This window comes from Capra hircus, chromosome 3, assembly GCF_001704415.2.
Source record: "Capra hircus breed San Clemente chromosome 3, ASM170441v1, whole genome shotgun sequence".
Taxonomy (NCBI): domain Eukaryota; kingdom Metazoa; phylum Chordata; class Mammalia; order Artiodactyla; family Bovidae; genus Capra; species Capra hircus.
In genome coordinates, this window is record NC_030810.1 from 90,183,242 (window position 1) to 90,255,330 (window position 72,089).

At 40.6% G+C, this 72,089-nt stretch overlaps 1 protein-coding gene across 3 annotated transcripts; it reads right to left on the bottom strand.

Annotated features, from left to right (window-relative positions):
• On the bottom strand, positions 10,618-43,991 carry SLC16A1 (solute carrier family 16 member 1). Of its 3 annotated transcripts, XM_018045928.1 has the most exons (6): positions 42,371-42,541; positions 34,332-34,511; positions 25,324-25,584; positions 19,920-20,063; positions 18,025-18,891; positions 10,618-14,939 (listed from the first exon to the last, which is right to left on the bottom strand). In XM_018045928.1, exons 3-6 carry the CDS (start codon positions 25,538-25,540, stop codon positions 14,662-14,664), a joined length of 1,506 nt encoding a protein of 501 aa, XP_017901417.1. In that variant the 5' UTR covers positions 25,541-25,584; positions 34,332-34,511; positions 42,371-42,541; the 3' UTR covers positions 10,618-14,661. The 3 variants fall into 3 exon arrangements, with proteins under 3 accessions (XP_017901417.1, XP_013817979.1, XP_017901416.1); XM_013962525.2 differs by lacking the exons at positions 34,332-34,511; positions 42,371-42,541 and adding an exon at positions 43,891-43,991; XM_018045927.1 differs by lacking the exon at positions 34,332-34,511 and having other exon boundaries at positions 42,371-42,532.

The following is a 72,089-nucleotide window of genomic DNA, read 5'->3' on the forward strand; positions in this document are numbered from 1 at the left end:
CTCAGGTGGACACCAATTTCTTAGCAATGACTCCAAGCGTGCTAGTTGCCTGTGAGACGTGGGGAGTGCTGCTGGATCACCTATGCCTGCAATGAGGACTTATTCCTAGAGATCTGAGATAACTCGGATGTTGATTCTCCACAGCCACAGGTCTGCCAGCAGAAGTTCAGCCAAAAGGTAGGAAGGGAGGGGAGGGAGCCTAACAATGGGTGTAGAACACAGATGGTTTTTCATTCACTTCTCTGAGGCTGTGAATAGGCTTCACAGGATCTCCTGTGTTTGTCCCTTTATCAGACCTGGGCTTGGAAAATGTTGCTGGTAATTCACTTGAGCTCCTGAAGGCCACCTTCTGGGTTTTTAGGGTCCTCATCACACTGTATTGTAAGCACTGGTTTTCTGTGGTTGCCCTCATCAGACAGAGACTGTGTTCCTAGTCTAACCCAGGGCCTTGTGCATGGTCTGTGTCTCACACTTGCTTGCCAGTCGTTTCTACCTTGGTGCCAACACAGGTCTCTCTGGATGCTTTCCTCCAGGAGAAATGTTGCTTTCTCTTTCTCTACCCAGCTCAAATCAAAAGGGCTCAACAACTTTGCATGTTATCCCCTCTATCTCAAGGAGCTCACAGTCTGGTTCAGGTTTAGAAAAGCAAACTGACGTGTGCCATGCAGTGCAGTGCCAGGAAAAACTATGACAGACTTTGAAATGGGCACAGGTTCACTGGATGTTCTTTCAGTGGAACGCTCTGAGTTGTCTAGGATTCCAGGCTGTCTGATCCTCTAGGGGACTAACTGCACATTTGATTGTCTTTTTGCTGGGCCAGTTTATAACTCTGCAGTGATGGAAATTAACTTGTAGAGGGCTGATGATGGTGCACACGCTTCCTGTCTGATGTGCGATACAAACTGTTTCTGTTCAAGGCAATGCAAATGAGTTTTGTCCAGTAGAGAGTTTGTTGTTGTTCAGTCAGAGTCATGTCTGTATCTTTGCGACCCCATGGACTGTAGCATGCCTCTTCCCTCCACTGTCTCCAAGAGTTTGCTCAAATTCCTGTCCATTGAGTCAGTGATGCTATCCAACCACCTCATCCTCAGTCGCCCTCCCCTCCTTTTGCCTTCAGTCTTTCCCAACATCAGGGAGTTGGCTCTTTGCATCAGGTGGCCAAAGTATTGGAGTTTCAGCATCAGACCTTCTAGTGAATATTCAGGGTTGATCTCCTTGCAGTCCAAGGGACCCTCAGGAGAGATAAGTCTCTGTGAGTCCAGTTCTCATTTAAAAGTTGTAAGATCTTACTGATTCTTTCCTTAATTAATGAGTTATATAAACATGTTAATTTTATTATTTCTCTATGAGAGGCTTGATTTTACCACTTTGAAAATTATGCTTCAGTGGTCACTGTTTGTGACAGAGGCAGTGAAAATAGGTACTGAGTATTTATTCTGTGTCAGGTTTTATAGTTATTGTATTTAATTCTCATAGCAGCCCTATCAGGTAAGTTCTATTTATTAGCCCCATTTTATAGATATAGAAACTGAAGCCTAGAGGTTAAGTAACTTGCTTAAAGACCAAGAGATAATCAGTGGTCTGTCTGTACTTTGAACCCAGAGACCTGGGATTTGACACTAAGATTCATGTTCTAACTGCCCTGTAGACAGAAAGACACTCAAAAACAAATTGGGGCAGCCACTGTGGAAAGCAATATGGAGGTTTCTCAGAAAAACAAAAATAGAGCTACCATATGACCCAGCAATTCCACTCCTGGCTATATGTCTGAAAAAAAAAGTACTAATTTGAAAAGATACATGCATCCCAGTGTATATAATAATAGCATTATTTGCAACTGTTAAGATATGGTAACTTCCCAGGCAGTCTAGTGGCTGAGACTTTGAGTTCCCACTGCAGGGGGTGAGATTTCGATCCCTAATCAGGGAACTAAGATCCTACATGCCATATGCAGTGGCCAAAAAACTAAAAAAAGAAAGGATACGGAAGCAACCTAAGTGTCTATCAACAGATGAACGGATAAAGAAGTGGGTATACATACGTATACATACACACACACACACACACACACACACACACACAGTAGAATACTCATGGGTGGTCCTGCTGTCAGTCACTAAGTCCTGTCTGGCTCTTTGCAACCCCACAGTCTATAGCCTGACAGGCTCCTCTGTCCATGGGATTATCCAAGCAAGAATACTAGAGTGGGTTGCCATTTCTTCCTCCAGGGGATCTTCTGGACCCAGGGATTGAACCTGCATGTCTGGCACTGGCAGGTGGATTCTATACCACTGAGCCACCTGGGAAGCCCACAGTGGAATACTATTCAGTCATAAAAAAGGATGAAAACTTCCCATCTGCAGCAACATGGACAGACTTGGAGGGTGTTACACTAAGTGAATTAAGTCAAAGACATACTATATGTTATCATTTGTATGTGGAATCTTAAAATTACAGTAAACCTGTGAATAAAACAAAGAAGCAGACTCACAGACATAGAGAACAATCTAGTCCCGCTACCAGTGGGGACGGAAGGGCAATATAGGGGCAGGAGGAAAAAATGTGTTATCAAGAAGGGATTCTATGAAATCACATGTGTGAAACTTTTGAAGATTGTAATGCGCTCATCTCCTCCTGAGAGAGCACCGAAATCGCAACTAGCTGTTAAAGAACCATCAAAAGGAGGATGGCTGGAACCCACTCCCAAAGACAATGAAGAGACAGTAGGAGGGGTGCAGGCATGATAAAATCCAATCCTAGACCTGTCAGACGGGCAACCCACAAACTGGAGAACAGTAATACCGAAGGAAGTCTCCCACTGTTGTGACAGTTCCTAGCCTCATATCAGGCTTCCCAGCTTGGGGATCCAGCAAAGGGACTGGGAATCCCCCGGGAATCTGACTTTGAAGGCCAGTAAGATATGATTACAGAACTTCCACAGGACTGGGGGAAACAGAAGACTCTTGGGGGACACAGACACAGCCTTGTGGACACTGGGACCCAGGGGACTAAGCCAGACCTGCCTGTGAATGTCTGAGGGTCTTCTGCAGAGGTGTGGGTCAAAGTGGCCTGCCGCAGGGGCAGGGGTCCTAGCGGCATCTGTCCTGGGAGACACCTGTTGGCTTAAGTCCCCTTGGAGGTCGCCAGCAGCCCTACAACAGAGCCTGCGGACTCCAGGACTGGGTTGCCTCAGGACAAGCAACCGGGAGGGAGCTCAGCCCCACTCTTCAGCAGACAATTGGATTAAAGACTTACTGAGCATGGCTCTGCCGACCCAGATTTCCCCATAGCAAGTCCCTCCCATCAGACACCTTGCACAAGCCTCTTATCCTCATCCATCAGAGGGCAGACAGAAGCAAGAACTACAATGCCACAGCCTCCAGAACAAAAACCACAATCACACAAGGCTAACCAAAATGATCACATGGATGACTTGTCGTGGCAAAGGGGCCTGTGTAACTCAATGAAGCTATGACAAAACGTGGCCCACTGGAAAAGGGAATGACAAATCACTCTAGTATTCTTGCCTCAAGAATGCCATGAACAGTATGAAAAGGCAAAAAGATATGCCACTGGAAGTTGAGCCCCTTGCCCCCAGGTCAGTAGGCATCCAGTATGCTACTGGGCAAGAGCAGAGAAACAGCTCCAGAAATAGAGCTGTGCCAAAGTAGAGACAAGGCTCAGCTGTGGATGTGTCTGACAGTAAAGTCAAGTCTGATGTTATAAAGAACAATATTGCATAGAAACCTGAAATGTTAGGTCCATGAGTCACGGTAAATTGGAGGTGGTCAAGCAGAAGATGGCAAGAGTGAACATCAACATTTTAGGAATCAGTGAACTAACATGGATGGGAATGGGCAAATTTAATTCAGGTGAGCATTATATCTACTACTGTGGGCAAGGATCCCTTAGAAGAAATGGAGTAACCCAAATAGTCAACAAAAGAGTCCAAAATGCAGTACTTGGGTGCAGCCACAAAAACAACAGAATGATCTGTTCATTTCCAAGGCAAACCATTCAAAGTCACACTAATCCAAGTCTGTGCCCCAACCACTAATGCCAAAGAGTATGAAGACAAACTTCTAGACCGTCTAGAACTAACACTTAAAAGAGATGTCCTTTTTAAAATAGGGAACTGGAATGTAAAAGTAGAAACACAGGAGACACCTGGAGTAACAGGCAAGTTTTGCCTTGGAGTACAAAATGAAGCAGGGCAAAGGCTAACAGAGCTTTGTCAAGAGAACATGCTGGTCATAGCAAACACCCTCTTCCAGTAACACAAGAAACAACTCTGCACATGGACATCACCAGACGGTCAATAATGAAATCAGATTGTACAGAGTTTCTCCATCTTTTATATTCTTTGCAGCCAAAGATGGAGAAGCTCTATACAGTCAGGAAAAATAAGACCTGGTGCTGACTGTGGCTCAGATTGTGAGCTTCCTTTGCAAAATTCAGGCTTAAATTGAAGAAAGTAGGGAAAACCAGTAGGCCATTCAGGTTTGGCCTAAATCAAATCCCTTATGATTATACACTGGAGGAGGTGAATAAATTCGAGGGGCTAGATCTGGTAGACAGAGTGCCTGAAGAACTATGGATGAAGGTTCATAGCATTGTAGAGGAGGCAGTGACCAAAACTATCCCAAAGAAAAAGAAATGCAAGAAGGCAAAGTGGTTGTCTGAGGAGGCCTTAAGGATAGTTAAGAAGACACGTGAAAGGCAAAGGAGAAAGGGGGAAATATACCCAAATGAATGCAGAGTTCCAGAGAATAGCAATGAGAGATAAGAAAGCATTCTTGTGTGAACAATGCAAAAAAAGAGAGGAAAACAATTGAATGGGAAAGACTAGAGATCTCTTCAAGAAAATTGGGGACATCAAGGGAATATTTCATACAAGGATGGGCACAATAAAGGAGAGAGACAGCAAGGACCTAACAGAAGTAGAAGAGATTAAGAAAAGGTGGCAAGAATACACAGAAGAACTATACATAAAAGGTCATAATGACTTGGATAACCATGATGGTGAGGTCACACACCTAGAGCCAGACATCCTGGAGTGTGAAGTCAAGTGGGCCTTAGGAAGCATTACTACAAACAAAGCTAATGGAGGTGATGGAATTCCTGCTCAGCTATTTCAAATCCTAAACGATGATGCTATTAAAATGCTGCACTGAATACTTCAGCAAATTTGGAAAACTCAGCAGTGGCCACAGGACTGGAAAAGGTCAGTTTTCATTCCAGACCCAAAAAGGGGCAATGCCAAAGAATGTTCTAACTACTGTAAATTGTGTTCATTTCACATGCTCACAAGGTAATAGTCAAAATCCTTCAAGCTAGGCTTCAACAGTATGTGAACTGAGAACTTACAGATGTACCAGTTGGATGTAGAAAAGGCAGAGGAACCAGAGATCAAACTGCCAACATCCACTGGATCATAGAGAAAGCAAGGAATTCCAGAAAAATGTCTACTTCTGCTTCATTGACTATGCTAAGGCCTTTGACTGTGTGGATCACAACAAACTGTGGAAAATTCTTAAAGGGATGGAAATACCAGACCACCTTACCTGCCTCCTGAGAAACCCCTATGCAGGTCAAGAAGCAACAGTCAGAACCAGACATGGAACAACAGAATGGTTCAAAATTGAGACAGGAGTTTGCCAAGTTTGTCACCCTCCTTATTTAACTTCTATGCAAAGTGTGTCATGCAAAATGCTGGGCTGGATGAATCACAAGCTGAAATCAAGACTGCCGGGAAAAATGGCAACAACCTCAGATATACAGATGACATACCACTATAATGACAGAAAGCAAAGAGGAACTGAAGAGCCTCTTGATGAGGGTGAAAGAGGAGAGTGAAAAAGCTGACTTAAAACTCAACATTCAAAAAACTCCAGTCCCATTACTTCATGGCGAATAGATGGGGAAAAAGTGGAAACAGTGACAAATTTTATTTTCCTGGGCTCCAGAATCACTGTGAATGCTGACTGTAGCCATGAAATTAAGACACTTGCTTCTTTGAAGGAAAGCTGTGACAAACCTAGACAACATATTAAAAATCAGAGACATTACTTTGCCAACAAAGGTCCGTCTAGTCAAAGCTATGGTTTTTCCAGTGTCATGTATGGATGTGAAAGTTGGACACATCTGAGCACTGAAGGAAGTTAAGCACTGAAGAACTGATGCTTTTTAATTGTGGCGCTGAAGACTCTTTAGAGTCCCTTGGACTGCAAGGAGATCAAATCAGTCCATCCTAAAGGAAATCAACCCTGAATATTCATTGAAAGGACTGATGCTGAAGCTTCAGCTTTGGCCACCTGATGCAAAGAGCTGACTCACTGGAAAAGACCCTGATGCTGGGGAAGACTGAAGACAGGAGAAGCGGTTGACAGGAGGATGAGACTGTTGGATGGCATTATTGACACAATGAATTTGAGCAAACTCTAGGAGGTAGTGAAGGACAGGGAAGCCTGGCATGCAGCAGTCTGTGGGGTTGCTAGTAGATATATGCCTTTGCGACTGAACAACAACACACTACAGAATTTAAAGAATCCTTCATTCAGTTAAAAAAAACCAACAGATCAGCAGGACAACAAAAACGATCTGGGGACTCAGATAAGGCCCCCTGTAAAAGCAGGGATCAACCAAGTTTCAAAAGCCAGATAGGAGTCGGTGCTGAGGAGAAAGGAGGGAGGGGCTTCTGCTGTTGCTGCTAAGTCGCTTCAGTCGTGTCCGACTCTGTGTGACCCCGTAGACGGCAGCCCACCAGGCTCCCCCATCCCTGGGATTCTCCAGGCAAGAACACCGGAGTGGGTTGCCATTTCCCTCTCCAATGCATGAAAGTGAAAAGTGAAAGTGAAGTCGCTCAGTCGTGCCTGACTCTTAGCGACCCCATGGACTGCAGCCCACCAGGCTCCTCCATCCACGGGATTTTCCAGGCAAGAGTACTGAACTGGGGTGCCATTGCCTTCTCCGGAGGGGCTTCTAGGCATTAGCATTTAGGAAGGCAGGGGTCTGAAACAAGGTCTTAGTTAAAGAACTAAGTAATTCAGTTGGGCTGGGGAGCAGGGTGTGGGCTGAGGACTGACCTAATGCAGAAGCTAATTAAGAAGGGCCCTATGGGTCCTGCTAAGGACTTTGGACTTTATTCTCAAATTACAGGATTTAAAGCAGAGTGAGTGATCAATGAGTTTTATCTTTATTGCTTTGAGGTTATAAAGGCAGCTGAAAATCTGGCCTTTTTAGAAAAGTCTTTTAGCAGCAGTGTTGAGACTGGATTGAAGGTGGAGAGAACTGATAGGGAGGCTGTTAAAAATGAAGCCTATGGCAGGGAAGAGGGCACTGTAAGGAGAAACAGTAAGTAAAGTATAAATATTTGGGCAACCATAGAGGAATGTGGGGGTGGGAATGGGGAGAGGTGTGGAAGGGGCTGGGGCACAGGTAGTTTAAGCTCACAGCTCTGTCTGCTGCAGGCCTGTTTATGCTCATTTTTTAAAGTTAACTGATTTATTTGGCTGTATCAGGTCTTAATTGTGGCACACGAGATGTTCATTGCATCATGGGGGATCTTTCCTTGTGGGGCAAGACTCCCAAGGGTTGTTTTTTTCTTTTGGTTTAGTTGCTCCATGCATGTGGCATGTTAGTTCCCCAGCCAGGGATCAAACCTATCCCTGCATCCCCTGCATTGCAAGGTGGTCCTTGTTTATGCTCATTCTTAGCATCTGAGAAACAAGATAGCACTGGGAACTTACAAGGTTGTTACCAAAAAGTCTCTAAAGTTCCCATGCTGAAAAGTATATATAAATAAGGCCTAACACAAAAGAGACCCCGGTTTCATTCCTGGGTCAGGAAGATGCCCTGGAGGAGGCTCAGGATGCCCACTCCAGCATTCCTGGGCTTCCCTGGTGGCTCTGACGGTAAAGAATCTGCCTGCAATGGAGGAGACCGGGTTCGATCCATGGGTTGAGAAGATCCCTGGAAGAGGGCACGGCAACCCACTCCAGTATTCTTGCCTGGAGAATCCGATGGACAAAGGAGCCTGGTGGACTACAGTCCATGGGGTCACAAAGAGTCAGACACGACTGAACGAGTAAGCATAGCATAACACGAAAGCACCCAGGTGGCACTAGTGATAAAGAACCCACTTGCCAATGCAAGAGATCCAAGAGACATGGGTTCGATCTCTGGTGGGAAAGATCTCCTGGAGAAGGAAATGGCAACCCACTCCAGTCAGTGTTCTTGCCCGAAGAACCCCAGGGACAGATGAGCCTGGGGAGATCATGAGTTGCAAAGAGTCAGACACGACTGCAGTGACTTAGCAGGCACACATTTTTGTTTTGGTTTCAAAGGAAAAAAAAATAAGATAGGGAAAGATAGACCACAATGACAAGAACTATTACAAACCTTCTCTTGATAACTATGGATGTACAGATTGTCAGCATACCAGGTGATTTTTAATCACCTCCTGGCTACTTAATGGCTGCTAGCCACTTCCTCTTGGGACCTGGCCAGAGTAAGCTCCGGAAATGCAAACTTTTAATTCTGGAATCAGTAAAGCACATTAGGAAAGGAAATCTCACAAGTAAAGAAATCACATTATGAATTCCGAGGCCAAGGAAAATGACTGTAAGTCAGATTGTGAACTCACTGGGGTCAGGACCATTGGTGCAGAGTCCAAGTGATTGGTCTCTATTCATCCTTCAAGATTACCCAGGATACAACCTTTCTCATTCTTGTGTTTCCAAACTTCCATGCAGTACAACCTTCAGCTCCAGCAGCTGAGCTGTACGCAGGGGCTGGGGAGAGTGGTAAAACCCAGTTAAAGGGTATTTTTCACTTATACCCACTGGTGATACAGTGGTAAAGAATCTACCACCTGCCAATGCAGGAGATGCAAGAGACAGTGGTTCAATCCCTGGGTCGGGAAGATCCCCTGGAGTAGGAAATGGCAACCCACTCCTGCATTCTTGCCTGGGAAATCCTATGGACAGAGGAGCTTGGCAAGCTACAGTTAATGGGGTCACAAAGAATGGGACATGACTCAGTGACTGAGCACACACACAACACACACCCTAGGATATTGCATGAATCAGATGATATACTGGAAAGGCCTTTGTGTTCTCCAGTGACTGTTCTGGTTGATGACAACTGACACTGTTTAATTTTTAAAACTACTATGAGCTCAACTAATACTACTGTTCATTCAACTGTATGCAGTGTACATTCACAATCCTCACAATAATTATGTTTAATTTACCAAAGAGGCTTAGACAGATTAACTTGCTCAAGGGTATATACTTTTTTGTCCTCTTAGGCCCTCCTGAGATTGGGTTAGAGGCTTCTCCATGTGATGTCCTGTCACAGCACTTACTATGCAGTCTTCCCTCCGGAACAGAAGCTGTGGGTGCCAGGAACCCTGGTCATTATTATCCCTTCTATCTAGAAACCAGACAGGCACATAGATAGCACTCCAAAAATACTATTTAGGTGAATGAATTAATGAAGTTTTTATCTCATATCCATATTCCTGCTTTCAACTTGCTCTTCACTGTCTGTTTTCCCTTACTACAAAGTAGCATGTAAAGACATTATTACGTTCATGGCTGGATTCTCAAAACTTTGAACAATGCTTGGGAACTAGTAGTTCAGTTAAGTCGCTCAGTCGTGTCTGACTCTGCGACCCCATGGACCGCAGCACACCAGGCCTCCCTGTCCATCACCAACTCCTGGAGTTTGCTCAAACTCATGTCCATTGAGTCGGTGACGCCATCCAACCATCTCATCCTCTGTCATCCCCTTCTCCTCCCACCTTCAATCTTTCCCAGCATCAGGGTCTTTTCCAACGAGTCAGTTCTTCACATCAGGTGGCCAAAGTATTGGAATTTTAGCTTCAGCATCAGTCCTTCCAGTGAATATTCAGGACTGATTTCCTTTAGGATGGACTGGTTTGGTCTTGCAGTCCGGGTCTTCTCCCACACCACAGTTCAAAAGCATCATTTCTTCAGCGCTCGGCTTTCTGTCTAGGTTTGTCATAGTTTTCCTTCCAAAGAGCAATCGTCTTTTAATTTCATGGCTGCAGTCACTACCTGCAGTGATTTCAGGGCCCAAGGAAATAAAGTCTGTCACTGTTTCCATTGTTTCCCCATCTATTTGCCATGAAGTGATGGGACCAGATGCCATGATCTTAGTTTTCTGAATCTTGAATTTTAAGCCAGCTTTTTCACTCTCCTCTTTCACTTTTATCAAGAGGCTCTTTAGTTCTTCTTTGCTTTCTGCCATAAGGGTGGTGTCATGTGCATATCTGAGGTTATTGATATTTCTTCCGGCAATCTTGGTTTCAGCTTGTGCTTCATCCAGCCCGGCATTTCACATGACATACGCTGCATATAAGTTAAATAAGCAGGGTAACAATATACAGCCTTCATGTACTCATTTCTCAATTTGGAACCAGTCAATTTTCCCATGTCCTGTTCTAACTGTTGCTTCTTGACCTGCATATAGATTTCTCAGGAGGCAGGTCAGGTGATCTGGTATTCTCATCTCTTTAAGAATTTTCCAGTTTGTTGTGATCCACACAGTTAAAGGCTTTTGTGTAGTCAATAAAAGCAGCAAAACTTTGCGATATGTTGTACCAATTTATTCAGCCACCAACTGATGACAATTTATTATTTAAATCATGTTATCAATGTAGTAGGGAAAAATTCAAAGCTCATCAATCTTTCAGTTTACATTAAGAACATTTACATTTAAGAACTAGGTAGAGAGGACTTCAATCATGACTGGCTTCTCATTATATTTCTGCTGTTTTTTATTAATCAGGTGCCTCTTCCTTGTAGGGGCAGTGAACAAAGACCAAGGGCTTTGGGATTCAAATCTGCCTACTTAAAGAGCACCACTCTCATGCGGTGTTAGTTTCCACTTATTACCAAACAGGGACCATTACATTTTTAAGAGTAAAAGGAGGATAGGTCTAAAAGGAGTTTGATCATTTAGCTAATAGTCTTACCTTTAAGAGTCACTCCCAAACTATCCTCTGTGAGGCTCCACCCACCTTGGGAATTAGAACAGCTCAATTTTTCCCCAAGTACTACGTATCTTTGATATATATATATTTTAAATAGGTGCTTACATTTATTAAGCCCTTGCCTAATACAAGCTGTCACATATCAACTAAACTTCATTACAGCCATGGGGCAACAAATGGCATTAATTATTAACACCTTTACAGAAGAAAACACCTGATGCTTAGGTTTGAGGTCACATAGCCTTTGTTTGAACCCTGGCAGTCTATACTGCTAAACATACCAGTAGGCTGTGATTTCTTTGCTAGCTATTCCAGTGTCTTCTAGCAAATCACAGTAAAAAGCCAGCAGAAAGTAAATCAGTGCTGTATAGCCAAGAAGAGATATTCTACTGAATGACTGTCACAACGGCCCAGACTAAGTGGGGAAAGGATGACTGAAATCTGAAATCCTAAAGCTAAAACACATTTCAGGAATGATGTATTCGAAACCGCCTTAGTTGCTTCTAATCTGAAGCAACTTGGCTTAATTGCTCACATTTGGGTAAATGGCAAGCTTGGGCCATCACTTCCTCACAAGTTTTCATAGTAGCCGAAGTCTGTCATTAACGTCTTTCTTCAAGTACCTGATCTGATTATTAAAATAAGCCATGTTGCAAAGGTAGACATACACTGTTCACCTTTTCTCATCTTTCCAATGACAAGGGGGCGGGGGGTGGGGTGGGGTGGGACGAGTGACGCACACCTGATAATTAAATATATATACTATGAACCATCTCCTAGGGAAGATGTAAAACCTGGACATTGAGGTTTTTCCATATAAACCAATTCTGAATTTATCAATCTGAAATTCAATACAATAAAACAAGAATAAGATTATTCAGTAGTGTGATTAAACCAGGGATAAAAATACCTCCCTGAATTTTCTATAGTTTGTTTTAGCATCATCCTTTTCTGAATACTTTCTGTAGAAATTATTTTGAATAGGTCAAGATGATTTCAGTTCTCAAAAATGACTATAATGTGACAATATGGTCTTGCTGCCATGACCATCTGCAACTGTCCAGTCTACCAGTTTCTTAAACCAATTTTTCAGCTTTGAATTGAGACTATTTCAGAGCATACTCTTGACCAGTCCCCAGCCTCTTTGGGCACAACAATCTAGAGAGCTATATGTTTCGTGACTTAGCAGAGTGTGGGACAGAGGGAAGCAAGGATAGGCAGGTACTCTATTTTCCCAAAGCAGCCACTGAAACTCTGTCAACTGAAATAAAACTTAAGAGGTCTAGTCAGGCCTCACATGGAGCAAGGGACAACAGACTGCCCAGTCAGAAAGCTCAGCTGCATCCAGTGTTGAAAACAGCACTGCAACACGAGAGGATTAGCTGATTGTTAGCAAGGACTAGATGGCAGAGTAGGCCTATATTGGGCTTTAGTGTTGGCTCTGTTACCAAAACTGATCCTGAATAAATCCCTTAAGCCTGTGTCTTCAGTGGGAAAAAGTCAGAGTTGGATTGGGTGGTAAAAGGTTTTGTTTAGTCCAGCTTTGAGCCAGTTTTTAACCTTTTGCTTCTGAATACAGCAACTTGAGAACCCTTCCTCCTAATAAATGGTGATCATTCTGCACCAAAATTTCATCACTTCACTAACAAGTTTCAGTTAGTGGAAAAAAACTAGGCAGCGTCTTATGTATGGATGTCACTTACAAACTGGGATGGGGGAAAATAATCTTATATTCCTGGTTTACTCCCCCACCCCACATTTTTTACTTACTCAGGATGATCCTCACTTTTATAGAAAGGGAAAGAGGCATACAGAGGTTAGGTCTGTGGAAAATGGCCGAGCCCAAACTGGAGCCAAGCCTGTCAACAATCACAGCAGGCTTCTCCCCTAAAATTCCTCCTCCATCTGCCATGATACCTGAGCACAGAAAGGGAGTTTTCATTGTATCCTTAAGATTAACTGCTCTGCTTTCAAAATGCTTTCAGAGAAGTAGTTTTAAAAAATTTCTCTCCTGTTTGCCTGGAAGAAGACGTTAAGGAGAAAAATCAAAATAAGCCATATACACAAATTCCAATGCACATGTGCTGAATTATTTAACATTAGCAAGGGCCAGATTGAATCTTGATAATGAAAATGAAGACACACAATATTTTCCTCAAGAAAATAAACATTTGGAAGAAGAAACATTTCTTAAAAAAAAAAAAAGAAAAAATTTTTATTTTAAAAAGCCAGCCTGTTAAATAAGGTTTTATGTCTATACTTTCACACTGTCAACCGCAATATTTTTAAATGCATTGAATATAATTCATTGAATGTCTAACATTATCTTCCTGCTGCAATTTAAAAGATACTAGGTTAAAAAAAAATTTACAGTTTTCATTCTGGTTTGTCCCCCTCCCTATCTATATACTAAACCCATTTCTTTACATTTCAGATAAAGTGAAAAAGGGTCACAAAATCTTTAGGGTTGTGTGAGGAATAAGAATATGTCCAATAATTCTAAGCAAAACCTAATTTCCTTTAAGGCCTTATCAGAAAAAGAAAAGGAGTTATGTGTTGATAAGCCAAAATAGCAACTTCTCTCCCTATCGTATCCCTATTGGTTTCTGTGGGCCACATTTCTATGGTTCTCTTTAATTAGCAAACACTACACAGACTGAGTGTCTCACACTCAGTGCTAAGCTAGATATGGATATAAATGAAACCACTAGGAATCAAAGGGGTAAAATTCCAGGAAAACAGCAACCAAAAAGGATTCCAACTCTCACAGTTTAACTGATGTTTTGGAAAAGTTTAAGCTGAATTCAGCTGCTGTATGAAATAGCTTTCTACATTTAATTTAGTGAGGAGGCACTAATACACAGTTGTGTATTTTAATACTAATTTTTACATTGAAAAAAATAGTATGTAATCTCAAAAAGGGCAATTATCTATGACTACACAAAATGTATCTTTGGAAAGGGGAACAAAAATAGTAATTTAATGAAATCAACTCTCAAGTACTTGACTTCTAATAAGCAACCCAAGAAAAGATACTGGAGGGTTGATGATGAGTAAGTACAATGCATCCTGAAAAGCCAAGATGTTTTCAAAGCTTCATGCCTTAAATTTCCTAAATACATATCTAGCAGGCACATATGCCAAGCAACTACTGATGCTAGGAAAATATTTTAGTCAGGGTTTTATAAAACCACCAACTTCCAAATCTTCTAGTGACAATATGAAACAAAATTTATTTAAAATTTCAGATTTGCCTCAAAGCAGTTATTTTTATTTGTAACGGAACACTGAAAATGGATGAGTTAAGCAGAACAGTTTTAATAGTTAAGGCTCCCTAAAGACTAAAACTTAAGGCACGTATTATAATCTTCATGACACTGTTAAATGCAAAGATTTAAACAAAGAAACAAACACAGAAACTGACTTCCTTTTCTCATTCTTTTTCAACCACTCCCTTCCCAAGGCTAGGCATTTTTAATCCAGGCTACTGGTAAGGAGTGAAACAAAAATTCCATCAATAAACCCCTGGTATGATTCCCACAGAAATGTCCAGTATTTGCATTGAGCACCACTGGTAGATCACAGGCCAATAGAATATTTTGGGTCATGAGCTGCACCATTTACCCTTCAGTCCCACAGGTTCAAACTGGACTCTCCGCCTCTCTGAGGTCTCCTTCTGTGGCTTTTTGTTCTGGAGATTCTGCTGCATCGGTGACTTCTTTTGGCTTCTCAGGAACATCTACATTGGTCTCCTCATCTTTACTTTCCTTTTTCTGCTGCTTCTCAGCTTTCTGTTCTTTTTCAAGAAGTCGGTAATTGATGCCCATGCCAATGAAGAGATAGATGCCTGCGACAATAAGGATTATGCCACATGCCCAGTATGTGTATTTATAGTCTCCATATATGTCATTGAGACGACCTGAGGAATGTAAAAAAAAAGTTATGAGGGCAAACAATTATGCCTTTTCCCAAATAAAGTTTAAGGATCCATTCAAAGAGCTCATAAATGCCAAATTAGTGTAAAAAGAAACTGCTCAAAATTATTTGATCTTTTGTCTATGATGTCACACTGATTTGGGGTGTCCCCACACATTGTTATCTTTAGCAACTTGAAAATTATTAATTCGTGGTAATTTTGAATTGCAAAGTCCTTGAGGTCACCTGGGGCTCTCTAGTGGATCAGACAGTAAAGAATCTGCGTGCAATGCAGGAAACCTGTATTTGATCCCTGGGTCAAGAAGATCCCCTGGAGAAGGGAATAGCAACCCACCCTAGTATTCTTGCCTGGAGAATCCCATGAACAGAGAAGCTTAGCAGGTTACAGTCCAAAGAGTTGGATATGGCTGAGTGACTAACACTTGAGATCACGTAAAATCAGTTTTCTCAATATACAATGGAAAAATTTGCTCAAAAGAGGTTTAAGAGTCTTGCCCAAGGCCACAGGCCAATGCACTTTTTCTGACATCAGCATTTACCAAAGAGCATTCCTGGGGACACTCATCCTCTGCTAAAACATTAACTAACAGCAATACTTTCCACCATTCTTCCTCACACCAGGAAGATTCTATCATCATTTCCACTGTATACCCATAACCTCTGTGCTTCAGGCTACCTCCCTCATGTTTCCATAGTCAAGTAAATTTGGAAATGACACACCATAGTCTTTTCTATTCATATTTTTATGAGGTCTGATATTAAAGAAACTTATTTAAAGAAACTTTGGAAAACTCTACACATTTAAAGGATATAATAACCAATTCAAATATGATTCCATATGGTTTTCCAATGGAGGGCATCACTCACTCAGCAATACTTAGTTTCTGTATATCAATACAGCCCTGGGTCTGCTAAGCTCTGAGTTAAGAGTAAGTAAAGGAGATAACATCCATAGTTCAGCAGAGAAGAGAAATGTTAATCCAGTAACCACACAGACTGTGACAAGTGCTACAGAAATGTTTGAAGGCAGAAAATAGGAGGTTTGGGCCAGTAAGAAGGGTCAGGAAGGCTTTTCTTTTCCTGGTAAATATTTATTAAATGGGAAAAAAAAGTTTATTAAAAAAAATGCTGGGGGTTGGTTAAAACTCTATTAAGGAGAGGGCTTCCCTGGTGGCTTTTGCTGGTGAAAAATCCACCTTCCAATGCAGGAGACATGGGTTTGATCCCTGCATCGGGAACATCCCCTGGAGGAGAAAATGGCAACCCATCCCAGTATTCTTGCCTGGGAAATCCCATGGATAGAGGAGCCTCGCAGGGTACAGTTCTATAATAAGCAGGCATTAAAAATATTTTTTTTCTTTAAGGAAACTGATTGAAATATAATCAGTGCAAAGAGGTTCCAAAAGGTCATTTATGGCACTGCACACATTTTCTTTGAAAGAATATGTGCTTTTATCTGTTCCCCCAAATAGCAAATTAGCTACCAGCAATGGTTTCTGTGTGGTAGGATAACAGGTTATTATTTTATTGCTTGCCGTTTTCTGTTAAAGCCTTAAAACATGCTAACAAAAGTTTACCCCAGTGTGAAACTCAGTACCAGGAAGGTTTTTATCTTAAAAAAAAAAAAATTTATTTGACTGCACCAGGTCTTAGTTGTGGCACACAGGATCTTTAGTTGCGGCATGCAAACTCTTAGTTGTAGCATGTGGGATCTAGTTCCCCAACCAGGGATTAAACCCAGGACCCCTGCACTGGGAGCAAAGAGACTTAGTCACCGGACCACCAGGAAGTCCCAGGAAGGCTTTTCTTAAAGTGTAAACTTAACCAAGACTTACAGGATAAGAGTTAATCTAGGAGAAAGGGGATGGGAAAAGGATCTGGGCAGAGAACAGCTGGTGCAAAGGCAGGTGGTAGGAGGAAGCACACCACGTGAGAGGGGAAGCCCAGAGAGCAAACTGGGTGGTAGGAAATGAAGCTGGAGAAGGTGGGCCAGGCCATGCAGGAACCAGGAGCCACAGAAGGGAATTTGATCTTCACCCTAAGAACGCAGGAAGCAACTGGAGTGTCCTAAGAGACTGGAGAACAGCTAGAGCAAATATGGGTAAAGTTAGAAGACTACAAGACAATATGGATAAGAGCAGTAGTTCTGATGGAGGAAAAATGGGCAGATCAGATAGATTTAGGAAGCAAAAATGGACAGGATTTAGAGTCTCCTTAGGTATAGGGAGGGCTTCCCTAGTGGCTCAGACGGTAAAGTGTCTGCCTACAATGTGGGAGACCTGGGTTCGATCCCTGGGTTGGGAAGATCCTCTGGAGAAGGAAATGGCAACCCACTCCAGTACTCTTGCCTGGAAAATCCCATGGACGGAGAAGCCTGGTGGGCTACAGTCCATGGGGTCGCCAAGAGTCAGACACTCACTGAGCGACTTCACTTAGGAATAGGGAGGAGAGAGAGTAGTAAAGTTTTGATGTGTCAGTAATGGGTCTTCTATTATGTATCCTTCCTGACTTTATACTGTACAATCTGAAAAGCATGAGTTACATCCAGAAGTCAAAATTATTGTTGTTTTGTATTAATGACAATTTTTAAATGTAAACTGGTTAGCATTCTTGAGAGAATAATACATCAGGTTTTATAGTCACTCACGAGCTGTGTGATCCTGGGCAAGCAAGTAATTTCACTTTCAGAAGCCTCTATTTCTTGGTTTATAAAATGAGGACAGTAATAGTCTGACATCATAGACTTGTAATATATGACAGAATATAGAAAATGATTAGTAGCAGAGTTCCTGGTATACTGTGAGCCCTCACCTACTGTACCTATGGCACCGTTATTATTATTTTAATAAATGTGTTTGAAGTCATTTTTATTCTTCTTTCAACTTGATGATTCACCTTAATTCAAGTAGTTGAGCCATTATGATATGATAAACACCGTTTGTCAGCCCTGAGGATACAGAAATGAGGACTATCAAGCAGCCCACTGACTTCTGCTTTCCATCACCTTCCCAATCTTCTCTGCCTGTTTTATGTTAATAGAACCATAGAAATTGGGAGACATACTGTACCTAAAACTGGTGGCCCCAGGAGTACAGGACAGCACTCCACAATGGTCACCAATCCCACAGCACTGGAGAATCTCTGGGGTCCAACAAGGTCCATCAGTGTTTCAAACAATACTGAGCTGAGCCACCCAAAAGCAAATCCAAAGAATCCTGCATAGATACAGAGCTCTATATAGGTAGAGGATAAAGGTGCTGCCAGATGACACAGGCCATTTGCAATAATAGATGCAGCAAAAAAATACTGAACTCGAGGTCTTATCCACTTTGTGTTGGCTACAAGTCCCATAGAAGGTCTGGCTACCATGTCAACAAAAGCCAGAATGGAAAGGAGGAAGGCAGCCTTCTCACTAGAGTAATGCTTACTCTTGCCATAATTGCTAAGAAAGACCAGTGGTGTAAATAGTCCAAAAAACATGAGCACATTTCCAGACAGATATAACAAAAAGCCTCTGTGCTTGAATAGACTTAAGTCCAGGAATGTATTAAGTGTTTGGAAGGTTGATTTTTTCTCTTCTTTGGGGTTTCCTCCAATGAGATCTGTATTTGCATCACTTGCCCCCTTTTTTATCTCATATTTTCCAGCTTCCTGAAGGGATCCTTTAGACTTCCCTTTCTCTACAGTGGTTGGCTTTGGCCCTATTGGTCTCATCAGAGCTCCAGCCACACAGCAGTTTAATAGTAAGCCCCCGAGAATTAGGAAGCTTCCTCTCCAGCCGTAGATCATAAAGAAAGCCTGGTTGAGGGGGGCCAGGGTAGAGAGGAACACAGGACTGCCTGCCATGGCTAGTCCATTTGCCAGCGGTCGTCTCTTATAGAAATATTTGCCAATCATGGTCAAAGCCGGATTTAAGTTGAAGGCAAGCCCAAGACCTGGGGAGAAGAGAAAAAAGAATCATATATTACAATAAATGTCGGAGACATATTTTGCATTACTTAACCAGACAAAGAAATTACAATAAGAGGTATATAATTCAAAAAGATACAAATAAAATGGAAAGATATTCTGTGCTCATGGACTGGAAGAATCAACACTGTCAAAATCTCCTTATTACCTAAAGCAACCTACATGTTCAGTGCAATCCCTATCAAAATCCCAAGGACATTTTCCATAGAAATAGAACAAAAACATTCTAAAATATATATGAAACCTCAAGAGACCCACTGTTCATCACAGCATTATTCTTCGTCTGGGGATCTTCCCCACCCAGGGATCAAACATGCATCTCCTTTATCTCCTGCACTGCAAGCAGATTCTTGACAGCTGAACCACTGGGGGAGCCCAATTGATAAATATATGCAACTGAATACTACTCAGCCATAAAAAAGAACACAAAAAATTTGCTATTTTCAACAACATGGGTGGACTTGGAGGGCATTATGCTGTGAAATAAGTCAGACAGAATAAGGCAAATACTGCATGTTACCAGTTATACATGGAATCTAAACAATACAAACTAGCAAATATAACAAGAAAAAAACAGACTCATAGAGAGCAACCTGGATGTTGTACCAGATAATTCCTGCTTTATGTTTGATACTCTCCGGTGCTCCAATAGATGTCTATTGCCTGGTAAGAGGACTAGGTAATACAATAGTAACCAGTGACCACTCTTGCAACAGACTGCGGAACACATTTTATCTACAACCATTGACTATTCTTAGGACAAGAGATACAATGATTTCTTTCAATTCATTCATTTATTCAACAATGTATACCTACTGTATAACAGTAATTTCTTTAAAAATTAGACTTTCTATTGCTCTTAAATTTACAGCTTGTCAAAATGATAATCAGCTAATTTCTATGAGGGACTTTCATTCAAAAGATCTGAAAGACCAATGTAGGTGAATACCAAATAACCAGCAATATATCAATACTTGAAAATGAATCAACTCACCTCCAATGACTCCAACAGAAAAGTAAAGTTCCTGCACAGTGTTACAGAAGGAAGCAGCAATCAAGCCACTGCCTGATAAGATGCCACCAACAATCATGACTGGACGACTGCCATATTTATTCACTAGGACACTGCTGATAGGACCTAAAAGATAACCAAACGTTCAGTAGCACACAGGCACTGATCATTGCATTAAATGACAAGTCCTCCAAAATTAGCAGATACACAAAGGCAATGATAAGAATATTGCTACCTATAATTATTTCATAGCCTTATAGGTATGTGTGCTGGAAAATAAAGATGGTAAAAGAATCATTAACTCTGTACCTTCTCTGACTTGAAACACTGGATGGAATTTTACTAAAATTTAAGACTCTAGTCTATCCTTAATCTTTCTCTTATTAAGGCAGAATAGGCCGAAAACACTTTGATAACATGTTCATAGGCTTCTTGATATATCAAGGATATGATCAACACATATTAGGTAAGTTTGGTCTATATTTTTGGACAGGCAGTCTGATGAGATAATGTGGTTTGTGTCATATTTTTAAAAAACAAGAAAAAGCAAAGGCAAAACTAATTATTTTTTCCAAGTTCAGTAGTTTTGTGATTAGGACATCTAAATTTAAAACAAAATTGTTCCTAATTACACCTATATATCTCAGGTACTGAATTGAATGGAATGCCTGTCAACCTGGTTCTGTGCTTATATTTTGTGGTATCAAAACTATGAAAAAATGTTTGTACAAGATTTAGTCAGATAATGGTCAAAACATCATCAGGTCTAACAATGCAAACAAGATTAAATTTTCTCAGCTAAAGATGAACATGAACGTGAAGTTGCTCAGTTGTGTCCGACTCTTTGCGACGCCATGGACTGTAGCCTACCAGGCTCCTCTGTCCATGGGATTTTCCAGGCAATAGTATTGGAGTGGATTGCCATTTCCTTCTCCAAGGGATCTTCCCAACCCAGGGATCGAACCTGGGTCTCCTGCATTGTAGACAGACACTTTATGCATACCAAAAAATCAGTTTTTCTTTAACATGAGAGAAGAAACCAAATAAATGTGTAGTGTTCCAAGGATCACAAAAAGATTTTGTGCATTTCACGTGTTTTTCAAATACAAAAAAATCAAATGGCCTCTCTCTACTTGAGACTGTAATTCCCTCTTTTAAGTCTTAATTATGTCTTATCCAAAGCAAACAATGTTTCAAAAGCTGTTACACAACTTTTAAGTAGACTAACAATATTTGTTGATTACAAACTTGAATGACATTTCACATTCACTGTTTCATTTATTTACAAGAATACTTACATCCCTACTTCGTGGCTCTGGACATGACAACTTTGTTTACATGACACCTGGTTAAGGCAGATGACTGCAAAAAGAAAGGGTCACTGCAAGGGTCATCAGGGAAGGGGACACAAGGAAAACTGATATTTGAACTTGCAACATCACAAAGCTAGCAAGAACCAAGTTTCAAAACTATCCCGTTTTTTCTCCATTACATAGTGTTTCTGGAACTATGGTTTCAGAGTTACAAAGCAGAAGACATACAAATTCAAATTTTTCTTCCATTAGCACAGTAAATTCTTACATTATTCTGTTTATTCTATCTTAGCTCCCTAGAAGATAGTAAGTCTATTTTTAAAAACAGAATACACATATTCTGAATATCGTATGTATATACCATATGTATGGGGCTTCCTTGGTGGCTCAGACAGTAAAGCGTCTGCCTGCAATGCGGGAGACCCGAGTTCGATCCCTGGGTCGGGAAGACCCCTTGGAGAAGGAAATGGCAACCCACTCCAGTATTCTTGCCTGGAGAATCCCATGGATGGAGGAGCCTGGTGGGCTACAGTCCACGGAGTTGCAAAGAGTCGGACACGACTGAGTGACTTCACTTTCTTTTCCCTATACCATATGTATATGTGTGTACGTTCAGTCGTGTTTGACTCTGTGGGACCCCATGGACTGTAGCCTGCCAGACTCCTCTGTGGGATTTCCCAGGCAAGAATACTGGAGTGGGTTGTCATTTCCTTCTCCAGGGGATCTTCCCAACCCAGGGATCAAACCCAGTCTCTTGCATTTCATGTACTGGCAGGCGGATTCTTTACCACTGTGCCACCTAGGAAGCCCTATATATGTATACATACATACAATAAACACACAAGAAGTAATTAAAGCTTTTGATATCCTAGTATTTCAGAGGACCAATTCTCTTTAAAAGGCTGGGTCAAGAGATGGCTGCAAGAGAGACTTCAGCCTCAACCAGGGATGTGTCTAAAGATGTTTTCATCAAACTTCTAAGACACTTCATGAAAATATTAGGCTACAGCTGGTTTGGAAATAATTTGAATTTACAGTTTATATATGATGAAAGAATTAAATATTGAAAAAATATTAGTCATTAAACAGATTTTTGTATAGTCAGAGTTACAAAGCCCACAAAGACTGCCACATTGTTGATGCTGTGAAGTAGAAGTAAAATGCTGTAAAGTCTGAAGTATTTTAAGTTAGGAATGTTAAGATGACATTACTGTGGAACTAAAAATATGTAAATTCATACTTTCATGTTAAAAAAGGGGGGAAAAAAAAAACCCAGCAACCCAAGAGTAGGTAACTAAGATCCTCTCCTTTAAAAATATAATTTAACAAGAACCAGTATGTATCTGTGAACCAAAGCACACGAAAAAGAAATTAAGAAGAGAAAAGGAAGGAAGGAGGAAGGCAGGCAGGCATGAACCCTAAACCACGCCTAAAGCAAAATGATTAGGGTTGAGGGAGTGGCCCAAATGCACAAGTTAAAGGTTAAGGCAGTTTCACCTAGGAGCCAAACAAAACAAAATAACCATTTGGTAAAAATTATGCCACAGGGTTCTTGATATGCAATTCGTCTTTCAGAGTTATTTCAGGAAGGATGACCCCAATTAGCTATCATTAAAAATAGAGAAGGGTACAGTTTATAGGCCTGTTATAACACAAATTCAAAGAAATGTGCTAGTTATCTCTGGGTGAGAACAAAAGAAGAAACTGTTCTCCCAAAAGAAAAGTGTCATGTGCAATCAGCACCACTGACATCACTTACTTCTGATGCAAAATGCAAACAGCTTTCAAGCTTTTGCTCTCAGAATTACAACATGTGAACCTGTTGTTTGTAGTCAGCTTAAAAATACTCTGAACACCTGGAGTAACTAGATAATAGCAATTTCTTCAAGCCATCAGAGTCAAAATCTGATTAGAAATCCTAGCAGATGGAGTTCAGAGCCTCCAAAATGAATGGTTCTCAGAAGCTAGAAAATGTCCAAAATCCCCTTTAATTTCTCTGGACTCATGAAAAACAAGTAATATAATTTAGAACTTCTGGTCTCTTTAAAAGTACTTAATTTTAGGTATTTTTCCTGTAGGCCCAGTGATTAAGACTTCCCCTTCCAGGGGGTGTGAGTTCAATCCCTGGACAGGGAGCAAAGATCCCACATGCTTTGTGGCCAAAAAACAGAAGCAATGTTTTAAGAAATTCAACAGACTTTAAAAAAGGCCCACATCAAAAAAAATCTTAAAAAAAAAAAAAAAAGTACTTATAACAGACAATACAGGCATGCGTTCAAAATTTAAAAAGCACAAAGAAACATTCGGTGGAAAAAAAAATAAATCTTCCATCTCCATTCCCACTTTATCTCCCCTTAAGGCAGCCAGCTTACCCTTTTTCTGTGCAATGAGATTAAGCACTGAACTGAATTATGACTTCAAATACTTATTCCTGTTTCATGAGTTGTTTACATTATTGTCTCAACAGGATTACAGACTTCTCAAGGGCAGTCTGTAAGATCAGTGTCCTCTATAACTTAGACCTAGCCTAGTGAGGAATATGTGTGTACAGCTTGATAAATATGGGTTTAAAAATACATATGTATATTGGTTGAATCTGCCACCAGTTTAGAAGCCTAAGGCTAAGGTTTTACAGATGAAATACAGAATCTCTTTAAAGGCCTTATGTGAAAATAATTTTAGGTACTAGTGAAAGTCGCTCAGTCATGTGTGACTCTTTGCAACCCTGTGGACTAATACAGTCCATAGAATTCTCCAGGCCCGAATACTGGAGCCTTTCCCTTCTCTCCAGGGAATCTTCCCAACCCAGGGATCAAACCCAGGTCTCCCGCATTGCAGGTGGATTTTTTACCAGCTGAGCCACAAGGGAAGCCCCAACAATATTGGAGTGGTTAGCCTAGCCTTGGAGAAGGCAATGGCACCCCACTCCAGTACTCTTGCCTGGAAAATCCCATGGATGGAGGAGCCTGGTGGGCTGCAGTCCATGGGGTCACGAAGAGTGGGACACGACTGAACGACTTCACTTTCACTTTTCACTTTCATGCATTGGAGAAGGAAATGGCAACCCACTCCAGTGTTCTTGCCTGGAGAATCCCAAGGACGGAGGAGCCTGGTGGGCTGCCATCTATGGGGTCGCACAGAGTCGGACACGACTGAAGCGACTTAGCAGCAGCAGCAGCAGCAGCCTAGCCCTTCTCCAGTGGATCTTTCCGACCCAGGAATCAACTGGGGTCTCCTGCATTGCAGGTGGATTCTTTACCAACTGAGCTATTAGGGAAGTTCCTCTGAGGTACTAAATTATCATTAAATAAAAAGTGAAAGGTTGGCTACATAATCAACATGTGAACTGTCAATCCCAGTAAATAAATATACTTAACTTTAGAATCTCTGCTAACTAAGCAACTACTTATTTTATTATTATGAGGGGTTTTGACTTTTATATGTTAAATTGTGATTTGATGTTCCAAGGCAAACAAATAACCCCAGTTATTTTAAATGATGCTAAGGTAAGCAAGTTACTCTCCACATTTCCTTCACTCCTTTACAACATGTCGAAGAAAACAGAAGGGTAAAAAATGATAAAACTTAAGTTAAGATGCAGCTGAAATGCTTCAGAACTAATTACATCACAAGGAACAAAACAAGGAGGGGATTTTTATCCAGTTCTTTAATTCTAACACCATGAAAAGATTTTACATGAGACTTTGAACTATGATATTCAAGTTAGCCTGATTTACTTTAATCCTCCCAACATCAATTAAAAAGAATCTTTATTTACATTTATATCAAGAATCTAGTGGAAGCAATAAGCAAAATCAGTTGTGCACATGAAATTTTTCTGAGAGCTTTAAGTGCAATGACCTAACAGTTTCTTATTTCTGTTTGTGGAATACTATAGTGCAACAAGCAAAGCAAGAGTTGTCATTGCTAATTAAAATAAAAAATGTGATTATTTTAAACACAAAGCTTTAAGGAATATCATTTCAAACCTAGTGAATAAGACATTTCTTAAAAAGTTACCTAAAACAGTTGCTTAGTGAAAATCAAAACAACAGGCCTTAGTGGGTACTCACCTCCACCGTACATGACAGCCAACATGATGGAAGATATCCATGACACTTCACTGGTGGTGGCATTAAATATACCTTCAATTTCTTTGAAGAACACAGTAATAGATTTGGGAAACGCATAAGAGAAGCCAATGGAAATGAAAGCTCCAACTACCACTGCCCACCCCCAGCCTCCATCTGGGGGGGTGTATCCAACTGGACCTCCAACTGCTGGTGGCATTGTAAATGTTGATAAATTCCAAAATGCAGTTCAAATCCAAGTATCTACACAATACAAAATTTAAATGCAATGTCAGCAATAAAGCACTCCCATCTAGTACTCCCAACAGCAAAGTACACTTTACACCTAGCTCTCAAGTAACAGAACTATTTTTCAATATTGTATGAAAGTTCTAGGTTTTAATACAGGCTTTGTAAGCTTTTCCCCTTTCTTGTGTATTCTTAAATACTTACTTTCTCTTATTAATATGCTGACTTAAAAGTAATAGGAAGTAGGCACCTGACTTACTAGATACATAGCAATTTGCAAAATACAAGATCATTCTGAACACATAAGAATTGCATTTAATGAGCTGGAAAATAATTTCAAAAAGTTTCCTTTTATCTATCCAATTTCTTTGGTTAAATTCCTAAACAACACACAAGTTGAACTATAAAGTCAAAAGATAGTAGTTTCAAATAAAAGATTATCGCTTTTTCTTGAAGCTACCCAATACTAGTATTTAGCAAGGTTTAGACTGTTAGATTTTGAATAGTTTTGGAAAAGATGGGAGTGGCTGTTCAACAGTAGGCTTACCTGTTTTCTCATGAAGGTCTCTTTTAATTTATTTAAAGCCAGCTTCCACCCTATGTTTAACTCATCCTACAACAGTATGTGAGTATGTCCACTTCAAATTATCTTCACTCAGACTGTATTACTACAATAAATATAGGTCACAGATGACAAGCTCACTCTTGGCTGCAGCATTCGTTAGTCTAAAACACAAATCCCTAACTTCACACTGTAGGAGCAGTATATTGGTTATCTCCTAAATACTGTTCTTTCCAATCCATCTGAACACTTCCAATCTGATTTAAGACACTGGACATTGTAGGGTAAGGAAGAAGACAGTCCCAAAGGAAGGTTTCTGTAAAGGCAAGGATATAGGTTTCACCACTTCTACAACATTGCACTAAAGGTCCTAAGCCAGCTTGCGCAGGCAAGAGAAAGGAATCACAGGCATAAAGACTAGAAAGGAAGTAAACCTGTCTTCATTCACAGATGAAAAATTATCTATGTGCACAATGCTAAGGAATAAAAAAAAGTATTAGAACTAAAAATGAACTTAATTAGAGAGATCTCAGGATATAAGACCAATAAATTGAAATCAACTCGTTAAGCCAATTTTGAGTTTTCCTTTCATCTAATTGGGCTTCCCTTGTGGCTCAGCTGGTAAAGAATCCACCTGCAATGTGGGAGAGCTGGGTAGGGAGATATCCCCTGGAGAAGGGAAAGCCTACCCACTTCAGTATTCTGGCCTGGAGAATTCCACGGACTAAGTCCAAGGGGTCGCAAAGAGTTGCACATGACTGAGCGACTTCATCTAATTATGAAAAAAAAGCACTTGAATTTTTTCAATCAAAGAAGCACTAAAAAGATTAATTTGCCTCAGAATGTTTACACACAGAGACACCCACACACAGACAGCAGAGTCACTTAACACATCAAGCTCTGACTCGAACAGCTAATTCGTGCTGGACGTGATTAAACTTTGAGCTTAGCTGCCAGCTATGATTTGTCCCAGTTAGTTATAGCAGTTACAATTTTTAGTCACTAAGACTTGCCTCATCAAGTTAATAATATCTTATTCCACTGTGTAAAAATTAAGATTTAAAACTTGAAGCTTTAAAAAGATTCATTAGGAATAAGTATAAGAAATAAGAGTAACCAAATTTTGAAAGAAAGAACACTTCAAAACCCAGACATGGATTCAACAGTTCTGCCACCACCCAAAAAATGGTTGTCCTTCCTAACTTAAAAATTCTGACAGTATATAATAGAAAGTGTGTAATATCATCTAAACAAACTATTTTCTTCCAAACTGACCAAACTTGAGCTATAAACAAAAGGGTTCATTCAAAAAGTAAAATATGTGAGCAGGCCTCCTTGTACAGTATTCAGAGCCCCAGTGAGAAGAGGGAATGCGCAAGTCCAGAGGCTAAAAGAGATTAAAGTTTTATATTTTAATCCTTACAGTGTGCACAGTAGCCTTCCTATTAGCGTAGCTATTAGTTTATGACTCTCCAGTAGTTGCCTGATAGTGATAGAAAGATTTTTTTTTAAGTGATAAGATAATGAGAAAGTTCTTCATCAATTGACTTGCAAAGAACAGGAAACAGTAAATAATCCTAACTTTTCTTAGCAATGATGGTGGTGACAAGAACCACCTTCTAGATTTTCCGATTTCTCTCCTTTTTTCGTAACTCTCATGAATTGTGCAAGTAAACATTTGGAAATTCAAAGTTGAGCTTCCTACCCCTCATGCTCTGCCCCTACTCTAGAAGAGTTACAAAAGTCCCTGCAAATAGTATTATGTTCTCTACACTTTTTCCATCAACATTTAAAACAAAGCCATTGTCATTTCCTAAAATGATAATGGCCTGTATGTGAACTTAAAAGAGCAGAAAGTACCTAAGACCAATTATTGAAAAGAATTTGTTACTAAGTGTAGACCAGTTTTACATATCAAACTCACATACAAACATTCACACCCAGAAAGGCTGATTAACTGAAGCTATTGATGCTGAAGTAGCCAATCTACTGCTCTCCCAGTCCAGCTTCATAGCTTTCAGAACCACTAGCCCCAAGGTAGATGGCAAGATTCAAGGTCTAGGAAACCTCCTTTGCCTTTTCTATTTTGAAATGGAATACAATGAAGAAAACCAAAACAAACTTTTTTTTAAAATCTACAAACAAGCAGAAGGCACCAAAGAAAATGAGACAGGAGGGAAGGGGACAGGGCATAAGCTTTTTTCTGCCCCCTGCAAGATCTTAGTTCCCTGGCCAGGAAAGCATCAAGCCCTACCCACTGGACTGCCAGAGAATTCCCAGGATACAACTTTTAAAAGAAGGTCATAGCTGTTCAGGACAAAAACTGGTTAGAACAGATCAGGTCAAGATGGTGTTAGTTTCAACTTCATGGACCTTGAGCATCCTTACAGATTCATTGTTACATATTAGCATACACATGAACACACCCATACGTGCTATGACAGTTCTAAGGTCAACCATTAAAGACCAAAGAGTCGGTGGTGGCCCAATTTCTAAAAATCTCTGCTCCTTCCCCACAAAAAAATGGAATAATCCTCCCCCATAGTGAAACTAGCCAGCCCATAAAAACTAACACCCCATCCCCTGGGGCCACTCTCACATTCTGATACAGCCCACACTTATGGAGTGTTATCTCCCAGGGCTGCTCTTGCCTTTTGAGATGGACCACATTCTATCTATGGGGTGTGTGTCTCCCAGGGCATCTCACCTTCTGAGATGGCACATACTTTGTCTATGGAGTGTTTATCTCCTTAATGGGCTTCCCTGATAGCTCAGTTGATAAAGAATCGGGCGAGATTCTTTATCAGGACACCCTGGTTCAATCCCTGGGATGGGAAGATCCCCTGGAGAAGGGAAAGGCTACCCACTCCAGTATTCTGGCCTGGGTCGCAAAGTGTTGGACACTACTGAGCAGCTTTCACTTCATCTTAAATAAAACTGTTTTCCCACTTAGTTCTGGGGCAGAGCCTCTTGCCAACCCGCTTGTATCCTTCCAAGTATCCTATACTTTAATCTATTTCTTGTCAATTGCTTTGCCTCTTGCTGAATTCCTTCTGCACTGAGACATAAAAGAACCTGAGTTTCATTGTGTCCTGAGACCAAGTGTGTGGTTTCAGCTGAGAGACTGTGGATTTGTTCAGCTCAGTTGCTCAGTTGTGTCCGACTCTTTGTGATCCCATGGACTGCAGCACACCAGGCCTCCCTGTCCATCACCAACTCTTGGAGCTTACTCAAACTCATGCCCATTGAGTTGGTGATGCCATCCAACCATCTGTCGTCCCCTTCTCCTCCCGCCTTCAATCTTTCCCAGCATCAGGGTCTTTTCAAACGAGTCAGCTCTTTGCATCAGGTGGCCAAAGTATTGGAGTTTCAGCTTCAACATCAGTCCTTCCAATGAATATTCAGGACTGATTTCCTTTAGTTTGGACTGGTTGGGTCTCCTTGGAGTCCAAGGGACTCTCAAGAGTCTTCTCCAACACCACAGTTCAAAAGCATCAATTCTTCGGCACTCAGCTTTCTTTATAGTTCTAAACCAGAGTTTGTGTGTTCAAGTCCCATCTGAGAGGTATGTATGTGTTCGAGGTGTGCAGTTTCAAAAGGATAAATACTACTGTAACTGGTTAGGCCAACACTCAGCAGTTTTGAAATGCGTGATTTTTGATCAAATGGCATATGAAGAACTTAATCTCCCTTACCATTCAAGGTAAACCCAATCAATATTATAAGAAATTATACATAACACCCTTGAAGAGAAATGAACTATTTCCTAACCAGAATACTTCAGTATACATGAAAATTGATTCTAAATCTTGTTTTTAGTTTAACACATATTTATAATTCCCAAAATGTCAACATTCATAACTATTTACGGATTTAAAAATCATTTACATGATCAGATCATCCTACAAATAAGGTTTTTGATCTAAAGCAATTTTAAGCAGATATGTTGTTGGAAAAGAGAGTTTAATGGTCAGCTTCTTCAGATGATTGTGCATATTCTCTGATATGTTACCCAAAGTTGAGAAGTGATGCCTCTTTGAGACCTCCCCTGACTTCCCAAGTGCAGGTTCAAACAGTTGCTCATCAGGAAAGGGAGAAAATGAAGAAACCAGGATCAGTCAAGAAACAGTTCAGTTCAGTTGCTCAGTGTGTCCAACTCTTTTCAACCCCATGGACTGCAGCATGCCAGCCTTCTCTGTCCATTACCAATTTCCGGAGCTAGCTCAATCTTACGTCCATTGAGTCCATGATGCCATCCAACCATCTCATCCTCGTCCCCTTCTCCTCCTGCCTTCAATCTTTCCCAGCATCAGGGTCTTTTCCAATGAGTCAGTTCTTCACATCAGGTGGCTAAAGTACTGGAGTTTGTTTCAACATCAGTCCTTCCATGGAACACCCAGGACTGATCTCCTTTAGGATGGACTGGTTGGATCTCCTTGCAGTGCAAGACACTCTTCAAGAGTCTTCTCCAACACCACAGTTCAAAAGCATCAATTCTTTGGAAACAACAGTGTTTAATATTAATACTCTACAGTAGCTCTTTGATATTGCTATAGTGACCCCATTTTACCAAAGTGAATCTGAATTTTCTTTTATCTTCTTTTAGAAATGAGGATAAAAGCTTTATAAGTAGTATAGAAAACTGATGAAGCTGATCATATCTGCAAATGGTCAAACATGCAAACTTAAAGGGAATGAATATATTTACATGTATATATTTATAGTATGTAGATACTGACTTCAAAAAGAAAAACATGAAGTTCATTAGCTATTAAATATACCATCCAAGATGAAAAGTAATCTATAGTAGCAGATTAAACCATCTTGTCTATAACAATTTCCTGTGTGCCATGCTGTATTTCTTGCCCATTTCACTCTTGCCACTATCCAAATACAAACTGTGGTATAACTTTATGAACTATATCATCCCAAAGAACAAGGGTTAGTTTTTATTAGTGCAATAAAAAAAACATACTTTGTTAATCAAGATTCTTTCAAAGGCAGGATTTTAGGGTCATTAGATCCAAAGAGGATCAACTGTCAATATGCTAAATCATCAAATTTCATCTGATTTTTATTGCAATTAAGACTTGCAAAATTATGAATCACAGGACTGTATAATCATTTAAAAGTTATATTAGGATACCCACCACGTTTTTGCTTTCATATAATAAAATCTGAGTGCCCCCAGTGAAAAGCAGTAAACAAGACAGGCATGGTCCCTGCCGTTGTAGAGATTAGATTCCAAGGAAGAAAGAAAACAAACAGGTAAACAAATTAAGTAAACTAAATAAATATGTTCTGCAGCTGCTGCTAAGTCGCTTCAGTAATGTCCGACTCTGTGCAACCCCACAGACGGCAGCCCACCAGGCTCCTCTGTCCCTGGGATTCTCCAGGCAAGAATACTGGAGTGGGTTGCCATTTCCTTCTCCAATGCATGAAAGTGAAAAGTGAAAGTGAAGTCGCTCAGTCACGTCCGTCTCTTCAGCCCGATGGACTGCAGCCTACCAGGCTCCTCCGTCCATGGGATTTTCCAGGCAAGAGTACTGGAGTGGGGTGCCATTGCCTTCTCTGAAATATGTTCTAAGTATACATAAAACTTTACAACGGTTGGAGGTTGGGAAGGGGAGATAACATCCTCTTTCCACATCCTTGTTTGACTTGTTCCAACTAACATACATTGCTTTATAATAAAGAAAACAGAAAGCAGCAAAGTTTTAAAAGATGACAAAGTTATATGTGCTTATGTGACTAGAAACATTAAATGTACCTGTCCTTCTATCATCCTCATGTAGTGAAAAGTGAAAGTTGCTCAGTCGTGTCCGACTCTTTGCAATCCCATTATAGTTCATGGAATTCTCCAGGCCAGAATACTGAGTGGGTAGCCTTTCCTTTCTCCAGGGGATCTTCCCAACCCAGGGACTGAACTCAGGTCTCTCGCATTGCAGGCAGATTCTTTACCAGCTGAGCCACCAGGGAAGCCCTGGTGTAAGCCCTCGTGTAAGTTAGTTACATGCAATGTAAATTCTAAACTTCTTTCTAGAATAGTCATGCATAAGCATAAAAATAAACATGAGACTGCATTTCATGCTTTATGGCCTGCTTTCCCTATTCAATATCTGAAGCATTTTTTGATATGTGCCTAGTTCTGTAACTTTTTTGGCTGCACTATGCAGCATGCGAGGTCTTAGCTCCCTGATCAGAGATTGAACCCATGCTCCTGCAATGGAAGCATGGAGTCCTAACCACTGGGCTGCCAGGGAATTCCCTCTAACATTTTTTAAAAATAGTGTTATTCTATTCTGTGGATGTACCACACTTTTAACATCACCTATTGTTGAACACATAGATTGTTACATGGAATTTCTACAAAATTCTAAGGTTTTTAATTCATATTGTAAAAAATAAAAGGAGCCTATTTTTCACTTTCATTGTATTTTGTGGCAAAAGCATTTTAAACTATGAATCACACTAATATTCAGAACTCTGAGAACAGTATCTCAAAAATGGTAAGGTTTACTTTAGACAGACAATAACATTTTTCTCTCCAATATAAAAGTCTGTGGATTAATTTAGGGCTGAGCATGAATTAAAATCTTTGGGTATAGGTGGACATCTACTCAAAGTAGTAGCAAATTCACTTTTAAAAAAATATTTATTTTTGGCTGTGCCCTGTCTTCAGATGCTTGCAGGCTTGCTTTCTCTAGTTGCAGGCACTCTCTAGTTGCAGAGCGAGGGTTCGAGGGCTTCTCATTTCGGTGCTTCTCTTGTTGCAGGTCATGGGCTCCAGAGTATGGTCTCAGTAGTTGCGGTGCACAGGCTGAGTTGCCCCACGCACGACATGTGGGATCTTCCTGGACCAGGAATCAAACTTGTGTCCCCTGCACTGGCAGGCAAATTCTTAACCAACGGATCACCAGGGAGGTCCGACAAATTCATTTTTTACTTTTCACTGCAAATTCCTAACTTGCAGAACATTATCCCACCTCAGTGTGGTTGGGCATCTGGGCTACCCTCAAATGTCACCACAGAGAAGCTAAAGTACTATATGTCTGTAATATAAGTATTTTAGAAAATAGCAGCATAATTAAATAAACAAAAAACCATGAGATCAAGTTAATTTAAATACGCTAACACTGGGGCTTACATATGGGGTTAAGGAGGCAAATAAAGATGTCCAAAGATTAGAAAATAACTTCTCTGGGGGAATACCCTGGCGGTCCAGTAGTGAGGATGCTGTGCTTTCACTGCTTTAACTGCTGTGGCAGTTATTTGCTCATTAAAAAACAAAAAAGAACTCATGGATATTTCAAAGCTTTAAGTTAATAAACTCAATTTTTCATTAAGACACAATTAAAATTGATAGTCACAAAAGGCACCAATGCTTTAGGATACCTCAAAGATCAATTCAGAAACAAAAGCAAAGACAGGAGTATAATTGTGTTCCAAATCCACATACTGATGTGACAGAAGCATTTAGTAATTTTCAAAAATGAAATTATTTTTCATTAATACCATAATTATGTTTATTTAATGCTAAAATTCTATTTCAGTCCACTAATATCATTACTGTTTTTCTGAATATACCTTGCCACATGAAATTAATGACCTCTATGACATCTTATCTCAATGCTTCTTGGCTGCTGCTGCTGCTAAGTCAATCAGTCATGTCCGACTCTGTGCGACCCCACAGACGGCAGCCCACCAGGCTCCTCTGTCCCTGGGATTCCCCAGGCAAGAATACTGGAGTGGGTGGCCATAGCATGCTGGAAAAAACTAATAGAATAATTCCCATATTTGTTTCTTTCTTTGTAAGTAACTATTTCCCTCATTAGCTTAAGTGTGTGCTTCTAGATCTTCAAGACAGAAGCTATTGTTTCAACTTATAAAAAAGCTAAGGAACTCTCTGGCAGTCCAGTGGTTAGGATTCCATGCTTTTCAGTGCCAGGGGACAGGGTTTGGTTCCTAGTCAGAGAACTAAGCTGGGTGCAAAGCAAAACAAACAAAAACAAAACAAAACAAAAAATACCAACTAATCTCTCCACCAGGATCAAATGATGTTAGGATTCAAAGAACGTGACTTTCCCAGTTTTTGACGGTGGGGGAAAAATATGAAACAAAGAACCCTCCAGTGATGTTATGCTTTCTGTGTTAAGAAACACAGGCAGAAAGGTATTTTGCTTCAGCACATAGAGCTTACCTGATCAGTCTCACTTTCTCGAGTTATTACTACAGCAGATTTTCTCTTCTTTAATGCTTCATTTTCATTTGATTCCAGCAGATTAAGAAAGTTGGAGGCTGTGTCCTCCAAAGGCAGGTTTTGCTTGGCAGAATTTCAGGCTATATTTTGGAATACCTTTATATGTTGTTTTCTACAGCACTACAAATACATATTCAACAAATCAATATCTAAGTGGGCCATTTCAGTTTATTATATGACCTACCTTGTTCCAAAATCTAAAGACTGAATTAAAATTATAATTAGACATACTGTCAAAACAGTGTCATTTATGTTACACTTTGAATACAAATGAATATTTGAATACAATTAATGGTATTTCTGTTAGACTCTACTTCACTACCAGTATTCTGAAGCTTACTGGGGAAAATTACAAATTATTAACAGATAAACAGCAAAGAAAGCTTTTCCTTTTCTTGCAAAAGGCTGAGTTGAACTTCTCACTCACAGTGATAATTAACACTATACTTAGTTTCACATTTAAAAAAAAAGTTTTAAAACTTAGAAGCAACAAAGTAATATGTGGACATTTCATTTCATAGCTTTTATTTTCATCCTGAAAGTTTCAAGCCATATTTTAAAATATGTATTTCTTCATCTTTTAGTAAGTTCTTGTATACATATTTGTTTAGTAAATATCCTTTGAATTGAGTCTGAACTTCATTACTATGCTACCTTTGACCCTCATTATCTCAAAGAACCAAGTTTAATTTTCTTACTTGTCTTATTAGTACTGTCAAACTACATAAGAGTATTAAAACTGAGTACTCTTTGGCATTAAAGCATTATCCACCATTCTCAAATGTTTGTTTACAAAGCTTTTTAAGACTAGACACTAAAGATGTATCAAAAAAGTTAGCATTATTACCTCAAAATATACTATAATTAAACTTAAATAGCCTTTTTAATTGCTGACAATTAAAAAGATAATAATAAGTTCCTTTATTAGAAATACCTAATTTTCAAGTGAGTGTTTTATTTTCCCCAAAACAGGTAATTGTTAGGCCATTTCTCTGCCCTCTGCTACATCAAGTAGATGTACCTCTAGGAGATGGAGACAGTAATTTTAAAAATATGCTTCCTGAATACAAGGGAAAATTATTCTGTCTCAATTTGTGAAAGTCATTTTGTTCTCCCTTAGCATAGCTGTTGTTGTTTAAGTCATGTCCGACTCTTTGTGACCCCATGGACTGAAGCATGCCAGCCTTCCTTGTCCTCCACGATCTCCAGGAATGTGATCAATCTCATGTCCATTGAGTCAGTGATGCCATCCAGTCATCTCATCCTGTCATCCCCTTCTCTTCTTGCCCTCAATCTTTCCCAGCATCAGGGTCTTTTTCATGTGTCGGCTCTTCACATCAGGTGCCTAAGTATTGGAGCTTCAGCTCCAATTAGAATTCATATTCCAATGAATATTCAGGACTGATTTCTTTTAGATTGACTAGCTTGATCTCCTTGCAGTCCAAGGGACTCTCAAGAGTCTTCTCCAGCACAACAATTCAAAAGCATCAATTCTTTGGCACTCAGCCTTCTTTGGGCAAAGTTATGTCTCTGCTTTTTGATACACTGTCTAGGTTGGTCAGAGCTTTTCTTCCAAGAAGCAAGCGTCTTTTAATTTCATAGCTGCAGTCCCCCTTTGATCCCTCTCATTTGTGAGGTCAGGATTTATGATTTAGTACACAGAAGTCAGTGGCCAAAAAATTTACTTAACTGACACCAAGAGTTGTGTGCTGTGTTGCATCACAGGTTCTAGCTAACTTCATTCTCACATCAGAAGTACAGGAGTTAGGAGCAGGAGTTCTTAGCTTTTTTGGTGCCACAAATTAAATTCTAAATTTTACATAGAGGTCAATGAAAAGTTTTTCCCCAACCAAGTTCATAGCCTCCTTGAATTCCATCCAACATGGAGTATCAACCTGCATATCTCAGGTTAAAACCTCTGATTGGGGAATAGAAGAGAAAGTTAATAAAGTAAAAAGCTTTGGTTCTCAAAAGCTCAATACGACAATTTACAAAAGCTCTGTTATTATCCAAAACAATACACTAAAACAGTGTCATCAGGTCTTCATTCATTTAATAATCTTCAGAAGATTTATATAAGAAGAGCAAAATCAGAGGGAAGAACTATTTTTCAATGAATGATCAAATATGAAGCTTACACTGCCTATATATTTTGAGGAATTTCTCCTTTATATGAAGGCTAAATCGCTGTAATCAAATCAGATTCAATGTTATGAGTAGTTGTAATCAGCAATAGGGCAGTGTGGACAACCAGAGGGGCTAGATCCCACTGTTTCTGCATAAATGGTCAGTAGCACTCTTCAGTGACTCAGCCCATGCAACCAACACTTGTGGATGTGAACTCATATAGTTTTTGTGCATATGTACCCCTAGAAGAGAAATCACCATTTCAATAGGATTCTAACTGCTCTTTTAATCACTTCTCTGTAAGACACCACAGCTCACAAGTCACCTATTCTAGTCTTTCTGCCATAAATCCATTATGAAATAGATCCTACAACCAAAAAGAAAGAAGGGAAGCAGAAGGGGAAGAGGCATAAGAAGAGGGAGAAGGAGGAGGAGGAGAAGAAATTACAGAGGGAAAAAGAATGGAGAAAAATTTGTCAGGGCAAATTAAAAGATGAATAACATACAACTTAAAAGGTCATGGTACTAATCTAATAATGACAACAGCCTAAACTAGGGGTGGGGTGGGATGGGAAAAAGTGGACGTAAGAGATAACCAAGGGAAGAAGGGGTTGGCACTTAAATGCATTTGGTAGGGAAGGAACCCACTAGAGAAGTATTAAAATGACTCAGATTTTAAGCCTGGCTACCTGGAGTAATCAATCCCTGTCCTCAAGGAATTTAAAACCTGTAATCTGGTTACAGCTAGAGGTTTAGATTTGGTAGTAAGTGATTCTACCAGAAATTCCTTCAAACCTATGGTAACAGATAAGCTCTGCAAGAAAGAACAAAGACCAAAAGAATCCCTGCCAATTTAAGAAAAGAAATTCTAAATGTTCCTAATACTAAAAGCCATTTGAAACATTAAGGACAAGTGCTAAAAAACATTCTAATAAAATATGTACTGGCTTTCAAAGAGAATGTATCTTGGTACATTTAAACACATTTCTCCAAAAAGACAGTGTTGCAATCATATATGATATATGATATGATACTGTGCTTCCCTCGTAGCTCAGTCGGTAAAGAATCTCCCTGCTAATGCAGGAGACCTGGGTTCAAGTCCTGGGTCGGGAAGATCCCCCAAAGAAGGAAATGGCAACCCACTCCAGTACTCTTGCCTGGAAAATCCATGGATGGAGGACCCTAGTAGGCTACAGTCCACGGGGTCACAAAAAGTCGGACATGACTGAGCGACTTCACTCTCACTCATGATATTATATTAAGCACATAAATTTTTAACTTGCCCTTCCTATTCAAACTAACTCTTTTTTGTAGAGGTATTCTAGCTACTCAGTTAAGACAAAGGGACTTCCCTGTGGTCCAGTGGTTAAGAATCTGCCTTGCAATGCAGGGGACATGGATTTGATCCCTGGTCAGAGAATAAAGATCCTACATGCCTCAGAGCAACTGAGCCTGCATGCCACAACTAGAAAGCCCAAGTGCCACAACTAAGACTCAACACAGCCAAATAAATAAATAAATATATTTCTTTTAATTAAGAAGTAATGTTAGAATTAAACTGCCATTTGCAAACCAATGAAATAACAGAACTAGGCCATCAAGATAGCAGTATGAAGGACAAACATCATATGCCCCCCAATGGAAATACACACCATCACCTATGAATTATATTTGCCCTTTCCACCGCACCATACCTCCTCTCAGAAATCAAACCTCAATCTAGCTACCAGTTTACAGAAAATACAATAGAACATGTTAAATCTATACCAGCGGGACACATTCAACAAAATCCAGAATGAGGGAAACTGCATAAAAATGACATGGTACCTTCAACAAATAACTTAAGAGGAAAATAAGAAAAAAGGGAGGACATACCAACCAAAAGTAATGTGTGACCTTATTTGGATCTCAAATCAAACTGATCATTTTGAAACAGTTAAGGAAAATGTGAATACTGCTTGGTTATTTGGTGATGTTAATATTTACAGGCAGAACAATGGTTAAAGCATCATCTTGGGTTTTTTTTTTTTAAGGAAGAGTTACTTTAAATGTTTTTTAATTTATTTTTTGTTGTGCTGAGTCTTCAGTGCTCCACGGTTTTCTCTAGTTGTGGCAAGCAGAGGCTACTGTCTAGTTGGGTGCTCGGGCTTCTCATTGTGGGGGCTTCTCTTGTTGCAGAGCACCTGGTCTAGAGCCTAACTGCTTCAGTAGTTGCAGCTCCCAGACTCTAGAGCACAGGCTCAATAGTTGTGGTACAATAAATTGCTCTGCGGCACGTGGGATCTTCCGAGATCAGGGATCAAACTTGTGTCTCCTGCACTGGCAGGCAAATTCTTTATCACGGAGCCACCAGGGAAGCCCGAGAGTTATATCTTCTAGGGATATACTGAAATATTTACATATTATTATACTGAAATATTTACTGTATCTGTTTTGCTTCACAATAATCTAAAAAGGGGCAGAGAGAAGTAGGTAGGAGTACAGATGAAACATTAATGGCTGTTTGAAACTTTAATTGGGTTTTGAAAGTTGCCATGATAAATTGTATAGAAGGGGAAAAAACCACTATCAATAACTGCAAAAAGACATTTCCAATCTTTACAAGCTGAACAGCCCTGGGCTAGTCACATAACCTCTTAATGTCCACACTGGGTAGATGGAGAAAAAAAAAAAAAACACCTCTTATTTGTTCAAGCTAGAAACCTGGGAAATATTTTTAACTTCTCTGGCTTTCCCAGTCCGACATATGGTCTATCATTGAATCCTGTCTGTTTCCCTCTCTCTTCCATCTTCCCCCTACTGTCCATCTTGTCCATCACTGTGATCTCACAAAATTCCAAAAGCCTCCAACCTGTTCTCCACTTTGTAATCAAAGTGTTATTTCTAAAATTCAATCTGATCGTGCCATTCTCAACCCCATTTATAACCATTAAACTTGATTCATTTAGCTTCAAGAGCACTTCCTTAAATCTTTTTACTTAGTCCCTTTTCTACTCCTTAAAATGACTAATTAAGGCCTTTCATTATCTGATATTGCCCATCTCTCCAACTCCTATCTTTCCATGTTCTCTGTGCTCTATTTTTATGCTTTAGCAAAACTCTTTTAAGTTTTTCTAATGTACCCTGTATTCTGACTGCAGCTTCAGTACTCAGATCTGGAATGCTCTTTTCACTATTACTCTCTGGCTTTAGCTAACTCCTATTCATCCTTCAAGTCTCAAGTTAAACAGCATTTCCTCAGAGAGGACTACCTTTGCTTCTATACTAAGCTGGGAGTTGTCTCACACCTACATAATACAGTATCTGTTCCCATAGGAACCTCTACTTCCTCTATTACATACTCAATAATTGTTTATAAAGAGTACATGTTCTGGTATTTATGTCAATATATATTATGCTTTCCAGTTAGACTATAAACTCCAGGAATGATAGGGCTAGAACTCATTTCCCCAACAGGGATCAAACCTGGGCCTCCTGTATTGGGAGTACAGTCTTTTTTTTTTCTTTTTAACTTTCATTTATTTGGCTGCACCAGGTCTTAGTTGTGGCATGATAACTCGTAGTTGCAGAATGTGGGATCTAGTTCCCTGACCAAGGATTGAACCGGGGCCCCCTGCATTGGGAGCATGGAGTCTTAACTACTGGACCACCAGGGAAGTTCCAGGGCTAGAACTTGTTCTTGCTGAATCCTAGGTGTCTCTGAATCCTAGTGGCTGGTGGCCAACAAATCAGGTCCCATCTTCCTAATCCTCTTCTCTAACAAAATGCCATGTAGACATCTGCAGGGACCTAAATCCTTCATAGGAAGGCATATTATGAAGTGGATGGAAAACACAGTGAGAATGAAGGTATAAGTTGGGAAGCTACTAATTATTCAAAATAACTTTTTTGGCATAAGATAATTCGTATCTAGGGCTTCCCTGGTAGCTCAGATGGTAAAGAATCTGCCTGAAATGCAGAAGACTGGGGTCTAATCCCTGGCTCGAGAAGGTCCCCTGGAGAAGAAAATGGGCCTGGAGAATTCCACAGAGATGCCTGGTGGGCTACAGTCCATGGGGTTGCAAAGAGTCAGACACGACTGAGTGATTCTCTCTCACACACACACACATTTCATACCTATATTTATAATTTTTAAAGAAAGTTCAGGAGTGCTGAACTCATTAAATGGGAGTCAAAAGTTACATAATTCTCACCTAACCATTAAAATTTTCAGAACTAAGATCAGAAGTCACTTAACCTCCCTAACAGTTTCCTAATCTATAAAATAAGGAAAACTGACTAGCTGGTCAGTAAGATCTTTTCTGGAGTTATATGAATTAACATTTAAAAGGCCAAAAGATATGTAAACTATTTAAACACTGATCAGTTGGTTCATCCTATGGTAACATGAATCTTTTTCCTTTTTAATCTGTTTAGGTATGTTATAGCCTATTATGTCAAGCTTACAACTAAACCTTTAAACCTATTCAGCTATAAAAACATCCCCAGACCATTAACTTGCATTTTTAACAAGGGTCAATGCAGTCCAATGAAAGAACAGCATCCAATCCCTGAATTAATTACTAAAGTTCAACTTGTGTTTAAATAATACCCAATAACTGTTTTAAGGGCTAAATGTCTTAAACTATATATTTTCTCTATGGCAACTTGAAGGCAAAATTGTACCCTAAGGCATAAAACTTGGTCTTAAGGATATTTTTAGTGCCTAACTAAAAAACTACACTAAAATACATATTCTCTGCATCACCTCACTGGGCTGGTAACACCCATCAAAATTGCTTATTAATGGCTAATTCCTACTTACACTCTAAGAAACTCACAATTCGGAGTTCACTGTATCATATTCCCCTAGTAACTATACCCACATTTATCAGGGCACTGAGGTGTCCACATTTTATTTCCAAAATAATTTTTGGAAAAACAAGTTTCAAAACTAGTTATGACAGAGCAGATGCCAAGTATAGCACACTACGAATATGACTCAAGTAGTACTTTTTTAGGGGTTAAGATTAATTACAAACTAATTTTGGCAACTGCCTGTCGCATTTGAGTCGTGACAAAGAAATGAAATGTTAAAACGCACGTGGGGAGAAAGTATGTATCTGGAACAAAAAGCGAGCATCATACCAAGTGTAACGCTATGCTTCAGACTCCTCTCCTCAGGGCCGCCTTAAAGTCCCAGGGTGAGGGCGCTGCGGCGGACGTTCCGCAGCCACAGGTTGAATGACAAAGAGTTCCCGTCAGCACCACTCCGGGAGTCTGCCAGTTGCAATGTTCCCTCGTCAAAGTCCACTCAAACCCTGCAGTCACGTCTTGGCTACGGGGACTGCAGCTCCCCAGAGCCACTGCCGCAAGTCACCAGGTGGGACAAGGATTGGCTGGCCGAAGAGGTTGGGGCGGGCGTGCCACGAGTCCAAAATAACTCCCGCCCTGAATCCCTACCCTCGGAGAACGCGGCCAGCAGCTTGAAGGCACCACGTGAGTCAACCTCACGTCGTCCCTTTCCTAGATCAAAAGCATCTCCTGAAGAGTCTACTTAAGACTAGAGGGGAAGCGACTTTCCCAAGGTCACCGGCACCACGACCCAACTCCTCGGCCAGGCCGGTGGCCCGCACCTGACAACGGGGCCGCAGCTCTGCTGAGAGGCGCTGTCCCCAGCGCTTCAAGGTCTCCTTCAGCAACACTGCGCTCCGAGGCCACGTGGCTGCTGCGGTCCTAAGCCCCCGCCCGGCCGTCGCCCCTCCCTTGGAGACCAAGCCCTCCACTCCCCCACGCCTCCCTCCAAACACGCGGAGGAAGCAAGGACACCGCAGGGTCCCCGCCAAGCACGCAACCGGCCGTTACCAACTAACCGTTATGCGCGGCTCGCGGCGCCTAGCGTGAGCGTGACGCGGCGGCGCGGCTGGAGTTTTCGCTGGGCCCACGGTCCAGGTCGCGTCCTTTGCCGGCTGCCTAGTTCGCTAGTCCGGGCACCCACGCGCCCGGCTAGTCACGTAGCAGCGCGCCAGCACTTTGTCGGGCCCGGCCCGCGAGGCTGCCTTATAACCCGGGGCCGGAGCATGCGCACAGGGGTGGAGTTGGCCCTCACGGCCACCGCCCCCTCCCCCCTACACTTACACCCGAACCGCGACTCGCGCCTCCACAGCTCTCAGGCGCGCGCCCGCTCACTCGCTTTCTCTCGCTCGCGCGCGCTGCCGCCCCCCTCCCCGCCACGTGACCCGCGGCCCGGCAAGACCCGCGCGCGGCGCCCCCGCTATGCGGCAGGGACCTTGTAGCCGCGCTCCTCTGCGGAGTCTCCCCTTCGGCCCGCCGTCGGAGGACCTCGGGGTGATCTACTCGCATCTGGGACACCAACGTAGATCTCACCCTTAGTCTTTGGTGGAGAAAAGGGGAAAACCGCCAAGGATGGATTGGGCGAGCTGCCTGGGGCCTGACTCAGGTGTGGGGGGCGACGGTGCGCGGAGAAGCTGGGAAATGACTGGAAGTGAGGGATTGGGCGGGGTTTGAATGGATGCGGGTGCATCTCGGACCCGGGAAGAGGCCGAAAGCCGGCACTTTAGCTGCGGCCTCGCTACTTGAGATCAGTGACCTCGGGGAAGTCACTCAAATTCTCAGGGCCTGCTTCCTGCTCTCTGAAATGGAAACAGTAATACAGGCCACCTCATAAGGGCTTTTGGTGATTTTGATGAATTTATGGAACTTTTTTACATTTGATGAATGGTGGGTATGGACACAGAAGTCGGGAGAAAAGAGCTGGTCAGACGGTGGCGACACTGGTCCCAAGAGAGGATCTGTGTGTCGGAAAGATGAAGAAATGAGACTGCAGAGAGGCCAAATCTTTATGGACGCTGAGGGTTTGTGACAAAATATAATTATAGCTAACGGTTCTGAAGGGCCGATTATATACTTAGCAGTTCACCTGAACTATCCTCAGGACCCTATGATGTTGAAGTGATCAAACTGAATAAACATGGAGTGCCTCTGATGTCCGAGACTTTTGAGAAGTACCGAAAATGTATGGGTCAAGGCGCCTGACTTAAAGATTTAGGGGGGAGAGGTCGAGTCAGATGGAGACAAACCAACACTGACCAGCACTGGAAGCCTGCGCTCCTCTCCTCCCCTGACCCCTCGCTTACTTAATTCTCTTTACAATCCCGAGTGGTCAGCTTTTTGTTTTGCAAATGAAGAACCTAGATTGTAATGGAATGGGCCCTGAGGGATAAGATTCTGAAAGTTTCCAAATACTTTCTCCCTCTCACCCACTCCGCCTCTGTTTCATGCAAGGAAAAGTTTTCAGTAACAGTTCAACACGTTAGAAAACAGCATGGAATCTAAAGCCAAGTGCCACTTATGAGCAATAATTGTTTTTTACCTTTGATAAATACAGAGAAGGAAGGCTCTTCAGGTCCTTCAGTTGGTCAGGACTTCAGCAGCACTTCAGGACTGTGACGGGTATAATAAGCAGCATTCAGGGTAGATGGTAGGAGAGTTAGGAAGACAGACTAGGACTGGTTCAGATATGAACTGTCAGGACCTGAACAGTGGAATGTAGGAGGAGCATAGTGTGGTAGATTCACAATATGGACCCAGGATCAGATCTGAATTCCAGCCTGAATACTTGGCACTTACCACGTCTTTGTCCTTAGGTAAAATCATAACCCCCACCACCCCACCACCCCCACTCTGAGCCTCATTCATTCTCTGCTTTGTAAAACAGGGACAGTACCTTCCTCATAAGGTTGTTATAATAATAAAATATTTACTTTAGTGTCTGGCATATAGTAAGAACTACATAAATGTATAGCTAGGGGAAACTGAAATTGAATGCTGAAGATTAACTCTAAAGGTCCCTCACTTGGTCCTAACAATGTAGTCACAGGATCATACTTAGTGATAGATTGTACTTTTGTATTCCTTTTCTTGAAGATGTCCACCAAAAATATATATACCACAAGCCCCATAAAATCTGGATCTGCCCCTAGTAGGCTTTCTAATGTTGTGAAAAGAATACAGGCTTTGGAATCAAAAGACTTGTTCCCAAAACTTATCCCTGTTACTTTGAGCAGTTAATTCACTGACCTATTCTGGGCCTGTTTTTTTTAACCAGGTAATTTGAAGATAGTATCCATCAATCTGAATTGTTGTGATAGTCAGGTAAGATAGTATTTGCAAAAGTGATTGGTGGAACTTGGAAAGCGCCCTATAAATGTTTATGAATTAATATTATAATTTTTCCACAAAGTTTATAAGAGGCAAAGATAAAAAGCAACTCCATTGACATATATACACTACCATGTGTAAAACAGATAGTGGGAAGCTGCTATATAACAGCAAGCTCAGCTTGGTGCTCTGTGATGACCTAGAGGTGCAGGATGGGGGGAGAGGGAGGGAGGTTCTAGAGGGAGAGAGAGATATGTATACTTACAGCTGACTCACACTGTTGAACAGCAGAAACTAACACAACAGTGTAAAGCAATTATCCTCCAATTAAAAAAAAAAGCAATTCCAAGATTCTTAGCTGAAAAAGTAAAAACTGAGGTGGGTGAGCTGGCAAAAGTGATGAAATGATACAGGTAAAATTCTTGCTTTTCTGCCAGGTTTTCTTCCTGATTATCCATGAGACATTGAAGAGGTAAACTAGTAAGTGTAAGATCAGAAATTTAGAGCTGAGAGGAGGTTTAAGATCATTTAGCATAACTCCCTGATTTTACAGAAAAGGAAATTAAGGTCCAGGGAAGCTAAAAGACTTTTCCGAGGCCACCCATCTAATAAATGGCATGATCAGAAGAACCAGATATCTAGGCTCAAAGTTATTGTACCAAGGAATTTTTAAGATAAAAGCATTTCATCACAGGGTCTTGCAAAATCAGAGAAGGAAGGTATGGTGCTCTCTAGTGGCTTTTGACTATCACAAAATTTTCCAGGTAGACTTTTCTATCTTAAATGTTGACGGACTGTTTGCAAGCTTGTTAATAAGTGAGCAAAACCTCTGAAGATTTCAAGGTAAGAGTTATAACTTCACAAATTAGTAATAGAATGAGAAAACGCAAATTTTGAAGGTTCAAAACAACTAGTTACTATTCAGACTGAGAAAGCTACTCAATTTTTTTATCTGGAAAAGGAGAAGAATAAAATTACCGTGTGTTTTCTGGAATTCAGCTGCATACTTCACTTCCATTCCCTCAGTTATTCCATCATTTCTGTGAGATAGGAAATAACAGGAAAGCATTCTTTTAAAACACAAGAATACTTAATAGATTAAAAACGTTCCCCCATTTAAAATTTATAGTATTTCCATTGGGAATATAGGAAGAGAAATTTACAGAACTATCCAAATGGGGAATAAGAATATTCCTTTTTGACCTGTTTATCCTCTTAATTCAATTTGATTTCAGCCAAATTGGGTGAGGCTCTTTTTTCCAAAGCCCTTTTCCCATATCGTCATCCCATTCAGTGGTCTGATGTGACTTGTCTCCTTCTTCTTGCCTCTGCCAGCACAGGCTGATTTGGGCTGATGTACCTCATAATCTCCATCACTGATTATGATCTTTCCTAGCAAGCATTTGTTTTAGGCATGGTCCTACGTATTTACCAGCCCTATCTCCTTTCTTGATCTTGGCTGACCCTGAGCTTGCTCTTTCCTTCTTTTTTCCTCTCTCCTTCTGTCCCTTCTTCTATCCTCTCTCCCTCCCTCCCTTCCCTCTTCTAGGCAGGTAAGCTGAGTAGGGGAATAATAATACCAATTAATGATATTGGTGATGATAGCTAAGATTTAGGGGATATTTGTTATATGCCAGGCATTGATTGATCTAAGCGCTTTACTCATATTAACTCATTTACTCCTCATAAAAATGCTATGGACTGGGTACTATTATAATCCCCATTTTACAGACCCGGTGGCTCAGATGGTAAAGACTCTGCCTGCAATGCAAGAAACCCGGGTTCGATCCTGGGGTTGGAAAGATGCCCTGGAGAAGGAAATAGCAATCCATGCCAATATTCTTGCCTGGAAAATCCCGTGGACAGAGGAGCCTGGCAGGCTATAGTCCGTGGATTCGCAAAGAGTTGGACACGACTGAGTGATTAACACTTTCAAAGTTACAGAGGTAACAGATACAGAGAGGTTAAGTAACCCAAAGTCACACAATTAACATTGTCTGGAGTTAACGGAAAATAGTTATTATTTGGTTCTCAGTATACCCATCTGCTAATGCAGGAGAGAAATAGATGCAGTTTCAACCCCTGGGTTGGGAAGATCCCCTGGAGGAGGGCACAGCAGCCCACTCCGATATTCTTGCCTGGAGAATCCCATGGACCTAGGAGCCTAGCAGGTTAAGGTTCATAGGGTTGCAAAGAGTCAGACATGACTGAAGCGACTTAGCCTAGGCTATAAATACGTGAGTAGAAATGGTCATTTGCTACTTATTAATACCATAGAAGACTAATCAATAGACTTTGAAAGTCATCTTAGGAAGACCATGTTCTAAGTTGCTTCTACCTCAGCTAAACAATCATTACCAAAAATCTGTTGGCCATAAAAGCTGCCTTTGAAGCTAGAAAGTTCAAAGAGAACCAACCCCTGCTTATCTGAATCTGGAATAGTTGTGAATCTCTGGGCAGCTAAATTGGGGGTGGAGATGTTGGGATATCTTTTTGAACAGCTAAATTTTAAGATCACCTGTATTCCAGAAAGTTCTAGGTGTCCTGGCACGTACATTCCATGCTATGAGATCCTTCAGTGAGAGTACTTGGACACTTCTTATAGCCTTCATCCAACAGCAGCAGCAGGCAGTTGGAACTCCTGAACATCTGTACCTCAGACCTAGTGTGAGTCAGGAGAGGGTTGCATGAAGGAGAGGGAAGCCTCTTAGGTCATAATGATAAGCTTTATGTATCCACTTGGCTGGGGAGCCAGGCCTGGTTGTTCTAACTGGACCTTGATACTGCTGCACTGGTGAACAAGATGAGGCTTGAATAAAGCACAGAAATCAATCTGTGGTGACCTCTGAGAACCCTGAATCTTCCGCAGTGCCCTGCACCATACAGTACCTCTGACACCTGTGCCCAGGTGAAGTCTGGGGCTACCAACACTACTTCTGAGCTGTGTATTAATAAAGTGAAGCCTCTCCGCACCCAGGAGTTCAGATGTCATGCCTATCGTATTTTACCCCGACAGGCCTATTTTTTGAGGTTGTAGAATAAGGCCATACTCCTTTGGATAGGGTATAAAGGTTTTCCTAAATAAGGTAAATGATTTCCATCATCAGTTGCTCAAAGAAGAAGAGAATTCGCACACAGGAAAACCTGGGGAAAAAAAAAAAAGGAAAACCTGGAACATGGAACAGGTGAGGTGGCACTTTTGGGTTTACCTTCTTAGGGTTTGGACTTAGAGGAGTTAAGAAATGTTGAGGATCCACCTCACTGATGCTGGGGAAATGGCCTCTGCCATGGAGCTTCCTAGTATTAATCAGGCAAAGAGGTTTTCCTGGAGACCCCAAAATGAAGGTAAATATTCATGTTTTGTTAGTCTGCTTATTGAAACATCACTGTACTTACCCTTGAACTTCAGTCATGTTTCATCTAAATCGGATTCAAATCGAAAAGCCCTCAAGAACTAAGAAAAGGTAATCAGCTCACTGTAAGATAGTAAAGACTTTCCTGGGTAACTCATTTGGTGAAGACTGCCTGCAATGCAGGAGATCTGGGTTCCATCCTTTAGGTTGTGAAGATCCCCTGGCGAAGGAAATGGCTACCCACTCCAGTATTCTTGCCTGGGAAATCCCATGGACAGAGGAGCCTGGCAGGCTACAGTCCATGGGGTCTCAAGAGTTGGACACAACTGAAGCAGCTAAACCACCACCGCCACCACCAAGATAGTGAAAAATGGTGAGCAGCATGGAGAAAGAGTTCATATCCATCTAGACATCCGAGTTCATGTTTTTCGAATGAAACATTTTCCCATATAGCACTAACAGTACAAGTTTACCTGACATTTCTACATAACGTTATTCAGTAATTCAAAGAAAATAGAATTCTTTAAATTCCAAACTATTTTTAATAATAAGTGGAAAACAAAATTGTGTGTGTGGAGGGGGTTAGAAAGTAAGTAATGGGTAGGCAGATGGGGAATAGGGCAAACAAATATTGCAGCAGGATAGTCTGTTCCAGCCTGGTCTCTGCTGAAGTATTTAAGAAGCAGGCAAAAGGGGGAGTGTTCCTTCCATGCCCCAAGATCCTCCCCATGGTGTCAGTGATGACTTAAGAAAGATCTTCAAGGAAAATCTTAGAACAAAAGTTTTCATGACAAAGGTTTGACAGTCCCTTCCCTATGAGAAGAATCTCCTTCCATTATGATCTTTGGCAGATCAGGATTCAAGTTTAAGAGACCCTGTGGATTGCCTTATAACTTCATCCACAGTTTTCTCCTATCCCAGGTCCATGGTTCCATTTTGGTCACCATGGCCACAGTAACTGAAATGGTCTGTTTCATTCTTTGCAGTGGACAGCCTTCAGCCCTGTAGTCCAAACCAACTGCTTAAAGATGAGTTATTTTCTCCCTAGTGTCTCAAACTCATGGTCTCAGGCTGAGGATTTTAATTTTATCTTGCTTTTAGAGAGCCCCCTTTAAGTCTTCATAAACATAATGCCTCTTACTGTTTACCACTTCTAATCTAGTAGCAAAAAAGAAACTGGAATATCTTGTAGTGGAATATCCTTTGTTCCATGATACCTACCTGCAGGATAGCTGGTCTACTAAGTGTCCCCAAACCAGAAGTACACTAACTCTTACCAAGCTCAGAGTATGCCATCCTACTGCAGCTGTTTTGTTTTGTTTTTCCACCGCTCCGTCATTGTTTTGTCTCAGGGATGCTTGCCATAACCACATCACCAGGAACCAGGATCTGAAGAAGTTACAATAATGAGTTTTTTGCTCCTGTTTCCAATGAAAAGATAAATTAATCTTGGAGCCTTCCAACTTCATATGTGTCCCCTCTGGTTTGCTAGTCATTTCATTGACCAGCACAGATGAGACATATGCATGAAATACAGCCCAAATATGCTTTAGCCATAACATGGGAATATATAATGCAGACTATGTTGATTACCAGGCTCACTTATGGAATCTGGTGGGTTAAGTGAGGTAAAGGACTCTGGGACTTACTGGAAGAGTTCTTGTTGGCTGCAACTAAGCTTAACAAAGACCTTCCACCAATAATCTAGGAAAATCTTATCCTGTTCCCCCAAACTTACATGTATGTTATTAAGCTATTCTTATGCTTCGTCAGAAAGTGAGTAATTTAATAGTAATAATTACTATAAGGCTGAGATGTAAACCTTAGTCTAATTCATAGCTTTGTGCTTTTAAGTGCTGGGCTATTTCACTTATCTAAAGTTTTGAGGTCATAGGGAGGGATGGGGATGAGGAAGGTAAGAGGCAGGAAGGGACTAGATGGCTGTTTTATAGTCCCAACCCTGAGCCTTAGCCATTGTCCATGCTGTTTCTTCATGGAAAGCGCTTCCGCCACGTAGCAGGTGAGCTGTATACAGAGTAACATGGAGATGAAAGAAAAGCAGATAGACTAACAAGGGAGTTTTTAGTTTTAGTATTTCTATTATATAACTCAAACCTCGATGTAATCCAGCTTAGCTGCCCCACTAATTAATGTGAATTAATAAGTCTCATAATTATATTTATTCACCAGGTTCTTTCTACATAATTATTGTTTACACTTTAATAAATTGCTTAGGAAGGCCACCTCCAAATCCAAATTAAGTGTAATGTTTCGTTTCCTATTTTCTTCCCAGGGGCACATGATTATCTTGGAAAAAGCTTTGACTTGATAATTAGGTTCCGTATCTTGCTCTCCCTCCCCTGGAAGATTTAGATCTCTGCTCTCTCTTTAAAACATTACATATTTATAGGCTTTGCCTATCCAACGGAAGGACTCTTCTAGGCTGTAAGTGGCTCTCCTGAAATTTTAAGGACTTCAAACAAAAATGCATGCAGTCTTTATACTTTAAAATTCAGGCATTCCAAACTTCTAATGTGTTATCTATGATTAAGAATGCAAAAGTCGCAGGATTCAGGAAATATCTTGAGAGTATTAGATAGCCATATGAACATTTTGTGATGTAATTTATACATTTTTTTTAATATAGAAAGCTTTTCCTCAGGTCAGCAAAGCAAATTAAGTTTCAAAGCTGAGGGGAGGAAAGGAAAGATTATGTTTTAAGGTAGATTAAGAAAGCCTGTGGCTTCCCTTGTGGCTCAGTAGTAAAGAATCCGCCTGCCAGTGCAAGAGATATGAGTTCAGTGTTGGGCTGGGAAGATCCCAAAAGGTGAATTTTTTATTCTTATATTCAAATTATTTATGGAGTTTTGATTCAGTTAAGTTTTATGACATGAGAATTGTCAAAAAGCAATACGTTATTACTGTATAATTTATTTCTGTTTATTTTAAATATCAGTAATCTCTGTTTTAAGCTTGTTTGGGAAAGAATAGGCTATGAATTTTTCTCAGCCTTTGATGCAGAACTCAAGCTGCACTGGCAAAGGACACTACCTCAAAGAAATTATTTTTTCTTAAACAATTTAATTTTCTTTTCTCTTTCATAGTGTATCTCTATAAACTTCTTCCAACAGGGACTGTTTCTTCTCTTGGTATCACACAGATTGCTTTATATAAACCTATATGTATATGGCTAATACAGATTGGTTGATATTTCAAAGTGGTGTCAGATGGTAAAAGTAGCTAACATTTATACAACACAGCCTCTGTGCCAGGTACTGTTGTTAGCATATTGTGTAGAGTTGCTTAATGTAAAACTACTTTTATCTGATTGTCTTTATGGTATACAAATGAGTTCCATTCTGAGAGCGAGTTTGTAAATCCAGTTTGTTAGCCTAGGTCCTCAACTAATGCAATCAATTCAACCATATAGTACTGTATTGTAATGCATTTATAATACTTTCCACACAAATAATACATAAAAGACAAACTCAAAAAATAAAACATTTAAAAATCTTACAATACCTTGAAAAGTATAGTACTATCAGCTATATCCCTGCTGCTTTTATGCTTGCTTCCAAACATCCTGGGCTTGAAATAAAGATACTGTGCATGTGTATTAAGTCGCTTCAGTCGTTTCTGACTCTTTGAAACCCTATGGACTGTAGCCCACCAGGCTCCTCTGTCCATTGGGATTCTCTAGGCAGGAATACTGGAGAGGGTTGCCATGCCTTCCTCCAGGGGATCTTCCCAACTTGGGGATCGAACCCGCATCTCTTATGTCTCTTGCATTGGCAAGCAGGTTATTTACCACTCGTTCCACCTGGGAAGCCCAAAAGATACTGTACTACGGTACTATTGTACTCTATGCAATACTGTACGGCAAAGTACACAAAAGCACACCACTTGTAGAGGATGTCCACCTGTGACAATGACAATGTAAGCCAGACACGTGAACTAATTTGCATCATTTTGGACATGTGAACATTTTGGGCAGATTCACATCTGTGAAAATGCATGACTTAAAAGTTCATACATAGGAGTCTTACTGTATTTTTCCGGTAAAATGCTTTAAAAATTTGTGTTCCCATAAATTCCACAATTCAGCCTTCACTCCCTCAACAAGAATAACTAGAATTCTTCTCTTTATTATTTTGACTCCAATAAACTGTCACTTTTTAGATCCATGCTCGCCCTCAAGACTTGACCTGAGTATGCAACTGGGCTTCCCTGTTGGCTCAGATGATAAAGAATCTGCCTGCAATGAAGGAGACCTGGATTTGATCTGTAGGTTGGGAAGATCCCCTGGAGAAAGGAATGGTAGTGGGTAACCCCACTGTCTGGGAAATCCCATGGACAGAGGACCCTGGGCCCATGGGGTCAAAAAGAGTTGGACATGACTGAGCGATAGCACAATACAGTTGGTTATCCTGTATAAAGCAGCAAACAGAGCCTTAAGTAACTTTGTATTTGGTATAAATCCTTGATTAGCTTCACTGTGTAAGAGATACTATGAAAATGTTTATTTGAATTTTGCTTGCTCTACCTTGGATAATTTTTTGGAAAAATATTGGCCAGGACAATAAATATATGCCATATATATATGACAAAGTGAAAGTGACATCGCTCAGTCATCTCGGACTCTTGGCGACCCCATGGATTGTAGCCCATGGAATTTTCCAGGCAAGAGTACTGGAGTGAATTGACATTTCCTTCTCCAGGAGATCTTCCTGACCCAGGGATCAAACCCGAGTCTCCCGTGTTGCAGGCAGAGGCTTTACCGGCGCTAGAACACAGGCTCAATAGCTGTGGCTCTATGATATGTATATTATATATTGATATTGACATTGATATTTCTCCCGGCAACCTTGATTCCAGCTTGTGCTTCACCCAGCCCAGCATTTCTCATGATGTACTCTGTGTATAAGTTAAATAAGCAGGGTGACAATATACAGCCTTGAATTACTCCTTTTCCTATTTGGAACTAGTCTGTTGTTCCATGTCCAGTTCTAACTGTTGCTTCCTGACCTGCATACAGGTTTCTCAAGAGGCAGGTCAGGTGGTCTGGTATTCCCATCTCTTTCAGAATTTTCCACAGTGTATTGTGATCCAGACAGTCAAAGGCTTTGGCACAGTCAATAAAGCAGAAATAGATGTTTTTCTGGAACTCTCTTGCTTTTTCCATGATCCAGCAGATGTTGGCAATTTGATCTCTGGTTCCTCTGCCTTTTCTAAAACCAGCTTGAAGAGCTGGAAGTTCATGGTTCACATATTGCTGAAGCCTGGCTTGGAGAAGTTTGAGCATTACTTTACTAGCATGTGAGATGAGTGCAATTGTGCAGTAGTTTGAGCATTCTTTGGCATTGCCTTTCTTAGGGATTGGAATGAAAACACCTTTTCCAGTCCTGTGGCCACTGCTGAGTTTTCCAAATTTGCTGGCATATTGAGTGCAGCACTTTCACAGCATCATCTTTCAGGATTTGAAATAGCTCAACTGGAATTCCATCCATGGCATCTGGTCCCATCACTTTATGAGAAATAGATGGGGAAACAGTGGAAACAGTGTCAGACTTTATTTTGGGGGGCTCCAAAATCACTGCAGATGGTGATTGCAGCCATGAAATTAAAAGACACTGACTCCTTGGAAGGAAAGTTATGACCAACCTAGATAGTATATTGAAAAGCAGAGATATTAGTTTGCCAACAAAGGTCCGTCTAGTCAAGACTATGGTTTTTCCAGTAGTCATGTATGGTTGTGAGAGTTGGACTGTGAAGAAAGCTTAGCGGAAAGAATTGATGCTTTTGAACTGTGGTGTTGGAGAAGACTCTTGAGAGTCCCTTGGACTGCAAGGAGATCCAACCAGTCCATCCTAAAGGAGATCAGTCCTGGGTGTTCATTGGAAGGACTGATGCTGAAGCTGAAACTCCAATACTTTGGCCACCTCATGCGAAGAGTTGACTCATTGGAAAAGACCCTGATGCTGGGAGGGATTGCGGGCAGGAGGAGAAGGGGACAACAGAGGATGAGATGGCTGGATGGCATCACCGACTTGATGGACATGAGTCTGAGTGAACTCCGGGAGTTGGTGATGGACAGGGAGGCCTGGCATGCTGTGATTCATGGGGTCGCAAAGAGTCGGACACAACTGAACTGAACTGAACTGATATATTTATATACATAAAAGTTCCCTATCACTTGTAATAAAGAGTAATAGGTTGGTTCAATTTAAAATCTAGCAAAATGACAATAGTTTTTTCCTTCAATTCAGAATGTCTTTGTTTTTCTTCTTAAAAAGCCATTTAGTTTTCATGCAGTTATGAAATTTCACCATTTAGCAGTGACAGGAAGTTTGATAAAACTGCCATTAGATAAACTTGGGACCTGACTTTTTAATAGTAGAGTTAATGCATCTTCTTCTAGATCACAAGAGGTGTTTTTTCCAATGAGTAGTAATTTCATAGATTTAGGCGGATGGAAGATAATCTAGCTTTGTTTACTTAGGAATGTTTAAAGCACTAGCCTAGAACCAATTATAAAAATGTTGTTCTTCTATTAACCAAAGCACTTTTTCTAGCTGTTCCACACTTCTGTTGTTTCTGAAGACGTTTACAGAAAGTTTGCTACCATTTAGGCACATTCATTTTAGCAATACCGCTGCTATACTTACAGATTCCACAAAGCTTTAGTAATCCAAGTGCATGTTTAAGACATTCACTGTACTTAATTCATCCATTTATTCACTCCATATTTATTGAATTCCTACTAGGGAAGTCCCATAGTTTTTTTAATATATGCATATTATGGTAGCATAATGTAATATACTATTCTGCACTTCTCCTTTTTTCATTTAACAATTTCTAATTTATAAGATTTATTGTTCTTTGGGCACATTAAATTCAATGCAATATTATGACCAACACATTTCAATATTAAAGTTATAGTAAAAAGATAAGGAAGTAGAAATTACTTCCTGGTGTTCCAGTGGCTAAGAAACCACTTTGCAATGCAAGACATGGGTTCTATCCCTGGTCGGGGAACTAAGATCCCACATGCCGCAGAGCAGCCAAGCCCTCGCTCCACAACTACTAGAGAGTCCATGTATCACAATGCAAGATCTCACATGCCACAACTAAGACCCGACACAGCCCCCCAAAAAAGCTACAGAAAAGACCTTGAACTGATTTCCTTAAGTCAACAGGGTGCTGTTTATTAGAGAATCAAAAAATTATTACAAACTTCTACCTTTTCTAAAAAATAAATTATAAATATACACGTGAAACAACAACCAAAAAAATTAAGAAGAAAGAGAATAAGGGTAGATATATGCTCAGGAAAGAACCTATATAGGCTCAGAAAAAGGTAAAAGGGCAATAAACGATGTAAAGATGTGCTTTGTGATTCTGTACATGGTGTTACAGGTTGTTCTTTGGAATGATAAACTATCAACAATAACCTGCTCAGCCAGTAAGTCAGAGTCCAGCTAAGGGGGTTTTGTGGGTTTCCATTGTTTCTAGCTTAGTGTTTTTTCCTGAGGCGTCTAAGAGAGCATCACATTTGTCAGGACCACTGAAAGCCTTTTGTTTTGTCTTTCAAAAAGTTCTAATGAAATGGCTAGATGGGAGCCGCTTCCAAGGTGTTTATATTTCTATTTACCTAGCCAATCCACTCACATAAAATGAGTCAAATTGTCAAATACCTGAATGTAATACTTCTGTTCTGCCATCATAATTTTAATCTAGTCTAGGAGGCTGTACATTTAAAAATTGAACACCTGCAATGTGTATTCTTCTAGTTGATCCAGTATTGGCTTCAGTTCAGTTCAGTTCAGTTGCTCAGTCGTGTCCAACTCTTTGCGACCCCATGAATCGCAGCACACCAGGCCTCCCTGTCCATCACGAACTCCTGGAGTTTACTCAGACTCAAATCCATCGAGTCAGTGATGCCATCCAGCCATCTCATCCTCTGTCATCCCCTTCTCCTCCTGCCCCCAATCCCTCCCGGCATCAGGGTCTTTTCCAATGAGTCAACTCTTCGCATGAGGTGGCCAAAGTACCGGAGTTTCAGCTTCAGCATCATTCCTTCCAAAGAAATCCCAGGGCTGATCTCCTTCAGGATGGACTGGTTGGATCTCCTTGCAGTCCAAGGGACTCTCAAGAGTCTTCTCCAACACCACAGTTCAAAAGCATCAATTCTTCAGCACTCAGCTTTCTTCACAGTCCAACTCTCACATCCATACATGACTACTGGAAAAACCATAGCCTTGACTAGACAGATCTTTGTTGGCAAAGTAATGTCTCTGCTTTTGAATATGCTGTCTAGGTTGGTCATAACTTTTCTTCCAAGGAGTCAGTGTCTTTTAATTTCATGGCTGCAATCACCATCTGCAGTGATTCTGGAGCCCCAGAAAATAAAGTCTGACACTGTTTCCACTGTTTCCCCATCTATTTCCCATGAAATGATAAGACCAGATGCCATGATCTTCGTTTTCTGAATGTTGAGCTTTAAGCTAACTTTTTCACTCTCCTCTTTCACTTTCATCAAGAGGCTTTTTAGTTCCTCTTCACTTTCTGCCATAAGGGTGGTGTCATCTGCATATTTGAAGTTATTGATATTTCTCCCGGCAATCTTGATTCCAGCTTGTGCTTCTTCCAGCCCAGCTTACCAATGTTTAAAATTTATTACTGTTCAATGCAAAAAATTAATGAAGTCTTAATGTCTCCTTAAGAGTATTTCATTATTAAAATGTTAATGGAAAAGGTGCTTCAGGATAGGGTCTTGAAGTTATTTACTGGTAGGTTTGGGATTTTAAAAGTGAAACATAATTATACAATTATTTGTGGATAGATAAAAGGAAAACTGTAAAAGACAGAACATTAATTGAAGCTTTGATCTGGGACCATAATTTTGGCGATTTTTGATCTTCAAAAACAACTGAGTCTTATGGTATACACACAATGGAATATTACCCAGTCATAAAGAAGAATGAAATAACGCCATTTGTGACAACACAGATAAACCTAGAGGGTCTTATGCCAAGTAAAACAAATCAGAAAAAGACAGATACTGTATCATTTCTTTTATATGTGAAACTTAAAAAAATAAACATAATAGAAACAGACACATAAATTTAGAGAACAAATATGTGGTTCCCAGTGGGGAGGAGAGAAGTAGATGAGGGAGATTAAGAGGTACCAACTTCCAGCTGCAAAATAAAATGAGTCATGGAGATGAAATGTACAGAGTGGGAAATATTGTCAATAATAATGTAGTATTTGTATATGATGACAGGTAGTAACTAGATTTATCCTGTGACTATTTTGAAATGTACAGAAATATTGAATCACTATGTGGTAGAACAGGAACTAAGATAGTGTTTTAGGTCAATTATACTTCAAAAACGAACTCAGAAAAAGAGATCAGATTTACGGTTACCAGAGGCAGGGTGTTTGGGGAAGAGGCAGTTAGACAAAGGCAGTCAAAAGGAACAAACTTCCAATTATAAGTACTAGGGATGTAATGTACAAAATGGTAAATATAATTAACACTGCTTTATTTATATATGAAAGTTCTTATGAGAGTAATCCTAAGAGTTTCATCACAAAGAAATCATTTTTTTCCTATTTCTTTAATTTTGTATTTATATAAGATGATGGATGCTCACTAAATTTATTGGGATCATTTTATGGTGTATGTAAATCAAGTTATTATGCTGTAGGTTGTGACCAGTATCACAATATTATTTATATGTGAAATCTGAAAAATGATACAAATGAGCTTATTTGCAAAACAAATAGAGTCACAGACATAGAAAACAAATTTATGGTTACCAAAAGGGAAGGAGGGCAGGAAGGGATAAATTAGGATTTGGGGATTAATAGATACATACTAATATATATATATAAGATAGATAAGCAACAAGAACCTACTGTATAGCTCAGGAAACTATGTTGAATATCTTGTAATAACCTATAATGGAAAAGAATCTGAAAAAGTATATATATATAGACATATATATATAACTGAATCACTTTGCTGTACACTTGAAAGTAAAACATTGTAAATCAACTATACTTCAATAAAAAATAAATAAATTTTAAAAACCTGAATCTCCCTGAATCTGCAGGGCACCTTCTAAAATCTACCCCATCAAAAACAATGAGGCATTTGAGAACATCTCAAAAAGAAAAGTGGTGAGTGGGAAAATGGGCCAAAGACTAGAGTAGATATTTAACTGAAAAAAAGAAATGCAAGTGACAACAGCAAAATACAGAAAAGTATTGAATAATAACCAGATATGGATATCGATAAGAATTTCTCTGAATTATAAAATCCAGGACTTTAATAAGAGTTTTTCACAAGGCATATTGGCAACGATGTATTTAAGTTATAATTAGTTTCATAACTCTCAAAGGGAACTGGAAACCAGCACTCTCATACGTTGCTAGTAGGAATAATGCTAGTTATGAGAATTTATCTTTAGGAAATAATCAGGTTTTCTTGTACAAATTTATTCAGTACGGTGTAATTTATAATAAAGACTATTCATAACCTAGATGTTGAATAAGTGAGTTAAACTGTGGTTTTTCTAGATGATGGATTATGAATGCAGCCATGAAAAACATTCATGCTTTAGAAAAATATGCAAAATATTTATGATATATTATTAAGGAATGCAGTTTTCAAAACACTAAGTACAAAGCTATCACGGTTTTCTTTTTAAGTAAATATGTGTAAAAGTACAGGTGCAAAAGTAATGTTAGAAAATTATAACTCAAAATGTTAAGAAAATCTTTCCTCAGTGATGGGATAATAGGGTGGCATTTATTTTCTTTATATCTTTAGTTGGATAATTTTTATCAATAGAGTTTTTAAGTCATGTCATGACTCTCAAAAAAAGGAATACATTCTATATAGAGAGAGCTATTTTGTTTTAAGAATCTGTGGTAAGTGACTTCTTTTTTTAAATTTGAGATTGAGTAAACAAGGATGATAAACTGGGAGAGTTTGCCTGTCAGATCAAATCATGCACTATTCAAGCTGGAGGATGAGTTAGAAATAACCCAATTCCTTTCATTTCACAGATAAAAAAATAAAGCCTGAAGTTATCCTAGGGTACACAGATAGTATTTCTAATCCAAACAATAATTGGATTTTCTAATTCCTAGAATCTTTATCTTTATCTCATCTTTCTTCCTTTCTGCTTATTGCATAATGGCAGAAAGTGAAGAGGAACTAAAAAGCCTCTTGATGAAAGTGAAAGAGGAGAGTGAAAAAGTTGGCTTAACGCTCAACATTCAGAAAACTAAGATCGTGGCATCTGGTCCCATCACTTCATGGGAAATAGTGGGGAAACAGTGTCAGACTTTATTTTGGGGGGCTCCAAAATCACTGCAGATGGTGATTGCAGCCATGAAATTAAAAGACGCTTACTCCTTGGAAGAAAAGTTATGACCAACCTAGACAGCATATTCAAAAGCAGAGGCATTACTTTGCCAACAAAGGTCTGTCTAGTCAAGGCTATGGTTTTTCCTGTGGTCATGTATGGATGTGAGAGTTGGACTATGAAGAAAGCTGAGTGCTGAAGAATTGATGCTTTTGAACTGTGGTGTTGGAGAAGACTCTTGAGAGTCCCTTGGACTGCAAGGAGATCCAACCAGTCCATTCTAAAGGAGATCAGTCCTGAGTGTTCATTGGAAGGACTGATGCTAAAGCTGAAACTCCAATACTTTGGCCACCTGACTGGCTCATTGGAAAAGACCCTGATGCTGGGAGGGATTGGGGGCAGGAAGAGGAGGGGACGACAGAGGATGAGATGGCTGGATGGCATCACCAACTCGATGGACACGAGTTTGGGTAAACTCCAGAAGTTGGTGACGGACAGAGAGGCCTGGTGTGCTGTGATTCACGGGGTCGCAAAGAGTCGGATACGACTGAGCGACTGAACTGAACTAACAGTTGGCAACTGTGTTCTTTTAAGTTTGAGAAAAGAGATGGAAACATTTTAGGATTTTGCTCTATCTTAAGAACATGGTAACATATTATTTTTTAATTGTTTTCTTCCTATTTTTGAATTGTCGCTTCCCTCCCCCCACCCCCCAGAATTACTCATATACTGTACTTATCTTCAGAATAGTTCATCTGAAGTAAAATCTATAAATACAACTTCATGATACTGATTTAACTATCTTATATCCTCCCTTTTTACCCATCTACCTTCCTCAAGATCACAGACTGATTATAAAAGGTAACAACATATACTAAGAAGCCCTGATATAACCTCACTGCTCACTTTATCACACTCCTTTCAAAGCAAATCCATGATTCAAATCGCTTCAAATTGGGTCTAATATCTGGTTATGAAAAGATTTCTGACACAAAATTATTTAAATGTGGCTTCCCAAAGGTAGAGCACGCAGCCTTGGTGCTCAGAGACTGCTGTCATTTAGATTAGAACAGATTATTGTCATCATTATGTAATCTTGTTCTTTTTTTTTTTTTTTTTGTAATCTTGTTCTTTATAAAGAAAACAATTTGGCATTTATTTTACATTGGTTTTCATAGCTGCATGAGATAATTTGTGGAAGTAATCTGAATGACTATCTGACCCAGCATTTTTGGAAGCAAGTAACAGTTTTCAGCACAAATACTTTATGGAAATCTCTACAGTAATATATTTTTAAATGATCAGAATATCAGAAACTTTTTAATTTTTGGAGATTATTAGTATGCAAACATATTTCATTTGCTGACATCTCAGTCAAATCAGGATCTTGCTGTTGAATCAAAGAAGCCTATAAAGGCTTTCCTCTGTTATCTCCCCAGTAAATAATAGGTTCTTTCTACTTTAATTTACCTGGGGAGGTATACACAATATGAAAAGACAAAGTCTTGGCCCTCTGTAGGTCTGTCTGGTCTTCTAATGAATAATGTGGTGCTTACCTGAGACCTCCATGAGTTTAGTCCCTACTCTGTCTTCGAAAGGAGAGAGAATACATTGTCCTCTGGCTTATCCAAACTGGAAAAGACAGCAGCTGTATGTGACTTTGTATCTGACATGGTTCTGGCATCTGGACAGAATCTTTTTGGTAGTCTGTGCTTTGTCACTTTCTAGCAAGTACAGCAACTAGGCATCTGGGCCTAACACTTAACTACTCTATAGGATCCTAGACCTCCTTGAAGGTAGGAAAAAGGGGTTCCAATAGTCTCAGCATTTAGTTGTCAGTCTCAAATGGACCTTAGTGTTCAGTTAATGAACAGGCAGCATGCCAGGGAGAGATACATGAGCTTAGATCTCAGAGGGTTGTGTTCTCTGAAGCTGAAATCATAAACCAGAACATCTGATGTGTGTCTCATAACACAATGAAGGAGGGAGGCCTGCTGACGGAAATGTCACAGGCAGCTGCTTTTAGCACTTGGCTCTCACCAATGAAGCTCCTCTCTCCACCACTACACCCCACCCTCTTCCTGCATGAAAACCATTTAGGGCTCATTCTCATCCTGCATAGCAAGAAACAAGCTGCAAATTCATATCGGTTAAATCAATCTAGTCTGTGGCTGGTTGATGTGCCTGGTGGGTTATAAGAGTGACTGGCTCAACCACTGTTTTGAATCAGGAAAGGGAGACAATTTTATGCCTTGCCCTGAAAGGTAAGGAACATAGCCTATAGTCCTAATTAACAGTGTCTTTTGAACATTGCTTAAATCGCTTTGTTCTCCTACCACTAGATAATAAAGCTATATAATAAAGCATTTAATCCTGAGTGACTTCCTAGCAGGGTTGTGAAGACAAGGTATTCCCTCCATCTGGAATTCTTCCCTCATTTGTCTGACACCAAATCCTTTTTATCCTTTGAGTTTAAGTTGAAACCTCAATTTCTTGAGGAGAGCTTGCCTAATCCTACTTTCTTACTGCTCAAAAGGAAGAAGCCCCCCAGTTTATCACTCCGTAGCACCTGGTTCTTCCCTTTTTACAACCTGTGTCATGCTTAATGATAATAATTGTTCACTGTCTGTCTTCTCTATTAGATTTTAATTTCCATTAAAGTAGGAATCTTATCTGTCTTTTGAACCTGAATCTCCATGAAACACTGTGCTTTGCACATATTTGGTGCTTAATAAACATTTGTTGGATGAATGATGAATCGCTTCTTATAATCACTTTTAGGTTCCTTTGTGAAAATCAGTGTTGAACTCTCTGCCTTCCTGACCAGGCAGGTGATACTAAGATTGGATGTTGAATCAGAGCCAAAAGGACTGTTATTTACTGTTCAGTTCCCCGTGCCTGACTATTGCTCGCCTTTTCATATCACCCCAATCTGAATTCGTATCATCAGGGCTAATTATTTTGCACTCTCTAAGCAATCATTTTTATGAAGATTGCAGTCTGTGTTCATTTATAAGTGAAACCAAGAAACCTACCTGGCTTTTAGTGTGGTTTCCTAATATTTTGGTAAATTTAAAGAATCATTAAGCTCCTATAGAAAAGATTTCATGTGATCTATTAATAATTGCTTGAGAATGAGTTTGCCAACTTCAAATAAATTCTTACCCGAACACCTGCTTGTTGACTGTAGATGTTTTGGAAATATTAACCTGAAGTTGAGTATCTAATTCTATCTAGAAACTTTTCAGAGTAGATTCAGGGTTGAAACAAGGAAAACCAACATGATATGCCACTTACTAATTCACTGATTTATTAATTCAGTAATTATTCGTGAACAGGATAAGCCAGATACTATTCTAGATATTTGGGAATATCGGTAAATAAAACATTCTTGTCCTCAAGGAAATAATGATAGGACTACTGTAGAGTTGACTGCAGTCACCAAATATTCCTTCGCTCCTCTGCTTTTCCCAGCCTTCCCTCAGCTAGGTTAGGGTCAGGTAATGGCTTCTGGCTCATATCCTGAAGGAAGTCTTGTGTCACTTTCAGGCTGAGGAAGTTATAAGCCAATGTGCCTCCTCTGACCCTCTCACCCCCTCACAGTGACCTCAGGAGTTACATGTTCCACATGTACAGCTGTAAGATGGTAGATCCTGAGTCATCTTGGTTAACTGAGTGAAGGTGTGGAATGGAACAGTGCAATCTTCACTGCCTGCCAACCTGGGCTAGATGTAGGGCAAAGTGTGAGATATATAATTTTGCTCGTTAAGCCATTAAGAGTTCAGGGGTTGACTGCTAGGATAGCTAGCATTAACTACCCTGAGCGATACAACTTCTATTATTTATTCAACACCTTTTGTGTGCTAATACACAGTTCTAGGCTGTAAGAGTGATTTATCACTGTTACAGCCGTGACAATTACTTCCCTTGTCAAAAGGGAGGCATTTTTAATACTCATCCTGAACTATTACATTCATTCTCGTCAGGTCTGCTCTCTCTCTTTTTTTAAACGATGACTCTTAGACTAACAGAAGCCTTGAAATTTTAGAGGGGAAAAAAAAGAGTGTTAGGCTTATTCTAGATGACTGAATTTGGAGTCCTTATCCTGATCTATAGTGGGCTAAGTAGATTATTTAATCTGCCTTGTTTTTCCCATCAATGAATCTTGATGTTAATATTTTGCTCCTAATATCTCAAGGTTATTTGATGACTACAATGAGCTAACTGTATAAACTGTGGAGCATTTATACAAATACAACATGGCCATCCTCATCAAATTTAAGACACCACCAATTGTAGAGCACATCATTATTTTATAAACTGCTAACAAAGGAAAGAATGCCACAAGTTAATCAATGGGGCAATGCTTTCTATTCATGCGGCCCTTATTAAAGACCTTATTAAGTTTCTTTGAGCATGTATTTTTATCGTATATTACACTAGTGCATTTTTCATACTGTTCATGGAGTTCTCATGGCAAGAACACTGGAGTGGTTTGCCATTCCCTCTTCCAGTGGGCCGCATCTTGTCAGAACTCTCCACTATGACTTGTCTGTCTTGGAGTGCCCTGCACCACATGGCTCATAGCTTCACTGAGTTTTGCAAGCCCCTTTGCCAGGACAAGGCATGAGAGTTGTACCATAAAGAAGGCTGAGTGCCGAAAAACTGATACTTTTGAATTGTGGTGCTAGCAAAGACCCTTGAAAATAACTTGGACTGCATGATCAAGCCAATCAATCCTAAAGGAAATGAACCCCAAATATTCATTGAAAAGACTGATGCTGAAGCTGGAACTCCAATACTTTGGCCATCTGATGTGAAGAGATGACTCATTGGAAAAGACCCTGATGCCGGGAAAGATTAAAGGCAAAAGGAGAAAGGGGGTGGCAGAGAATGGATGAGATGGTTAGATTGCATCACCGACTCAAGGGACATGAATATGAGCAAATTTCAGGAGACAGTGAAGGACAGGGAAGCCTGGCATGCTGCAGTCCTTGGGGGTCACAAATGGCTGGACGCAACTTAGGGACTGACAATAAGAAACACTAGCACATCAATAAAAGGGAAACTAATGGATGTTACAGTAGTTCAGTCTTCACATTCAGAGTCTGTCTTCTGCAGCGTTCCTTAAGCAGGGTTCCACCATTTTTTTTCTGTAATTTTCTTCCAAGCTCCTGATATCCAATCTACAAGTTTTGATGCTGATACTTTCTTGATCTTACCAAAAGGTGTTCAGGGAAGGTTTTCAGACAACAATTAGGATTCATATTTCTTGTGTAAACGGTGCTTAAATGGTTTTGTTTTTGTTTTTGTTTTTACTAAAATGTCCATGGATTTTATTTATCCTGTCCTGCCATCAGGAATAACAACCAAGTTTGTGGATGAGTGGACAATAGCAACTACATGCTGCCTCCTCCTCCTCTTCCTCCTGCTGAGAGGTAAAAAAAACTGAAAAAGACCAATTGTCTCAATTTAAGAAATGTTAAAATGTGAAAATAGATGTATCTTGAAAGAGATAAAGTTTTTTTTACAAAGCTCTGCTACCCAGGAATTCACATCAGTCTTTGATCGCCATCCCATCGTTAACATTCCAGTCCAGGCCATCACAATCTTAAATTTAGGACAATGCAATAAGAACAGTCTGGAGTGTAGGGGAAAGGGAACTGACTTTGGTGTCTGAAGACCTGAGTCTGACTCTCAGCCCTGTGGTTTTTCAGATGAGCTCCTTTGGAGTTCAAGTCACTATTCTTTGGGGAAACACCTAATTCAGAAGGTTTTGGGGGGTTAATGTATGCAAAAATGCTTTAACTGTAAAATATATATGCAGAGGAAAAAGAACTAATGGTTGTGGATGCCAGGAACAGTGCTGGTTGCTTCACTTGCGTTATCTCGTTTGATCTATGTAAATGCTAGTGTTAGTTGCTCAGTCGTGTCCGACTCTGCAATCCCATGGACTCTAGCCTTCCAGGCTCCTCTGTCCATGGAATTCTCCAGGCAAGAATTCTGGAATGGGTTGCCATTTCCTTCTCCAGAAGGAATATAGTTTCTTGATAAATATCTTAATATCTTGCTAAGGTATCTTGATCATCTTGCTATCTAATCCACTTAATGCTGTAATAAGCCTTTTCCCTAAAATACCTCTTTTCTTGCATCATGGCTTAAAGCAGAAATCATATATTCTAGTGTTTGGAACATGAACAAGTTGATGACTATGAGCCAGTCACAGAGCTGCAGCCTCTTACTTGCTCTTCTTGCCTTGCAACCAGAAACACTTGAAGTGAGAGACCCTTGAGCTACTGCCTTCTTAGTCACTCTGTCACCAAAGCTAGCCCCTGAGGACCATACAGAAAGTTTTAACTTATGGTAAAAGTCTAAAATGAATCTAAGACTCAGGGTGTTAATCTGAGCAAGAACTAGACAATGTGAACAGAACAGGTGTGCAAAAAGTTGGCATCCAAAAAAATCATAGAAAACAGAGACCCCATTGAAAAGAATATAGTTTTGGGGACTGTAATTCTATTCATGGGAGGGGAAATTACCAGCAAGAAATCTAGTTCTGGGGATTAGAGGTATAAGGCAGGAACCTCCTTAAAACTCAATTACCTTTGAGACTGAATCTTTAGTGACTAAGTTTTCTCATGCTCTTCTAGCAGGAAGAATCTGTGTTCTTGAGTGAAGCTTAAACTGCAAGTTAGGGTTATAGATTCAAGCTCAAAGGCTAGAGCATTAAGAAGTTAAGAGCTAAGCACATTGTTACACGAAGTCTATGAAATGCTATCTCAAAATATAAATAGGTGTGAGTAAGGTGGAGTGGGGTGGGGTTTAAAGCAATAAACTTTTTTATATTTCAAATGCCCACAGAATAGCTTTGTGAAGCCTCAGAATAAAGACCCACAAAAATTGGGGGTCTTGAAGACTCATCTAAAGGACAGCATCTTAGGAAGCATTTTCCAATAGCAGTGCTAAAATGTTTAATTTATAAAGTGAAAGTGAAGTCACTCAGTCATGTCTGACTATTTGTGACCCCATGGACTGTAGCCTACCAGACTTCTCAGTCCATGGGATTTTCCAGGCTAGAGTCCTGGAGTGGGTTGGCATTTCCTTCTCCAGTGTAAACATTGATTAGTTTATGTATATTCACACTGATTCTACGTTAAGATTTTAAGCTTGAAGGCAGTAATAACATCTTACTTTTTAAAATATTCTACGTGTGCAATACCTAGCATAATGCTATATAGTGCTAAGAAAACTTATAAATGTCACCCTTTTCCATTTGAATCTGGCAGAGATTATATCTTGCATGATCTCTATAAAAGTGAGAAACTGGATTACTTTTTGGCATTCAGCACATAATTTTCTGAGAATACAGCCACTCCAGAAAATCTATCTTATTTGCAGAACTATTGCAAAATCTGACGCTTCTCTTCACTTCACTGGTATGCCCTTGTAATTGCCAAATGTGGCTTTGCCTCATGGAAATTCTATGGATTGCCAGCCCTTGCAGCTGTTGACTCTTGAAGTCTAATTCTCCTATAACATTAAATCAAACAGCATTTCTTAGTGACCTAATAAGAACAAGCACTGAGCTAGTTTCCATCAAAGGCAAAGGTACACATTATCCCTGCCCTCAAGTAGTTTTTATAAAAACAAACATGAATATTTAAATAGTGTAAAGACAACTGATAGGAATAGGAAAAAGGATAGCAAAGGCAATGATACAGAAAAAAGTGAATTTACTGGAGGACAAAACATCTTTTTTACTTCCTTTATCTAGAAAGCCAGGATCCCAGTGTTAGAGCTGTCTATGTGCTATTTTTCTTCATGCCACTATTTTGAGGTGCACTTGTAGAAGACATATGATGTCCTTGTCTTATACATGGATCTTGGGCCCTTCCTGGACTTTAGGCTCTCATCTCTTGACCTGAGGTTATTTAATGGCACTCATAGAAACCCTGCTTTGGGAAATGTTCACCTCTTCTCTTTACTTCTAATTCTCTCTATTAGACTTTATACTCTTGTTGATTTTGTTTTTAAGTTTTTTAGACCTGCGGACCTTGGGCTGGTATGTGCTCATGGGTGCTCATTCGTGTCTAACTCTTTGCAACCCCATGAACTGTAGCCTACCAGGCTCTTCTGTCTATGAGATTTTCCAGGAAGAAGACTGGAGTTGCCATTTCCTCCCCCAGGGGATCTTCCCAACTGAGGGATCAGGATGTGTTCCTGTGTCTCCTGCATTGGCAGGCAGTTTCTTTACTGCTGTGCCACCTGGGAAGCCCCTTGGGCTGGTACCAGGCCACAAAGATACTCATGTTGTCACAAGACTTACTTTCTTCCCCTAGGATGTTGGGCCAGAATATATATGATTTCTACTCATCCTTATCACTCTGCCTAGAATATAAATTTCCTGGAACAGGCTTTTCTGTGGGGATGAAGAGACTGTCAAAGGCAGTGTAGTAGCCACTGCCCCCGTTCCTTCACCTCGTTTTCCCTATTCCCTCCTTACCCTCTCTCCCTTGGCGACTTGGTCTGTTTCCCTAAGAGAATGAATGTTCCAAGTCTTCAATCAATGCGCTCTAAAAGGAGAGAGAGCCTAAGAGTATGAGTCAACTTTATTCTTGGTACTGAACGCTGTTTGTTCTCTTGTTAGTTGCCCTGAGGAACAGGGAAGTGCAGGTTCTATTTCTTGCATCTATTTTTCTTTTCCTTTCATAAAAGGGAGGTGAAGGGTAGTAACACATTTCATTAATTTAAAAGAGATCCATTTAAAAGAAAGTGATGAAACACTGAGCCCCTTTTATATACACATGCCCTGGGTGCATAGGGCATTATGAAATATTTACTTTATGGTGCTTAACATGTTACAATTGACTTTATTAACCTTAGTGATGCCTTCTTAGACAACCCCAGGAGATGAGCAGGCATCTGCCTGATGGCCTGATAGTTGAAAATGCTCTCCTTCAACTTTTCCAGATTTGGAGAATACAGCTGTTGTCTGCCATTCTGTCCTCATCTTATATTTCAGTGATTTATAGATGTACCTAGGTTTCCATTGGGCTTCCCTGGTGGTTCATTGGTAAAGAATCCACCTGCCAATGCAGGAGATCCAGGTTCCCTGAGTTGGGAAGATCCCCTGGAAAGGGGAATGGCTACCTACCCTAGTGTTCTTGCCTGGGAAATCCCAAGGACAGAGGAGCCTGGTGGTCTACAGTCCACGGGGTCACAAATGAGTCAGACAGGACTCAGTGACTAAACAATAACAAAAAAGGCCTCCATTAGAATGTAACCCCCCTGAAAGAGAGAATCTTGTTTTCTCATTCACCTTTGTTTCCCTCCACATCATCAAGCTGCACATTCACATTGCACGTGCCAATACTTAACAGATGTTTCTGAGTCAATCAGTTAAGCAAGCCTTGCCAAAGTGGTCGCCTGTCACTACTGCCTGGCTTTGTGGAAATCTTGCAGCCCTGAATGCTGGTTCTCAAGAGTGTTAAAAATAGCAACAATAATAATAGGTATTACCTGTGGCAACCAGGAGCAACAACTCCTGTGAGAACCAGTGATAATGAGAGAAAGGACAAGGAGTTATGTTGAGAGTACAGCCAATCAGACCCTGCCTCAAACAGAGCCAGGGGACAGCTCCGAGGAATTATGTCCAGAAGGGAGCTGCTGGATAACACCCACATTCATCACCAGTATCTATGACTTTCAGCACTCAGAAGACTGCCTCTGAGAAACGTTGCCCTATGTCTCACACTGGGAGTGGGGAAGGGGAGCCTCTCTCTCTGGGCTCAGCCTGGAAACTTGAGTAGTCCCCTGACACGAGGGTTGCTGAGAGACTGAGCAGATGCAATAGGAATGCCTGTGCTCTTCCCTGACTGCCTATTTTGGCCATCTCCCTGCTTTTAGTCTCCTCTGTGGAGGGTTCAGAGGCTTGAGCCAAGCCAAAGATACAGGAGAAAGATCTGGAATATACCTCAATGGGTAGGGCCAATTAAGACAGAGGGGAGTGTACAGAGAGGAATGTTCAGAAAACAAACTCCTTGCAAGAATCTGGAGTCATAAAGGGGCCAGGTCTTCTACTCAGTTAACCCCTGGACACTGGTGGGAGCTTCAGTTTAATGTATGATTGTTGGGGAAAGGTGCGTATGTGTGCTAAAGTGCTTCAGTCCTGTCCGACTCTTTGTCACCCTGTGGACTATAGCCCTCCAGGCTCCTCTGTCCAATGGATTCTCCAGGCAAGAACACTGGAGTGGGTTGCCATTTCCTTCTCCGGGGATCTTCCTGATCCAGAGATTGAACCTGTGTCTCCTGTGTCTCCTGCATTGACAGGGGGGTTCTTTACTAATGGCACCACCTGGGAAGCCCAAAGTTGGTATGATGAATCATGATATTTGCAGTGGGTGGACCGACAGTCTAGCCCCCTGGTTGGCCTTCAGTGGAAAGAATCAGTAGCAGTATCTTGACTTCCTGATTCACTCTGCCCCTCTCCCAGCACCATTTAGAGATCTCTCCAGGGAGAGGCTGTGGCTATTTTTGAGTCTATCCAGTGTCCTGTGTTTATGCACTGGAAGTTTGGGGTCTGGTAGACCCGGATTCTTCCCATCCTGCAGAACAGAACTGGAATGGTAGGCCTTGAAAGTCAGGGGTTCCCATTCTTGTACCTTCCCAATGTGGCAGCCCAGTGGTCTAGAGCTGGGAAGATACTGCACTGGCAGGACCACCTTCCTTTCCCCTGTGCCCTGAAGATGTGTAAAGTCCCCACCTGCACAAGGAGAAGAGAGGAACTTGTCCACGCCCCTTTCCCCTGTCACCTGCTGTTCACAGCTGCCATGTAGCACACATTGGTAGTGAGGCATCCATTGTATGTGAGAGTGTTAGTCAGTCATGTCTAACTCTTTGCAACCCCATGGACTATAGAATTCTATCCTTGGAATTCTCCAGACAAGAATACTGGAGTAGGTTGGGGTATCCATTACTTGACTTTAAACTCTGCAGTTACCCTGGGTCCAAAGATTCTGAGCGCAGCTTCCCTCCTTTAAGTCTTTATTTATTTTTAATTGAAGGATAATTATAGTCTTGTGTTGGTTTCTGCCATACATCAACATGAATCAGCCATAGACATACATATGTCCTCTCCTTCTTGAGCCTCCCTCCCACCTTCCACCCCATGCCATCCCTCTATGTTGTCACAGAGCACAGGTTTGAGCTCCCTGCGTCATACAGTAAACTCCCACTGGCTATCTAATTGTACATATGGTAATGTCTATGTTTCCATCCTACTCTCTCAATCTGTCCCACCCTCTCCTTCCTATTGTGTTCATGAGTCTGTCCTCTCTGTGTCTCCATGGCTGCCCTGCAAATAGGCTCATCAGTACCATCTTTCTATATTCCATATGTATGCATTAATGTATGATGTTTTTCTCTTTCGGACTTCACTCTGTGTAATAGCCTCTAGGTTCATCCACATCGTTAGAACAAGCTAAACTATTTTCTTTTTTATGGCTGAGTAATAGTCCACTGTGTATATCTGCCACAGCTTCTTTATCCAGTTACCTATTGATGGACATCTAGGTTGCTTCCATGTCCTAGCTATTGTAAACAGTGCTGCAATGAGCACTGGAGTACATATATCCTTTTCAGTTATGGTTTTCTCAGAGTATATGCCCAGTAGTGGGATTGCTGGATCATGCCTCCTTTAAGTGCTGATTTCTCTACCCAGTAGAGCTTCCAGCCTTATCTTTACTAGTTCCGAGCATTCCATGTTGTTTTCAGCAGGAGACTCCCAGGCATTCTGGAAGCTCTGCATGGGAGTAGGAAGGCTACTGTTGATGTAGCTGCCTGGACCTACAGCAAAGAGCCAAGAAAAAACAAATCATTTAACACCGTGTGCACCCGACTCACCCAGAGCTGGCACAGCCAGTGGAGTCTGCAGAACTATGTAAATCTTCCTCCAAGCAGTCTCTCTCTTCGCTAGCTACAGAACACAGTGTTATCTTTTAGTGTTTAGTTGTTGCTGGACTTCCTTTGACCCCATGGACTGCAGCACACCAGGCTTCCCTGTTGTTCACTCTCTCCCAGAGATTGCTCAAATTCATCTCCATTAGGCCAGTGATGCTATCTAACCATCTCAACCTTTTTCATCCCCTTCTGCTCCTGCCTTCAGTCTTGCCCAGCATCGGGGTCTTTTCTAATGAGTCAGTTCTTCGAATCAGGTAGCCAAAGTATTGGCGTTTCAAGTTCAGCATCAGTCCTTCCAATGAATATTCAGGGTTGATTTCCTTTAGGATTGATTGCTTTGATCTCCCTGCAGTCCAAGGAACTTTCAAGAGTCTTCTCCAACACCATGATTCAAAAGCATCAATTCTTTGGCATTCAACCTCGGACAGCAATACTGTCTTGTTTCTGAAGCTAGAAAGCCAACCAACAAGATCTTCAGCAAGGAGAAAACAGCTTTCACCAGAGGGATGGGCTCTTGTCTTTTATTGTTGCTGTCTTCTGGACCTCAAAGAGAGGACTCGCCAGCAAGAACTTGGAACTAAAGTGGCTCTTTTAGATATAAACCTTCAAATCAATGTATAGTGGACCAGCGAATTGTTGTTCAAAAACTTGGAATTCCCTGGCAGTCCAGTGGTTAGGACCACGCTTTCACTGCCCAGGGCATGGGTTCAGTCCCTGGT

What these genes read in the sequence shown, in the direction of transcription:
- SLC16A1 (XM_013962525.2), bottom strand. Translation starts at nt 25,540, where the DNA reads ATGCCACCAGCAGTTGGAGGTCCAGTTGGATACACCCCCCCAGATGGA. An exon ending in GGCTGTCATGTACGGTGGAG is followed by an intron (nt 20,064 to 25,323) that starts GTGAGTACCCAC and finishes GTTATCTTTTAG; the next exon opens with GTCCTATCAGCAGTGTCCTA. An exon ending in TTCTGTTGGAGTCATTGGAG is followed by an intron (nt 18,892 to 19,919) that starts GTGAGTTGATTC and finishes TCTTCTCCCCAG; the next exon opens with GTCTTGGGCTTGCCTTCAAC.